General features: G+C 45.3%; 1 long non-coding RNA gene across 2 annotated transcripts; it reads left to right on the forward strand.

The window, feature by feature from the left end:
* The first annotated feature begins 425 nt into the window (after positions 1-425).
* On the forward strand, positions 426-45,431 carry LOC130281888 (uncharacterized). Of its 2 annotated transcripts, none has more exons than XR_008846151.1 (5): positions 426-565; positions 1,340-1,428; positions 34,205-34,374; positions 34,948-35,004; positions 45,142-45,431. It is a non-coding gene; the product is annotated as an uncharacterized LOC130281888 (long non-coding RNA). The 2 variants fall into 2 exon arrangements; XR_008846152.1 differs by having other exon boundaries at positions 34,210-34,374.
* The last annotated feature ends 26,658 nt before the right edge of the window (positions 45,432-72,089 follow it).

Genomic DNA, 72,089 nt, shown 5'->3' on the forward strand with positions numbered 1-72,089 from the left:
AGACATCTTATCCCCTATCCAAAGGATAGGGGATAAGATTTCTGATCGCGGGGGTCCCGCCTCTGGGGACCCCCACAATATAGCATGCGGCACCCACCTACTTCTGCTCTGGAAGCGCTGGAGGGTCTGGGTCCCGACCACGGGAACGTAAGTTTGTGACGTCACGACTCCGCCCCCGTGTGACATGGGGGGCGGAGTTGTGACGTCACAAACTTACGTTCCCGTGGTCGGGACCCAGACCCTCCAGCGCTCCCCTTTAAACACATAAGGGGAGATTTATCAAAACCTGTCTAGAGGAAAAGTTGCTGAGTTGCCCATAGCAACCAATCAGATCACTACTTTCATTTCTGAGAAGGCCTCTGAAAAATGAAAGAAGCGATCTGATTGGTTGCTATCGGTAACTCAGCAACTTTTTCTCTGGACAGGTTTTGATAAATCTCCCCCTATATACTGTATATAGAATATGCAGGGCCGAATTGAGAACTCATGCTGCCCTAGGCACCAGGATTGAATACACCACATTATGGTGATTCCACATGTGTCAGTGTCACAAACTCACCCTACTGTAAGTGATCATGTGTCTTATTGGGGTGGTAAGACTGTTTATAACCACTGTGGCCACTAGACCGGAAAATAATGATAAAAAAAGTCCCACTTACACAGCACCCAATTCCTTCAAAGGGGTTCTCCACTGGATAACATTTTTTTTCTAAATCAGCTGGTGCCAGAAAGTAAAAACAGAATTGTAAATTATTTCTATTTAAAAATCGTATTCCTTCCAGTACTTATCAGCTGCTGTATACTACAGGGGAAGTTCTTTTATTTTTGAATTTCCTTTCTGTCTGACCACAGTGCTCTCTGCTGATACCTCCATTTTCGGAACTGTGTAGAGTAGAAGCAAATCCCCATTACATCAGTATTTTCATAACAAACAATACATGTGCTTAGGGGGTAAGGGTTTCTTTAACTAATCTAGTGGAAGAGATTCGAGTGCTAAAATCCACGGGTTAGGGGGCGCAAATTACTTGCCTTGCCCCGGGTGCTGACAACCCACTCTACGCCACTGCCTCTCTCACAGACCTTTTATACACTAGGACCTGTCCTGATTGGTGACTCATCCCTATACATGTTTGGTTGCACCTTAAGTTTTTTTCTTTTCATTGTATTAACCATTTCGCTGCTGAGAGTTTCAGTAAAGAGGAAGAAATGCATTATATTACTCGCCTTCTGTCGAAATAAAATTAGAACTTCACCATGCTCCAGGCACATATTGTGTAAAGATTTATTGAAAGGACACAAACACCTGACAAAAACACATTTATGGATTTCTCTTCGACAGATCATTAGAAGAAGAAAAGCTTAACAAACAGTAGTAAACCAGCGAAACCAGTATCCCCAATTCCTGCCACCACTGCAGGATATGGGAAGGTATGGTTAGATGCCAGTGAGTAAACAATATGTTACACTTTAAAACACTATAACGTACAATTGATTTTATAGCAGAAGGATATTATATAAGAACAATATAATTCATAAAACAACATCCTCACTTACAGAAAATGAATAAATGCCATACAGGATCATGCTTCTGGTTTGTCTGTGATCCAGTGGGTTACCCTGGTAAACTTCCAGAAAGGTCAACCATCACTGTAGCAATCCACAATATGGGCTTCATAGTAGAGTGACCAGAAAGAAGCCTCTTTTCAGTAAAAGACACATAAAAGTCCACCTGGAATTGGCAAAAAAAAAAGCATCTAATGTGCTATCAGGCTGTGAGAATTAAAGGGGTATTCCAGCCATAGACATCTTATTCCCTATCCAAAGGATAGGGGATAAGATGTCTGATCATGGGGGGCCCCGCCACCGTCATGCCTCCTCCCATATACATGAATGGAGGGGGTGTGGCGTGATGTCATGTCTCCAGTCCCGGACACACAGAGGTTTCGGAGACTGGAACAGCAGCCCGACATAGAATGCTGGTGCTGCAAGGAGATCGCAGGGGGTCTCAGCGGTGGGCCTCCCCCTGCGATCAGACATCTTATCCCCTATCCTTTGGATAGGGTATAAGATGTCTGTGGCAGGAATATCCTTTTAACATTCTCTGGTCTGATTAAACCATGTTGGAAGTTTTTGGCCTAATGGCCTAGTATTTTGTCTGAAGAAAAACAGGCACTGCTCATCACCGTCCCAATACAGTCCCTCTAAGGAAGCTGTGGGGGTGTTTTTCCATCGGCTGGGACAAGTGGACTGTTCAGGGTTGAGGGAAAGCTGAATGAGATTACGATAACACTGTGGTTAGCTTTTTGTGAACTTGTATTTCCTGTTTGACTTTTCTTTTTTTGACTACAAATCCCACAATTCTGTTTTCCTCCCTCCCACACATCAGCCCCCCCCCCATTGAAACATAAATGAGCTGCAGACCTGTGGTTTTCAAACAGGGTGCCTCCAGCTGTTGCATTAGTTGCAGATTGATCCCTCCACCCATTGAAGCAGACAGGCTCCCTGTCATCAGCTGACTAGTGAGTCAGGTCTCGGCCGCATTGCAAGCTGGGAAAAATCTGAGACAACAGTCATTTTGTATGCTGGTAAAAATAAATAGTGAGGTGAAAATCACAGAAGAATTGTGAGAAAACCATCACACACAGGTACAGACACTATATTATGAACTACACTAACTTTACAGCCCCTGTAGCATAGTCAAATAAAAAAAATTCCCGGAATTCCCCTTTAACTATTTTAGAGCACAAAAGTTGCTGGAATAGTTCCAGATATGTGCTAAATTTATCAAACGGCGCACAGACTAATTTTTGGATAAATTTTGCTGATACAACTTCTTAAAAAGTTGTAGATTTTGTACGGACATGTGACTTTTGTGTGAAAAGTCGCATATACCCTGACTCAAAAGTCGCACTGAATATGTATTGTCCTGAATTGACCTGAGAACCATCTATTTCTGGGATCCTGCAACAATTTTGCGACATTCGCACTTAGTAAATCAGTGAACACTGCACAAAGTGCTCTAAATGGGTAAAAATCATGGAAACATTTCTAAAGCAATTGCCGCACAAAAAGTCGCACAGACCCTTTGTGCGGCATTTTGTACGACAAACATAGAAAAAAAAGCAGTTTAAAAAGAATTCTGAATGTCTTGATAATTCCCCCCAATGACCCTAAGCACACAGCCAAGACAATACAGGAGCGGCTTAGGGAGAACTCTGTGAATGTCCTTTATTGGCTCAGCCTGATCCTAGCTCCTTGCTCCCCATTCCTCCCTCTGCATAAGTGACAGTCAGGGCTCAGCTTTCAGCTGCCTGTCAATCAGGCATGGACAGGGATGGGAGCAAGAAGGCGTTACATCCCTCAGCACAGAGGCTTGGGAACTCCTCTTCTACTCTTGGCACTAGAGAATAAAAGCATTTTTCTATGTTATGGAAGCCAAGACAGGTATATGAAAGGTACCATGTGTCTCCTTGCTCTAAAAGCTATTTAAAGCGTTGGCTGTCCGGGTATGCTGGGAGTTAAAGTTTTGCAACATCTGGAGGGCAACCAGTTTGAGACCCCTGTGCTACAGTAACTCTTTTTTTGTGGGATTTAACCCATGTACATTCACGTGCCTACGAGTCCTGATTTTCTAGATTATGAAATGTCAAAGGAATTGTCCTGTATTTTAAATGATCAACCACCTGCAGCAGCTATGATGATATTGTGACTGTGTCAAACCTAGAGCCTGGAGATAAAGTCACCTCTGACCTGGATTGTCCTCCGTCCTCCTCCTGTTTCCTACTGATAACCACTGTGACTTAATAACATATAATGCCAGATTGTATTACCATCCCCATTGTGGGCATTTCCAGATGACATAATGTAGGAGTGATTTCCTGTCCTTTGTATGATGTGATTGACATATCCATACCCATTAGCTAATAAAATATTTAAAAGTGGAGCTGGAGAGTAAAGAAAAAACTTCTGGTGCAAAGATGGGAAAATTATACAAAGAATATATGTAATGAGAGGAGCAGACAGTGGTTTACTGTTGTATCTCATATCTACAGGGGTTTAGTGTTCCTTCTATCTCAAATCTATCTACTGTATATACTCGAGTATAAGCCGACCCAAATATAAGCCGAGTCCCCTAATTTCACCCCAAATACCCAGGAAAAGTTATTCACTCGACTATAAGCCTAGGGTGGGACATACATCATCCCCCCCTCCCCCCCCCGGTCATCATCCAGACCCCCGTCATTAACACCACCTTCATCATCACCCTGTCATCATCACCCTGTCATCATCCCCCTCGTCATCACCCCCCCTTCATCATCACCGCCTGTCAATCCCTTCATCAGTGGTCTTCAACCTGCGGACCTCCAGATGTTGTAAAACTACAACTCCCAGCATGCCCGGACAGCCATCTGCTGTCCGGGCATGCTGGGAGTTTTAGTTTTGAAACATCTGGAGGTCCGCAGGTTGAAGACGACTGCGGCCTTCATCATCATCCAGACGCCCCGCGGCTAATACCACACATCGCCGATCGCGGCGATGTGCGGTATTAACCCTTTAGAAGCGGCGGTCAAAGCTGACCGCCGCTTCTAAAGTGAAAGTGAAAGTGACCCGGCTGCTCAGTCGCGCTGTTCGGGACCGCCGCGGTGAAATCGCGGCATTCCGAACAGCTGACCGGACACCAGGAGGGCCTTACCTGCCTCCTCGGTGTCCGATCGACGAATGACTGCTCCGTGCCTGAGATCCAGGCAGGAGCAGTCAAGCGCCGATAACACTGATCACAGGCGTGTTAATACACGCCTGTGATCTGTGTAGAAGATCAGTGTGTGCAGTGTTATATAAAAAAGTGTTAATAAAGGTCATGTAACCCCTTCCCTAATAAAAGTTTGAATCACCCCCCTTTTCCCATAAAAAAAATAAAACTGTATAAAAAAATAAATGAATAAACATATGTGGTATCGCCGCGTGCGTAAATGTCCGAACTATAAAAATATATAATTAATTAAACCGCACGGTCAATGGCGTACGCGCAAACAAATTCCAAAGTCCAAAAAAGCTGATTTTGGTCACTTTTTATACCATTAAAAAATGAATAAAAAGTGATCAAAAAGTCCAATCAAAACAAAAATCATACCGATAAAAACTTCAGATCACGGCGCAAAAAATGAGTCCTCATACTGCCCTGTACGTGGAAAAATAAAAAAGGTATAGGGGTCAGAAATAAAGTTCTCTCAGCTCACCTCCTCCACGGTCTGCAAGGACCCGAGCCCGGCCAGGCTTGAAACTTGTAGGTAAATGAAGAAAAGTAGTCCAGCAGTCCCTTAAAACGTAGATCCTTTATTTCACTTTTCTTTAAAAGTACAGAGCACACAACATCCACCTTCACCTGGTCAGCAAACAACTCCTATGGACGCGTTTCGAACGCATGCGCGTTCTTGATCACCACACCACCTGTGTGTTCCTCACCTCCTAAGTACCAAGTTCAAGAGGGAGGAGCACCAGCTTCAAGAAGACTTGTGTAAAACACCATTTGTGTACTTTAAAACTTCTTACAAAAACAGGTAACTATTAAAACTTACTATTGCATGAAAAAATGAATGAGACAGAGGAAAAACTGTGTTGTCAAATTCTGCTCGGTGTGTTTTCTGAATCAACCAGTTAAGGTTATACGTGTTCTACACCGACAGCAGAATTGACAGCAATCGCACTGTGTGTACTGGTCCTGAAAAATCCCTATGATTTCATTCACGATAGTTTGCTTGATAAAATGTTTTTTAATAATGCAACATTAATTCCTTCCGTATATTCAGACCGTGCGGTATTCTGGTGCACAGGGTGTACTGCCAGAAGGCCTCACGGTTGAACAATTTTCTTTGTATGTCACCACCTCTTATGGGTTTTTTCACCTTCTCAATGCCATATGCTATGAAATTATTTGTATTTCCATTATGTGCCTGTGCAAAATGTGTGGATGCACCCGATTTATTTCTGTTACTTTCCATTTTGACCGCGTCGTATAGGTGCTCGCGGATCCTGATTTTTAAGGGACGTGAAGTGCATCCTACATATTTTAAATTGCAGGCAGTGCATTCAATTGCATACACGACATTTGTCGTATTGCAATTGATGTACTGTTTGATATCATATCTGTGGTTATCTGTACTATCAGCAAAATCTTTGCAAACCCTGGCAACATTGCATAGTTTGCACCGATTTGCTCCACATTTGAAGAAACCTTTGTTACTTAACCATGTGTTCACACACTGCGTTCCTGAGATGACTAGGCTCGGGGATAGACTATCCTTTAAATTGCTAGCTTTTTTTGGCACTACAGCCACTCCTTGTGCCAAAAGACCTGCCAAGATCTCATCTTCCTTTAAAAGGTGCAGGTTTTTGTAGATTAAACCACGAATGTTTTTGAAATATGGATTGTGTGTGATTGCAAGTACCGGTTTTTGTGTTGTATTATTGTACATTGTTTTCTTTTTATTTGTCACAAGATTTTCTCGATTTTTGTTTTGGACAATTTTCATGGCTCTTTTGAATTGTGTGTGGCTGTAGCCTCTTTTCATAAGCCTGTCCTTTAATTGTTTTGCTTCTTCCTGGAATGTGGAATGTGAAGTGCAATTGCGTTTTAACCTGGTAAGTTCTCCGACTGGAATGGCTCTTATGGTTTGTATGGGATGATTACTATTGGCCCGTAAAATGGTGTTTCCTGATGTGGGTTTGCGATATGTAGAGCTTTGTATTATCTGTCCTGGTATACCTGTGAGCTGTAAATCCAAAAAATTAACTGTGACTAAATCAACATGTTGTGTGAACCTCAAATTGAACTGGTTGTCATTTAAGTATTCCATGTACAGTGGTATGGAAGACATATCTCCTCTCCAGATGAGGAGAAGGTCATCTATGAATCTTCCATACCACTGTACATGGGTGGCAAAGGGATTATGGCTTGAGAAGATAGTGGTCTCTTCCCAATAAGACATGGTGAGGTTAGCCAATGAGGGGGAATGTCTAGCCCCCATTGACACCCCACTGCACTGAATGTAAAATTGATTGTCGTTATTGGGAAGAGACCACTATCTTCTCAAGCCATAATCCCTTTGCCACCCATGTACAGTGGTATGGAAGATTCATAGATGACCTTCTCCTCATCTGGAGAGGAGATATGTCTTCCATACCACTGTACATGGAATACTTAAATGACAACCAGTTCAATTTGAGGTTCACACAACATGTTGATTTAGTCACAGTTAATTTTTTGGATTTACAGCTCACAGGTATACCAGGACAGATAATACAAAGCTCTACATATCGCAAACCCACATCAGGAAACACCATTTTACGGGCCAATAGTAATCATCCCATACAAACCATAAGAGCCATTCCAGTCGGAGAACTTACCAGGTTAAAACGCAATTGCACTTCACATTCCACATTCCAGGAAGAAGCAAAACAATTAAAGGACAGGCTTATGAAAAGAGGCTACAGCCACACACAATTCAAAAGAGCCATGAAAATTGTCCAAAACAAAAATCGAGAAAATCTTGTGACAAATAAAAAGAAAACAATGTACAATAATACAACACAAAAACCGGTACTTGCAATCACACACAATCCATATTTCAAAAACATTCGTGGTTTAATCTACAAAAACCTGCACCTTTTAAAGGAAGATGAGATCTTGGCAGGTCTTTTGGCACAAGGAGTGGCTGTAGTGCCAAAAAAAGCTAGCAATTTAAAGGATAGTCTATCCCCGAGCCTAGTCATCTCAGGAACGCAGTGTGTGAACACATGGTTAAGTAACAAAGGTTTTTTCAGGTGTGGAGCACCAGAATACCGCACGGTCTGAATATACGGAAGGAATTAATGTTGCATTATTAAAAAACATTTTATCAAGCAAACTATCGTGAATGAAATCATAGGGATTTTTCAGAACCAGTACACACAGTGCGATTGCTGTCAATTCTGCTGTCGGTGTAGAACACGTATAACCTTAACTGGTTGATTCAGAAAACACACCGAGCAGAATTTGACAACACAGTTTTTCCTCTGTCTCATTCATTTTTTCATGCAATAGTAAGTTTTAATAGTTACCTGTTTTTGTAAGAAGTTTTAAAGTACACTAATGGTGTTTTACACAAGTCTTCTTGAAGCTGGTGCTCCTCCCTCTTGAACTTGGTACTTAGGAGGTGAGGAACACACAGGTGGTGTGGTGATCAAGAACGCGCATGCGTTCGAAACGCGTCCATAGGAGTTGTTTGCTGACCAGGTGAAGGTGGATGTTGTGTGCTCTGTACTTTTAAAGAAAAGTGAAATAAAGGATCTACGTTTTAAGGGACTGCTGGACTACTTTTCTTCATTTACATAGGGGTCAGAAGATTACATTTTTAAACGTATAAATTTTCCTGCATGTAGTTATGATTTTTTCCAGAAGTGCGACAAAATCAAACCTATATAAGTAGGGTATCATTTTAACTGTATGGACCTACAGAATAATGATAAGCTGTAATTTTTACCGAAATATGCACTGCGTAGAAATGGAAGCCCCCAAAAGTTACAAAATGGCGTTTTTATTTTATTTTGTCGCACAATGATTTTTTTTCCGTTTCGCCGTGCATTTTTGGGTAAAATGACTAATGTCACTGCAAAATAGAATTGGCGACGCAAAAAATAAGCCATAATATGGATTTTTAGGTGGAAAATTGAAAGGGTTATGATTTTTAAAAGGTAAGGAGGAAAAAACGAAAGTGCAAAAACCCTGAGTCCTTAAAGGGTTAAATGGGCACTGTCAGAATAAATAAAAAAAACACTTTTTATGTGTTGTACATGTTGGCAAAACATTAACCTTTCTAATATACTTCATAAAGATCTCCTTTTTATAGAAATCATGGCTTATAAAAAAAAAAAAAAACACCACTAGGGGTCTCCATACCACCCAGACATAATCCTGAAGCACAGGCTGGGAAAAAGTCCCGTAAGTGAGAGTGGGACTAGCACTCCTCTGTGCTCACTCCTGTCCTGTCTTTTAGCATGAAAACAGAGAGGAGGGGTTATAGAGCCATCTGTAAGGATTGGATGAAGAGACCCAGCACAGCACAGCAGACTCTGGGAGAAAGTGAATGCATGGCAAGTATCTATCCTCTATCACTAGGATCTAGCCAGTTCTCTCCTGTTCTCCTGAACTGGTTTCAAAAATAACAGCTGGTCAAGGGAAGCAGGATACAATCCAGTTTTCCTGTGTTGGGGATGAATTGTCACCACATCCCTAGGAAATGCACACAAGTGAAAAAAATCATCTGCCGGAGCGGCATCACTACATGAGCGCAGAAGCTGGATGGTATCAGTATTTCAGGGGACACAGTACAGATGAACATCTATCTAGGGGAGGATTATAACAAATTTCAGAGGGCCTAGTAAGTAAAGTTATTTCAGGTGACATTTTGCAAGTGGTGCTATTTTTTTCAGAGGGCACAGCTTTGTGGCACCATATTTGGTGTGAGAAGCTGTTGTTTTAGGGGGCATACGGCTTTATGAAAAGCCTCACTTAGAAGATGAGGACCTGCTGAAAAATTTGGGATATTGGTGGCAAACTTTGCAGAAATAAGATGTAGCTGAAGGAAGTCATAGTGGTCTGGACAAGGCACAGGGAAAAATGCAGAGAGAAGATGTCACCTGTGAGTTGCTAAATGCTATTGTGTATTTTGACTGCCTTTGTCCCATCAGTGTTCTGTTCACATGCAAGGTCTGCAGCATCAATGGGTGAAACAACAGCTCCCGGCATACCCTTCCCATACATACTGGGAGCTGTAGTTTCACATGGTAAAAACTTCTATGGTGCACTAACTAACAAACAAATATATTATTTGCCAAGTCAGGAGTTAAAATAATTTTGTGCAGTGATGCAATCATCTGTCAGTCTAAGCCAGTGGCGGATCCAGGGGGGCAATTGCCCCCCCCCCGAGATTGCTGCCCCCCACCCCCTAGAATGGTGGAGCCGAAGCTGTAAGCTTCCGCTCCACCATTCACTAACCCTGGCTGTCACACGCTGTGAGTACACAGCGTGTGAGCTGCGGGGACGCGATCCTCTGCAGGCCGGCGCGATGACGTCACATCATCGCGCCGGCGCCCGGAAATCCCGTCCCCGCGGCCGGCATACTGTAAGTACTCAGAGTATGCTCAGGGCCCAGGGGATTTGGGGGACCGAATATGTGCCACTGTTAAGGGCACTGTATCGGAGGGGGAGGGGGATTTAAAAACTTAGGGGGGGGGGGGGGGAAGGGGAATTCTTAATGTGAGGTGCTGCAGGGCAAAGCACTGGGGGCACTATATGTTAAGAGCACATGACAGGGGGCCCCCCTGTGCTGTGCCCCACACATATAATGCCCCCTGTGCTGTGCCCACACATATAAATTATATGTGTGGGGCACAGCACAGGGGGCATTATATGTGGGGCACAGCACAGGGGGTATTTTATGTGTGGGGCACAGCACCGGGGGCATTATATGATATAATGCCCCCTGTGCTGTGCCCCACACATAATTCCCCCTGTGCTGTGCCCCACACATATAATGCCCCTTGCGCTGTGCCCCACACATATAATGCCCCCTGTGCTGTGCCCCACACATATAATGCCCCCTGTGCTGTGCCCACACATATAAATTATATGTGTGGGGGGCACAGCACAGGGGTTATTACATGTGTGGGGCACAGCACAGGGGGTATTATATGTGTGGGGTACAGCACAGGGGGTATTATATGTGTGGGGCACAGCACAGGGGGCATTATATGATATAATGCCCCCTGTGCTGTGCCCCACACATAATTCCCCCTGTGCCCCACACATATAATGCCCCTTGTGCTGTGCCCCACACATAATGCCCCCTGTGCTGTGCCTCACACATAATGTCCCCTGTGCTGTTCCCCTCACATATAATACCCCCTGTGCTGTGCCCCACACATAATGTACCCTGTGCTGTTTCCCTCACATATAATGCCCGTGCTGTGCCCCACACATATAATGCCCCTTGTTCTGTGCCCATCACATATAATGCCCCCTGTGCTGTGCCCCACACATATAATGCCCCCTGTGCTCCTCACAAATAATGCCCCCATCATGCGCCCCTCATATATAATGCCCCCATCCTGTGCCCCTCATATATAATGCGCCATCATGCGCCCCTCACATATAATGCCCCCTGTCCTGTGCCCCTCACATATAATGCTCCTGTCATGTGCCCCAAACATATAATGCCCCCTGTCCTGTGCCCCTCACATATAATTCCCCCTGACTGGACAGGACAGGGGGCATTATATGTGAGGGGCGCATGATGGGGGCATTATATGTGAGGGGCGCATGATGGGGGCATTATATGTGAGGGGCAAAGAACGGGGACATTATATGTGAAGGGCACAGCATGGGGCATTATATGTGAGGGGTGCATGATGGGGGCATTATATGTGAGGGGCATAGAACGGGGGCATTATATGTGAAGGGCACAGCACAGGGGGCATTATATGTGAGGGGAACAGCACAGGGGACATTATATGTGAGGGGCACAGCACGGGGGGCATTATATGTGAGGGGCACAGCACAGGGGGCATTATATGTGAGGGGCACAGCACAGGGGGCATTATATGTGAGGGACGCATGATGGGGGCATTATATGTGAGGGGCAAAGAATGGGGAATTATATGTGAAGGGCACAGCACAGGGGGCAATATATGTTAGGGGCACAGGGCATTATTATTTGGGGGGAACAGGACGGGTCATAATTATTACATGTAGGGGTACAAGATGGGGCATTATTACTATATGTGAAGGCACAGAGTGTTCTGCATTTCAGAAGTATATTGTAGATTATGAGGAATTTCTGGGGTGGTACGTTTTTTTATGGGCCACAATACATTTGGGTATTTTATTCAGAGGGTGCACTGCACAGCAAGTTATATTCAGAGAGTGCAGTGTGTGGTAGTATTACATTTAGAGGGTACAGTGTGTGGTAGTATTATATTCAGAGAGTGCAGTGTGTGGTAGTATTATATACAGAGGGTACAGTGTGTGGTAATATTCCATTCAGAGAGTGCAGTGTGTGGTAGTATTAAATTTAGAGGGCACAGTGTGTGGTAGTATTATATTCAGAGAGTGCAGTGTGTGGTAGTATTATATTCAGAGAGTGCAGTGTTTGGTAGTATTATATACAGAGGGTACAGTGTGTGGTAGTATTCTATTCAGAGTGTGCAGTGTGTGGTAGTATTAAATTTAGAGGGCACAGTGTGTGGTAGTATTATATTCAGAGAGTGCAGTGTGTGGTAGTATTCTATTCAGAGAGTGCAGTGTGTGGTAGTATTAAATTTAGAGGACACAGTGTGGTAGTATTATATTCTAGGAGGACATGTATTAGAGGACAGGTATGTGCCAGTATTATATTCGAAGAATACAGTGTTTGGCAGTATTATAATAATTATTGTTTTCATATAGAGGATCAGAATCCGCTGACATAGTGAGGAGACGTCTGGGCATCAAGTTCTGCAGAGAGAGCATTTAGCTGGAACAAGTCCCGTGGTAAGTACATCTGAATTAGATAAGGAAAGACTATAGAGAAGACGTCACCTGTAATCACTGATATCATTGTGTATTCTCCTCACTATAGAGAAGACGTCACCTGTAGTCACTGATATCATTGTGTATTCTCCTCACTATAGAGAACACGTCACCTGTAGTCACTGATATCATTGTGCATTCTCCTCACTATAGAGAAGACGTCACCTGTAATCACTGATATCATTGTGTATTCTCCTCACTATAGAGAAGACGTCACCTGTAATCACTGATATCATTGTGTATTCTCCTCACTATAGAGAAGACGTCACCTGTAGTCACTGATATCATTCTGTATCCTCCTGTGTGTGTCCCATCAGAGCTGTAGTCACTGAAGAAGTTCTGCAGTAATGATGGGTGAAACAACAACTCCCAGCATCCCCTCACCACTACTTAGGTCATACTGGAAGCTGTAGTTTTAAATGGTAAAAACTTCTTTAGCACTTTCCCATTCTGTGGCAATTGGTATATTTGATAATTATTCTGACATGTGAACATGGCCTAAGCGTCTTAAACAAGGTTAGGACTGTATGATACATTTAATAATATTGTAAGTTCCGTAAGCAACATCTTGTTTTCTGTCCGCCAACACAAAATACTCTAATAGTGCCCCTCCCGAGACTCGACTCTGGATCCGCCCTTGGTCTAAGCAGGGAACCTGTTAAGTCCTAGAGGAGGGTACACTCACGCTTTCAGTCTATGTCCAATCTTTGTCCAATCTAGGATGGACAAAGGGTTCTTACCATTTTGTCCGATCAGCACTCCATATGTTAAAGTGACCTTAGCAGCCCCCACTAATGGAACGTGGATAACACTGATCAATGCTGTGCTATGGCAAAACATTATTGATTGCAATCAAAAGGTTGCAGGTAAAAGTCCTTTTCCCAATAAAGGTTTATGTCACCCCCTTTTCTAACTTTTTCAAATAAAATAATGTAAACAAAAAAAAACAAATGTGGTATCGCCATGTGTATAAATGTCCGAACAATTAAAGAGTACCTGTCACCAAACGAAACTTTTAATATATTATTCCTTATGTTATCACACTTTGCTATTTACTTGCTGTTAAAATTCTCAACCTTTATTTGTTTTTAATGTGATTTAAAAGACAGCCACTAGGTGGCTCTGTTCTGTTCCCTGCCTCAAGTCAAACATTTAGTTTGGTCTCCTCCCAACCTGGCAGGACACCAAACTAAGGAAGTGCGTGCAGGGCATGGCGAGGCCCAGCTCTCCCAGGCATCAGTGACATCGCGCCTGCTGGGGAACACCCACTTTCTCCTGCCGGGAGCTCATACAATGTGAGCAAGGGGGAAGGTATGATATACTTCTTTTTAAAGCTTGGAACATTTTTTTTAAAGCAGGTGTGGGGTTAGGAGTAGTTATGGAATATAATCTGAGTTAGTTTAGAAAATATGATTTGATGATAGGTACTCTGTAACCCCTTAAGGATGGAGGGCGTTCAGGTACGCCCTGCGTTTCTCTGGTTCCCGACGCTTGCCGGGCGGGGACTGGACCGGAATGCCTGCTTAGATCGTTCAGCAGGCATCCCGGCATATCACCTAGGGGGGTCCTGAGGTCCCCTCATATCGGCGATCGCCACCAATCGCTGGTCAATTCAGATCGGCGATTTGCTGCTCTTCTGTTCCTCGCTGGGCTGAGATCGGAGCCGGATGCCTGCTGAAATCCTTCAGCAGGCATCCCGGCAAAGTGCCGAAGGGGATCCTGAGGATCCCTTATACTGGCGATTGCCGTAGATCGCCGGTAAATACTAACCGGCGATCTGTGGCTTTACCAGATCATCTGGGTCACGTGTGACCTGATGACCCGGATAAGGATGATGATCGGTGGTTTAATATACACCACCAATCATCATCCGTACTATACTGGAAGGTGGCAGTGTACAGCTGTAATTGGGCGGCCGTAGTGACAGCACCAATCACAGCAGTATGTGGAGGGGGGGGGGGGGTGCGTGAAGGAGCATGTTGCTCCATTCTGCCCACCATTTCTCAGTGATCTGGTGTGCAGGATGGAGCCCAGTGCTGCCTCTCCCCCCTCATAGTGAAAAAAGTGCCCCCTTGCCCCCTTTCTGTGGCCCCTTGGCACAAAAAGCAATCAGGGACAGTTTATATTAGGTAGGGGCAGTTAGGCCCTTCACAGTCACTGCGGTCTGCCCCTAGCATTTTTGGGGGGCACAGACCTTTTTTTTTTTTGCTGGGCCCTCTTAGTTGTAAAAGAGCGGTCCGCCACCGTTAGCTAAAGCCCACCTGCCGCTGATCAGTCCCGTAGTACTGATTCTTGTTTTTTTGTGGTGAAGACGCTTTCTCGGGAATTAAAGCGTCTTTTTTATTATATTTTTTGCGCCTATAGGCCGTACCTGTGTGTGCGGCCTGCCCCACTGCTGTCAGTGATTTATCACTGATCAGTGGCTTTTTGCGGTTCAGGCAGGTGCTTTTTTTTGTCAGGTTTTAATTGTTTATTTTATTTCTCTGTCTTTTTTTGTATGGGGGTCTGCGTACATGCTAGACCCCCCACTGACTCCTGCGCCCCCATCCGCCACCAAGTGCTAATCAGTGTGCCTACCACTGATTAGGTAAATGTTTTGGCGGAGGGTTTTTTGCGCTAGAAGTCTTTTTTATATTTTTATATTTTTGTTCTTAGAGCGGGTTAGTTATTAGTTTAGGGCGGGTTAGGGTAGGAAATCTCTTTCTAGTGTTCTGGCATCATGAGAGGTTTGAAAATTCACATGGCCCCCAACTTCAATTTCAGCAAAATTCTCTCTCCAAAAGTCCAATGGTGCTCCTTCTATTCTGAGACATGTAGTCCGCCAGCAGAGCACTTAAAATCCACATATGGGGCGTTTTCTTAATCATGAGAAATTGTGCTTCAAATTTTGGGGTTCATTTTCTCCTATTACACCATGTGAAAATGAAAAATTTGGAGCAGCACCATCATTTTAGTGTTAAAATCAAATTTTTCACTTTTGCGGCCCAATGTTCAAAAAACCTGTGAGGTGTAAGCACTCACTGTAACCCTTGTTATGTTTCTGTAGGGGTGTAGTTTCCAAAATGGTGTCACATGTGGGGGGGGGGGGGGGTCCACTGTTCTGGCATCATGGGAGGTTTGAAAATGCACATGGCCCCCGACTTCAATTTCAGCAAAATTCTCTCTCCAAAAGTCCAATGGCACTCCTTCTGTTCTGAGACCTGTAGTGCGCCATCAGAGCACTTAACATCCACATATGTGGCATTTTCTTAATCGGGAGAAATTGGGCTTCAAGTTTTGGGGTCCATTTTCTCCTATTACACCATGTGAAAGTGAAAAATTTGAAGTAACACCATCATTTACTGTTAAAAACTTTTATGGCCCACTGTTCAAAAAACCTGTGAGGTGTAAGTACTCACTGTAACCCTTGTTACGTTCCTGGAGGGATGTAGTTTCCAAAATGGTGCCACATGTGGGGGGATTCTGCTGTTCTGGCATCATGGGAGGTTTGAAAATGCACATGGCCCCCGATTTCAATTTCAGCAAAATTCTCTCTCCAAAAGTCCAATGGCGCTCCTTCTGTTCTGAGCATTGTAGTGTGACAGCAGAGCAATTAAAGGGGTACTCCCGTGGAAAACTTTTTTTTTTTTATCAACTGGTGCCAGAAAGTTAAACAGATTTGTAAATTACTTCTATTAAAAAATCTTAATCCTTCCAGTACTTTTTAGGGGCTATATACTAGGGGTGTGAATCGCCAAGAATTTGGCGATTCGATTCGAATCGCGATACCAGTGTGGCGATTCGATATATCGCGATATATCGCGATACCGTCTAGGTGACGATACATCGCGATATATCGCCCACCTGGGAGCATTCATAGATCCCAATAGACGCCGCTGTCAGCTTTGACAGCGGCGATCTAGTACTCCGGTGCTCACTTTTCTCATGTTATCCCGTCCGGGCTGCAAAATAAAATAAAACGCACTTTATCTTACCTGCCAACGAGCCCGCGGAGCTCCGGTACAGTCCGGTACAGGTGTTCGGTCCCCGGGCTGTATTCTTCTTACTTCCTGTTAGTCCGGCACGTCACATGGAGCTTCAGCCTATCACCAGCCGCAGCGATGTCCCGCCTCCGCTGGTGATAGGCTGAAGCTCCATGTGACGTGCCGGACTAACAGGAAGTAAGAAGAATACAGCCCGGGGACCGAACACCTGTACCGGACTGTACCGGAGCTCCGCGGGCTCGTTGGCAGGTAAGATAAAGTGCGTTTTATTAAAAATTCCACATCCCTAAAAGAATCGATTCAAAAATATTTTGAATCGATTCTGTATCGGCAAATGAAAAATCGCGATTATCGCGAGAATCGATTTTTTCTTACATCCCTACTATATACTACAGAGGAAATGCTTTACTTTTTAGATTTCTCTGATGTCATGACCACAGTGCTCTCTGCTGACCTCTGCTGTCCATTTTAGGAACTGTCCAGAGCAGCATATGTTTGCTATGGGGATTTTCTCCTGCTCTGGACAGTTCCTAAAATGGACAACAGAGGTCAGCAGAGAGCACTGTGGTCATGACATCAGAGAAATCTAAAAAGTAAAGCATTTCCTTTGTAGTATATAGCCCCTAAAAAGTACTGGAAGGATTAAGATGTTTTAATAGAAGTAATTTACAAATCTGTCTAACTTTCTGGCACCAGTTGAGTTTTCAACGGGAGTACCCCTTTAACGTCCACATATGGGCTGTTTTCTTAATTGGGAGATATTGAGCTTCAAATTTTGGGGTCCATTTTCTCCTATTAACTTTTGTGAAAAATAAAAATTTGTGGTAACACCATCATTTTAATGTTAAAAATCTAATTTTCCATTTTCACGTCCAAATTCAACGCAAAGTTGTCAGACACTTGTGAGGTGTTAAGGCTCACTATACCCCTTGTTATGTTCCTTGAGGTGTGTAGTTTCCAAAATAGTATGCCGTGTGTTTTTTAAAATTTTTATTTGCTGTTCTGGCACCATGGGAGCTTCCTAAATGCAACATGCCCTCCAAAAACCATGACAGCAAAATTTGTTTAAAAAACCCCACAGTTTCTCTTTCCCTGTTGAGTCATGTTGTGAGCCCGCAGAGCACTTTATGTCAACATATGAGGTATTTCCATACTCAAGAGAAATTGGACTACACATTTTGGGGGGCTTTTTCTCCTTATGCCTCTGTTAAAAATGAAAAAAAAATAAAAAAAAATTGGGCTACAAGAACATGTGTAAAAAATGCAGATTTGGATTTTTCTCCTCCAATTTGCTGCTATTCTTGTGAAACTTCTAAAGGGTTAACAAACTTTTTGAATGTCATTTTTAGTTTCCATAATGGGGTAATTTATGGGGTATTTATCACAGAAAGGTCCCTAAAATCCACTTCAAACTTAACTGGTCCCTGAAAAATTCAGATTTTAAAATTTTCGTGAAAATGTTTAAATTGCTGCTATACTTTGAAGTCCTCTAATGTCTTCAAAAAGTAAAAACATGTCAACTTTCTGATGCCAACATAGTAGACATATTGTATATGTGAATCAATATAACATTTATTTGGAATATCCATTTTCCTAACAAGCAGAGAGCTTCAAAGTTAAAAAATGCTACATTTTCAAAATTTTCATGAAATTTGGGGATTTTTCACCAAGAAAGGATGCAAGTAACAACGAAAATTTACCACTCTGTTAAATTAGAATATGTCATGAGAAAACAATCTCGAAATCAGAATTAAAGGTAAAAGCATTCCAGAGTTATTAATGCATAAAGTGACAGTGGTCAGAAATGCAAAAAAGGGCTCAGTCCTTAAAGGGGTACTCTGGTGGAAAACTTTTTTTTTTAATCAACTGGTGCCAGAAAGTTAAACAGATTTGTAAATTACTTCTGTTAAAAAAATCTTAATCCTTCCAGTACTTATTAGCTGCTGAATACTACAGAGGAAATGATTTTCTTTTTGGAACACAGAGCTCTCTGCTGACATCATGACCAAAGTGCTCTCTGCTGACATCTCTGTCCATTTTAGGAACTGTCCAGTGTAGGAGAAAATCCCCGTAGAAAACATATGCTATATAAATAGCATATATATATATATATATATATATATATATATATATATATATATAAAAAGCAAAATCATCGGTAGTTGCAGTATCTTGTAATACCTTTTTTATTGGACTAACAAGATTTTGTAGAGACAAGCTTTCGGGATTCCTCCCTTTATCAAGTCATAAGCATTTCTGAGCTCACAAGGAGAAAACACAGGTTCTATCTCACAAAATATGCAGGGGTTAAAACAACATTAGTGGAGAATGGACATTAAGTTGGGCCATAAATTGTATAGCAATAGGACGATAGATACAGATAAGGATGAGGAGGGGGGGGGGGGGGGCTGGAGAGCAGAGGTGAGAATAGTGGTTACGCTGGACAGAAAATTTTACTATAGAGCCATAGACTGAAGATAAGACTAGACAGGGGAGGGGAGCAGGGGTGTAATGGTGTTAGAGCAGGGAGAGAGTAGAGAGTTTAGCAAAGGTTATAGGAAATTTTGATAATGGGATAAGAAGCTTAAATCCACATTAAGTCCTCTGTTCTTGGAGTCATAAAGAACTATCATTTTGGCTTCAAATGTCTTTCTTTCCTGGGTGTTCTTGAAGTTTCCTTTCAGGATCTTGATTTTGAGGTCCTGTAGGGAGTGACCTGTTTGAGTGAAGTGGTGTCCAACTGGGGTGCAATAGTCCTTTTCTCTATGGTTGTTGATGGACGCTCTGTGGAGGTTCATCCTTTTATTGAGTGGCTGACTGGTCTCACCAATGTAACATCCCAGGTCACACTTGGTGCATTGTATCATGTAGACTACATTCTCTGTGGTGCAGGAGTATTGTCCCTTGATGTTGTATGTCTTGTTGTTGTGGGGGGCCTCAGAATTTGTGCAGATGTGTTGACAGAGTTTACAGCGCGGTTTGGCGCAGGGTTTGGTCCCATTGTACGCAAAATCATCAAGGACCTGCAGCCAATACTAGCAGAAGATGAGGTGTTAAAGCAAATCTTTCCTGAACCACCCATCTTGGCCTTCAGACAACCACCCAACTTAAAACAAAAGCTGGTCAATAGGAAACTACCCACAGACACATCAGATACAGACAATGGGACCAAACCCTGCACCAAACCGCGCTGTAAACTCTGTCAACACATCTGCACAAATTCTGAGGCCCCCCACAACAACAAGACATACAACATCAAGGGACAATACTCCTGCACCACAGAGAATGTAGTCTACATGATACAATGCACCAAGTGTGACCTGGGATGTTACATTGGTGAGACCAGTCAGCCACTCAACAAAAGGATGAACCTCCACAGAGCGTCCATCAACAACCATAGAGAAAAGGACTATTGCACCCCAGTTGGACACCACTTCACTCAAACAGGTCACTCCCTACAGGACCTCAAAATCAAGATCCTGAAAGGAAACTTCAAGAACACCCAGGAAAGAAAGACATTTGAAGCCAAAATGATAGTTCTTTATGACTCCAAGAACAGAGGACTTAATGTGGATTTAAGCTTCTTATCCCATTATCAAAATTTCCTATAACCTTTGCTAAACTCTCTACCCTCTCCCTGCTCTAACACCATTACACCCCTGCTCCCCCTCCCCTGTCTAGTCTTATCTTCAGTCTATGGCTCTATAGTAAAATTGTCTGTCCAGCGTAACCACTATTCTCACCTCTGCTCTCCAGCCCCCCCCCCCCCTCCTCATCCTTATCTGTATCTATCGTCCTATTGCTATACAATTTATGGCCCAACTTAATGTCCATTCTCCACTAATGTTGTTTTAACCCCTGCATATTTTGTGAGATAGAACCTGTGTTTTCTCCTTGTGAGCTCAGAAATGCTTATGACTTGATAAAGGAAGGAATCCCGAAAGCTTGTCTCTACAAAATCTTGTTAGTCCAATAAAAAAGGTATTACAAGATACTGCAACTACCGATGATTTTGCTTTTTGCATCACTGGACTAATACGGCTACTCCTAACTAATCTATATATATATATATATATATATATATATATATATATATATATATTGTAGCAACAAGAAAAAAAGGAGAATTATGAATTGGCACTGGATATAACACTGCTAATGTACTATGGATTAATGGAAGTGGAGCGTATATAAACCAGATAGGATAACGGAAGGTGCTTCACGAAAACAGAGAAAATTCCAAATACAGTGGATGCCAAGAATATGAAGAGCGGAGCACTCACCCGGTATATATCCTAAGGAGGTGGTTGATCACCAGCAAGGTTTTCATCAAGGAGGCGGTAGATGGAAAGGGGGGAAATCAGATGCCGGCCCTGGACCATTTCACGCCAATCGGTGCTTCGCACGGCTCTTGATAAATTCTGCGCACAGACTTCGGGATCTATGCTTTATACTGTATATAAACCTACTCCAACATGGTCTGACATTTCAGCGTACTTTCGGCCAATGCGACTTTTCGCCAAAAAGTCGCTATTGATAAATTCAGCACCAATTAATTTTTCCGTCTAAAATAGACTAGAATGCATCATGTTCTGAGAATGCACTATAGCAAAAGTTGCGAAAAAGTTTCACGTATTTAGACTGCGACTTTCTGTGCGACAATTTTAGATGGGAAACAACTGTCTAAATCTTTTGATAAATCTCCCTCAGTATCTCTCACTATCCAAACTAATCTATTTGATATGTAGTACCACTTATGACCACTGGGCTGCAGTGTCCATCTACTTGTGGGATTTTTGCTCCCTTTCACACTGACCTTGTTGCTCTATGCTCAGTAAAAGGTTGCAGCGCTTGCTTTCCATACATATTGCAACTTTATAAAAGGAGGACTCTTCCTAAACTGATAAACTAGTATAGAAATTGTTTTTCTTTAATTTTTAACAAAAACAGGTTTGTTTTTGACTTATAGGCAATAAAAAAAATAACAAGTGAGTGAATGGACATGCTCCCATAATATGTGTTTATTTAGGAAGGGATGACTTCCAGACAGGGGTGGATCACAGCTTTTCTGTGGGAACCTTTATCCTTCCCTTTGTCTACAGCAGATTCTTGAAAATCCATAATACAGTGGACGAAAGCAGAGACGGATAGATACGCTGTAAGATTAGATGAAAGCTCTGCTTCTTTTTACAAACATAGCCATTCTTTTTATAGGTTATGTCTGGAATTACAGCTCAGCCCCGGGTAAATAGGACTTATCTATAATACCAGATATACGGTATTCTATAAACAACAGTAGCGCTGTTTCTGAGGGGGAAGAAAAGGCGGACACATTTTCCTAAACCAGATTTTCATAGCATTCCCTGAAATCCAAGAACATGTACGGTTATTGCGGACCCTCAACATGCAGCTTCCGGAAATGATTACTCAAAAAGAGAATTAGACGTAATAGCTTACTGTTTAGCCTTTATGTCAGTGTTTCCCAACCAGTGTGCCTCCAGCTGTTGCAAAACTACAACCCCCAGCATGCCCGGACAGCCTCTGGCTGTCCGGGCATGCATGGAGTTGTAGTTTTGAAACAGCTGGAGGCACACAGATTGAGACACGCTGCTCTATTTAAATCGATATGTAGTGCATAATGTATACCCTAAAGGAGAAGGATTTGGGTGTAAAGTGTTGATTATAATCTAAATTACAGCATGGGATGCCAGTATGCTGCACCAAAAGCCAACAAGATTTAGAGAAAAAAAAGTATTTCTGTACCCCTTATAAGGGAACGTGTCATCAGAAAATGATGTATTGTTTAAAGATGCCTTTTTGTGTTTAACATATATATTTTTTTTTATCTAAATTGGTAATATTTTTACCTCGCCAGACTGACCACTAGGTGCTTTACAAACTTTTTATGTTGGTGACACCCTTTTTAGACATACAGTGACCCCCGACCTACGATGGCCCATCTCATGTTGAAGGCAGCATCAACATACGATGCTTTTGTATGTCGGGGCCATCGCATAAACGGCTATCCAGCAGCGCAGACTGCTTCAGCTGCCGCCGGATAGCCATTTAAGGTGCCCCGTGTGGTCCGGTGATGATCACTCATCTGTCCCTTCAGGATCCACTGCATAGCCGTCGCTCTCCTTTGTCGTCATCACGTCGCCACGCACGCCGTCCCATCATCCAATAGGAGCGGCGTGCGTGGAGACGTGATGACGGGGATAAAGAGCGACGATCTCAGGCAGCAGAGACGGTTCAGAGTGGCAGGGACACCCTGGGGACGCGGCGACAGCGATGGAGGGCGACATCCAGGGCAGCGGTGACCGTCCAGAGCGGTGGGGACAGCTGAGTATAACTTCCTATACTTTTCATTGCATGGATCCCTCAACATACGATGGTTTCAACTAACGATGGTTCATTTGGAACAAATTACCATCGTATGTTGAGGGACCACTGTACATAGTTTGGTGACACACCCCTCGCTGTACCGCCAATTGCATGGATCACGTTGCACATCCTATGTTCCCTCCCTTTAACCCCCCCTTTGTGCCACTTCATTCCCCCTCTTGATCCCCCCCCCCCGTGTTACTTAATTTCTCCTCCCTTGAACCTGATGTCCCTGTGCCACCTTTCCTCCACCCTTGCTCCCCCTTTGCCATTTCATTCCCCCCTTCATCACACCTTGTGCTATTTTATTACCCTTCTCCCCCCCCCCTTTATCACCCCCTGTACCACATCGTTCTCTCCCTAGATGATTTCATCCCCCTTCTTGGCCACTCCCAGTGCCACATCATTTCACCCACTTGTTCCCCCACTGTGCCACTGCATTCTCACTTGGCCTGTGTCACTCAGTGCGCTCCAGCAGTCCCAGGTGGAGTTTCGGTGAGTGACGTCATCCTGCACAGCTCCTTGTGGCAATGACTCTTCAGTACCTGCAGCCACCATAGCTCACTGATATAGAATGGTGTCGGGTGCCTTTTCAAGTTCCGCAGTAGAGCTGTGCCCGTCGGCGTATCACTGGCCGCAGCGATGTCCGGCCGGTGATAGGCTGAGCCCACTGTCATGTAAGAAGCCAGCCAGAGCTCCTTACATGACAGTGCACTCAACCTTTCACCGGCCGGGGCAGGACATCGCTGCGGCCAGTGATACGCCGACGGCTCTGCGGCGTCCCCGTCCCCAGGAAGTTGAATGAGGTTAGCACCGCTGGACTGTGAGGCCGGTGCCGGACCAACGGGGGCTATCTATAGGATAGATAGATATCTATCAGCAGGCATCCCGTGCATATGCCCAGGGGGGTCAATTCAGACCGACGATTTTCGGCGGATCCGGGTCATACTAGTGTCCGGTGACCCGGAAAATCAGGGGGATCGGGGGTGTCCAAGACACCCCCGGCCCCCCTGAAGGGATAGGAGTTAGGTGGCAGGGGTGCCACCCCTTCTATCCCTGCTATTAGTCGTCAAGACGCGACGACTAATAGCAGATCGGGGGCGGGGGGGTTAAAGTTCGGTTCCCCCGTCCTGCCCACCGACGGTACTCCGGCAGAACCGGGGAACTGTAGCGTGACCGGCGACGGTGGAGGTCCCTTACCTGATCGGCGGCGGGCGGCGATGACGTGCGGCTCCCTCGTGGCTCCCTGATGAAGACTACGGAAGCTGGTGAGTAGTTGCCTAGCAAGATCTGGGGGAGGCTAAACTTTGGAGACAACATACAGTGCTCTCTAAACTGTAGCCCCCCCCCAGATGTTGCAAAACTACAACTCCCAGCATGCCCAGACAGCCGTTTGGGCATGTTGGGATTTGTAGTTTTGCAAGATTTAGAGGGCTGCAGTTTGAAGATGACTTTGCAGTGTGCTATAAACTGTAGTCCTCCAGATTTTGCAAAACTACAACTCCCAGCATGCCCACACAGCAGTTTGCTGTCTGGGCATGCTGTGATTTGTAGTTTTGCAACATCTGGAGGGGCACAGTTTGGAGATCACACTGCAGTGGTCTCTTAACTGTGGCCCTGCAGATGTTGCAAAAGTGCAAATCCCAGCATGCCCAAACAGCAAACAGCTGTCTCGCCATGCTGGGAGTTGTAGTTGCGCACCTCGAACTGTTGCATAACTACATCTCCCAGCATGCACTTCCGTGATCAGTACATGCTCGGAGTTGTAGTTTTGCAACAGCTGGAGGCACCCTGGTTGGAAAATACTGAGTTAGGTAACAGAACCTAACAGAAGGTTTTCCAACCAGTGTGCCTACAGCTGTTGCAAAAGGACAACTCCCAGCATGCACGTTCTGTCAGTACATGCTGGGAGTTGTAGTTTTGCAACAGCTGGAGGTCTACAGGGTACATTCACACAGGTAGGTTTACAGTAAGTTTCTTACTGTAATAATAAAAAACATTGTACGGCAGTGTTTCCAAAACGGAGCCTCCAGCTGTGGCAAAACAACAACCCCCAGCATTTCCGGAAAGCCACTGACTGTCCAGGCATGCTGGGAATTTAGCAACAGCTGGAGGCACCCTGTTTGGGAATCACTGGCGTAGAATACCCCTATGTCCACCCCTATGCAATCCCTAATTTAGTCCTCAAATGCGCATGGCGCTCTCTCACTTCGGAGCCCTGTCATATTTCAAGAAACCAGTTTAGGGCCACATATGGGGTATCTCTGTACTCAAGAGAAATCGCACTACAAATTTAGGGGGGATTTTTCTCCTTTTACCCCTTATGAAAAGGAAAAGGAAAAGTTGGGGTCTACATCAGCTGGTTAGTGTAAAAAAACATTTTTTTTACACTAACATGCTGGTGTTGTCCTTTACTTTTTATTTTCACAAGAGGTAAAAGGAAAAAAAGACCCCCAAAATTTGTAACTCAATTTCTCCTGAGTACGGAAATACCCCATATGTGGGCGTAAAATGCTCTGCGGGGCGCACAACAAGGCTCAGGAGTGAGAGCGCACTATGTACTGTTACGCCGAGCGCTCCGGGTCCCCGTTCCTCCCCGGAGCGCTCGCCTCATCTTCGTTGTTGCAGCGCCCCGGTCAGATCCACTGACCGGGTGCGCTGCGGTCCCGCCTTCAGCCGGGATGCGATTCGCGATGCGGATAGCGCCCGCTCGCGATGCGCACCCCGGCCCCCGTACCTGACTCGCTCTCCCTCGGTCCTGTCCCGGCGCGCGCGGCCCCGCTCCCTAGGGCGCGCGCGCGCCGGGTCTCTGCGATTTAAAGGGCCAGTGCACCAATGATGGTGCCTGGCCCAATCTTCCCAATTAGCTTAATTGGCTCCCACCTGTGCACTTCCCTATATCACCTCACTTCCCCTGCACTCCCTCGCCGGATCTTGTTGCACTTGTGCCTAGTGAAAGCGTTCCCTTGTCTGTTCCTAGTCCGTGTTCCTGACCTCCTGCCGTTGCCCCTGACTACGAACCTTGCCGCCTGCCCCCGACCTTCTGCTACGTCCGACCTTGCTTCTGCCTACTCCCTTGTACCGCGCCTTTCTTCAGCATCTTCAGCAGCCAGAGAGGTGAGCCGTTGCTAGTGGATACGACCTGGTCACTACCGCCGCAGCAAGACCAACCCGCTTTGCGGCGGGCTCTGGTGAAAACCAGTAGTGGCTTAGAACCGGTCCACTAGCACGGTCCACGCCAATCCCTCTCTGGCACAGAGGATCCACTACCTGCCAGCCGGCATCGTGACAGTAGATCCGGCCATGGATCCCGCTGAAGTTCCTCTGCCAGTTGTCGCTGACCTCACCACGGTGGCCGCCCAGCAAGCCCGACAGATCGCCCTTCTAACCCGTCAGCTGTCGGAAATGTCCACCATTTCGCACCAACTTCAGTCGCAACTTCTCCAGCAATCTTCTCCTCCGCCAGCTCCTGCACCTCCTCCGCAGCGAGTGGCCACTCCTAGCCTCCGCCTGTCCTTGCCGGACAAATTTAATGGGGACTCTAAGTATTGCCGTGGCTTTCTTTCGCAATGTTCCCAGCACTTGGAGATGATGTCGGACCAGTTTCCTACTGAAAGGTCTAAGGTGGCTTTCGTGTTCTGCCTTCTGTCTGGAAAAGCCCTGTCATGGGCCGCACCGCTCTGGGACCGCAATGACCCCGTCACTGCCTCTGTACACTCCTTCTTCTCGGAAATTCGAAGTGTCTTTGAGGAACCTGCCCGAGCTTCTTCAGCCGAGATTGCCCTGCTGAACCTGGCCCAGGGTGTTTCTTCCGTTGGCGAGTACGCCATTCAGTTCCGTGCTCTTGCTTACGAGTTGTCTTGGAATAGTGAGATTCTCTACGCGACCTTTAAAAAAGGCCTATCCAGCAACATTAAAGATGTTCTGGCCGCACGAGAGACTCCTGCTGACCTACATGAACTCATTCATCTAGCCACTCGCATTGACATGCGTTCTTCCGGATGGCGTCTGGAGCTCCGCCTGGATATGGACTTTGTTCGCACGAAGCGTTTTTTCTCTCCGGCTCCTCTCTCCTCTGGTCCTCTGCAATCTGTTCCTGTGCTTCCCGCCGCGGAGGCTATGCAAGTTGACCGGTCTTGCTTGACACCTCAAGAGAGGACACGACGCCGCATGGAGAATCTTTGCCTGTACTATGCCGGTACCGAACACTTCCTGAAGGATTGTCCTATCCGTCCTCCCCGCCTGGAAAGACGTACGCTGACTCCGCACAAAGGTGACACAGTTCTTGATGTCAACTCTGCTTCTCCACGCCTTACTGTGCCTGTGCGGATATCTGCCTCTACCTTCTCCTTCTCTACTATGCTCTTCTTGGATTCCGGATCTGCAGGAAAAATTTTTTTGGCCTCTCTCATCAACAGGTTCTACGTTCCTGTGACCAGTCTCGCCAGACCCCTCTACATCTATTGTTTTTACAATAAAAGATTGGACTGTCTCGTACGTTTCCACACAGAACCCCTCCTAATTTGCATCAGACCTCATCACGGAAAAATTGAGTTTTTTTTCCTCAGGTTCTTTGGCCCCAAGAAGAGGGGGAGACCCAAGGGGGGGGGTACTGTTACGCCGAGCGCTCCGGGTCCCCGTTCCTCCCCGGAGCGCTCGCCTCATCTTCGTTGTTGCAGCGCCCCGGTCAGATCCACTGACCGGGTGCGCTGCGGTCCCGCCTTCAGCCGGGATGCGATTCGCGATGCGGATAGCGCCCGCTCGCGATGCGCACCCCGGCCCCCGTACCTGACTCGCTCTCCCTCGGTCCTGTCCCGGCGCGCGCGGCCCCGCTCCCTAGGGCGCGCGCGCGCCGGGTCTCTGCGATTTAAAGGGCCAGTGCACCAATGATGGTGCCTGGCCCAATCTTCCCAATTAGCTTAATTGGCTCCCACCTGTGCACTTCCCTATATCACCTCACTTCCCCTGCACTCCCTCGCCGGATCTTGTTGCACTTGTGCCTAGTGAAAGCGTTCCCTTGTCTGTTCCTAGTCCGTGTTCCTGACCTCCTGCCGTTGCCCCTGACTACGAACCTTGCCGCCTGCCCCCGACCTTCTGCTACGTCCGACCTTGCTTCTGCCTACTCCCTTGTACCGCGCCTTTCTTCAGCATCTTCAGCAGCCAGAGAGGTGAGCCGTTGCTAGTGGATACGACCTGGTCACTACCGCCGCAGCAAGACCAACCCGCTTTGCGGCGGGCTCTGGTGAAAACCAGTAGTGGCTTAGAACCGGTCCACTAGCACGGTCCACGCCAATCCCTCTCTGGCACAGAGGATCCACTACCTGCCAGCCGGCATCGTGACATGTACATGTGAGGCCTAAGGCTGCTTTCACACTATGAAATAGTTCCGTTTAGGAACTTCCGTCACCAGTTTCGTCACTATATCGGCGATATCCGGCCGTTACAAAACCTCTGACGGCCGTGACTAAATCGCATTGCAGTCTATGGGGTTTTGTAACTGCCCGTTTGCACCCGTATATGCCCGTAATTCATTACGGGCATTATACAGTGACGGGACATCGTGGCGGAAAAATTACTGCATGATATCCCCGGTGCCTTGAGGGTAGGTGGCATTAAAGCAAGTGTCCTGATTGATAGGACAATACCACCACGCTGTGTCAGTCAGCCACTATATGGTGTCCTCATGCTGTCAACACCACCACGCTGTGTCATTCATCCACTATATGGTGTCCTCATGCTTCAGCCTCATCCAAGCTGTGTCATTCATCCACTATATGGTGTCCTCATGCTTCAGCCTCATCCAAGCTGTGTCATTCAGCCACTATATGGTCTCCTCATGCTGCCAACACCTCCACGCTGTCATTCAGTCACTATATGGTCTCCTGACACTGATGCCACCACCAGGCTCTGTCATTGTGCTGCTGTGCGGCAGTGATTCTAAAAGCGATGCCGGTAATCTGCATATTATTCTGAATAACAGTATTATTTCACTACCCCAGCACACTCCATATGCGTTTTAGAACACAGCAAAGTGTTCTATACCCCTATAAAGGCTGTATGTAGGCTAGAAATAGCCTTTTCTAATATAGATTCACCGACAAAAAAATTGAGATCGAAGCAAACTTTTTGAAAAGTTCGCTAATCTCTATGAGCAAATCTGTTAAATGGTGCCCCTGTGTAGGCTGGCCATACCTGGACCAGATAACTAGTCCAAAACTGTCACACTTGAGTTTATCACCTTTATGGACAGTGCTGTACACAGCTTTATGGGGCAGCGGGGGAGAAAGGGAAGGTATGTACAAGGTTATTTTTTTTTCAGAGTCACAGCCCAGGCATGTTCATGTAATAAAAACACTTAACTCCAGAGTGCCCCTTTAAGTGTTTTTTTTTTTTTTTTTTTTTCAAGAAGCAACTTTGTAAATAGTCTTAAAAAATCACAATGTTCCAATTACAATGCTTTTTATACAACTGCTATGCAGACTTATGAGACTCTTGGTTACAGGCTACAGCTAAAACCTATATAGTTGTTTGTTGCTTAAACTTTACTTTCTGTTAATACACAATCTGAAGGTCATCAAGAAATAGAGCATAGATAGAAAGGAGTATATATCATAACTGTGCCCTTGAGTAAGTGATGCAACTACAATATACGTACTATGACCAAGGGCTTGGAAAGTGTATGCATCAATAAGCTTCAGCATGCCCTTCTGATGACTATTGAGTGACAGGTCCCCACAGGACCACAGAGATCTGCTGGTGTCACCCATATCCTGCAGTCTTTTGTTATGTAGGGCACAATCTGCTTAGGCTGCCGTCTGGTTTACCTGATACCCAGCAATTTTAGATACTTGTTAATTAAAGATGTCGCCCCATGTATAATGGATGAAGTGCTGAAAGCAACACCCAGGCTCTAATAGTGCAGGTTATTAAATGCATTAATATGACATACAAGGCAATCAGTGCTCCGTATACCAGGCTGCACATTTTCCATCATGACTTTCACTGCAACAAGGCCAAGAACTTGCCGGGAGGGAGCAGCAGCTTTTCTTTATGTGGTTTGCAACCCATTCTTTTCTACATAAACGTAGATAACAGGGAATCGTATCAATGTGTAGCAGCAACCTTATCTATAAACTGTAGAAATACATTTTAATAGCAGATAAAAATGCACTTATTTACAGGTTCACTATTTTAAGTTTGAAATACTGTATCACAGGTTGTCATGGGGGCTGTGGCTGTCATCTTACTGGGGATTTGCCCATTACGGTCATGAAGGAGTTGGTTGCAGGGCTGGCCTTAGGGCTCTATTACATGGCCTGACACGAGCTGTAAATGAGCACCCTCCTCGTAGATCACCGTTCATTTAAAGACTTCACTATTGCACAGGGAGGGCAGCACAAATGATCGCCGGATCGTTTATGTGGCCCTTTGCTTGAATTTTGGTATCCCGGTACCGTATTGCATGCCGAACCTTGTGTAGTGGTCCCCAAAGTCAGAGTTACTACGTTCAGGTAGGGTCCCACAGGTGGGACAGCCCCTAGTCGCCTTTTCTTTTCTAGTCCTGTAATGTCTAAATGTATACAGTGGTCCCTCAACATATGATATTAATTGGTTCCAGTAGAACCATCATATGTTGAAACCATCATATGTCGAGTACATATGTCTATGTAAAAATGGTAATTGGTTCTGGGGCCTCGGAACCATTGTATGTTGAATACATATCTCTATGGGAAACTGCTAATTGGTTCTGGGATGACCATTGTATGTGGAGTGTATGGGGAGTGTTTAACAAACCAGGGTGCCTCCAGCTGTTGCACAACTACAACTCCCAGCATGCATGTACAGCCATTGACTGTCTGGGCATGCTGGGAGTTATAGTTTTGCAACAGCTGGAGGCACACTGATAGGGAAACATTGATGTATGGGGTGTATAGTGTGTATATGTATTGTATGTGATGTGTGACATCGCATACAGTACTGTACAGTTCTTTAAATACCTTCAGGGGGGACAGAATGTCCTCCATTACCATCCTGCCGACTACAGCTCTATAGGAAAGGAAGGGGAGGGCAGCCAGCAGCTCATTGGATGCCTGCAGCAAGATGCTGCAGGCTATTGGCTATGGCTGCACTGGGGGGCGGGGCTTACACGGAGCTCACAGTGGAAGCCTGCGTGAGTTAGCAGGACAGCATGTGAGTAACAGGAGGCAGAACGGGGCACACGGGGACATTAAACAACTATCTGTCAGTTGCTGAAGTTGTCAGCGCTGTCAGATAGCTGTTTGTATGATGGCCCCGACACACAGCAGCATCATATGTCGATGCTGCCTTCAACATATGATGGGCTCTGAGAGGCCATCATATGTTGAAATGATCATATGTCGGGGCCATCATAAGTCGGGGGGTCACTGTATATGTAACATAATGTATATTAGTATGCTTACTTTGGTAGCGTCGCAGGACCTTCGGGCATGTGACTATGTTAATTCCTCTATGGTATCTTGGAGGACCTTTGGAGGTCCTTGGGTCACATGTTTACCCATAACTCTTTGTACAGAAGATTGACAGTTGTTATGGACCAGTGAGCCTAATCCAGCCCCTGCCCATATAAGGGAGCTGTAGCCAATGATCGCTCTCTTGGGTTGCTGCTGTCGTGGATGCCGGACAATTAGGACGGATCTGCGCAACTTACAAAGACAAGCCAGGCCAGAAGCCTGCCGGCCTAGGCCTGAAACTAAACCGTGAGTTAGAATCTTAATCCCCGCTAAAGCTAGCGTGATTACTGGACCGAATCTAAACCCCTAAATCCAGTGGATCAGCGCAACAATTACCTTCCTAAGCTCAATAGACTCACGAGGTCCCAACCACTTGTCAAGCTCTAATAGACTTTGTTATATGGACTGTTCCTGTTGATTATCGCATAAAATCTTCAGTAAAAGTTCCGACAAGTTTCTGCAAATCTCCGGTTGTGGACATTCAATTATTTCATACCTCCCTATCGCTCTTGGGAAGGGTGGTGGTAGGACAAGCATACAGAGAATAGCCCTCACCCTTGCATCACGAATAGAGAGGGTTAACCAGACACCCTTTAGTTACTGCACAGCTACACCCCATATACCCTATAACCCCAGGCTACCACATAATCATTTATCGATCAACAAACAATGTCTATTTAGAAAGTGAAAATTGAGCATTCAGCTGATGAAACGCCAGCCGGCAATAGCCTTTTCCGCTGATAATTCCTCAGTGTAATGGGGCCATACCTTTCACACCAGGTACTTCAGTTGCCCTTGCTGTAGGCAATGCCTCAAATGGCCTGGCACCCAAGACTGGGGGCTACCTTAAACCTTAGTATTGATTTCATAGCAATATTACGAAGATATTATGTAGCAATGATATTAGTATGTAAGCTGTATTTTGGTCACTGTATGTTGGTATTACTTTAGCACTGTATTACATATTATTTCTGCAGTGTATAGTGGTGGCAGCACTATATATAGCAATTTTTTAGGCAATTGTATGATGTTTTTATTTGAACCCTTCTACAAATATCCTTGCCAAACAGTGGCTGACAATGCACAATATGGAGCGGAGGGCATCAACACAAAATACCAAAAAGGACACCGTTTGACATCAGAAGGATATTCTATTTTTCAGAAATTTTTTATGTGTTGCTGGGGCCACAATGACAATTAAAAAGAACACATACTCACCTATCTGGCTCTTTTAGGGGTCCCCCAGTCTTCCGGTCCCTACTTAGCGCTCTGGCTGCTACTTCCGAGACACTGCTTCAACATGTGGTTGACTGAGCAAGCCATCACTGCCAAAATGAGTCCACCTCGGAAACAGTAGCCACAGAGTTCATCAGGGAACTGGAGGACATCACAGGGGGATCCCTGAGGGAGTGAGGTAAGTGAGTATGTGTTCTTTTTTATTGTCTTTGTGGTCCCAGCAACAAATAAAAATTTTCCAGTAACCAGAATACCCCTTTAAGCTTAAGCTGGCCGGCTATCACTATTAGGAGCTGTGGTTGTTACTGAAATAAAGGGAACACTTAAACAACACAATGTAACTCCAAGTCAATCACACTTCTGTGAAATCACACTGTTCACTCAGGAAGCAACACTGATTGACAATCAATTTCACATGCTGTTGTGCAAATGGAACAGACAACAGGTAGAAATTATAGGCAATTAGCAAGACACCCCCAATAAAGGAATGGTTCTGCAGGTGGTGACCACAGACCACTTCTCAGTTCCTATGCTTCCTGGCTGATGTTTTGGTCACTTTTGAATGCTGGCGGGGCTTTCACTCTAGTAGTAGCATTAGATGGAGCCTACAACCCACACAAGTGGCTCAGGTAGTGCAGCTCATCCAGGATGGCACATTAATGCGAGCTGTGGCAAGAAGGTTTGCTGTGTCAGTCAGTGTAATGTCAGGAGCATGGAGGCGCTACCAGAAGACAGGCCAGTACATCAGAAGAAGTGGAGGAGGCCGTAGGAGGGCAACAACCCAGCAGCAGGACCGCTATCTCCACCTTTGTGCAAGGAGGAGCAGGAGGAGCACTGCCAGAGCCCTGCAAAATGACCTCCAGCAGGTCACAAATGTGCATGTGTCCACTCAAACGGTCAGAAGCAGACTCCATGAGGGTGGTATGAGTCCACAGGTGGGGGTTGTGCTTACAGCCCAACACTGTACAGAACATTTGGCATTTGCCAGAGAACACCAAGATTGGCAAATTCGCCACTGGCGCCCTGTGCTCTTCACAGATGAAAGCAGGTTCACACTGAGCACATGTGACAGACGTGACAGGGTTTGACCAACTAACAACTACTGGGCATTTTCAGTGGAGAAGAAAGGAATAAGGTAGGTATAAGGTCAGCTAGCAATTGCCAGTAGGATAAAGGATGCACACATTTTATAGGTGCTATATCTTTATTGTCACAGAAGGCAAGACATTTTCTATCCTTACAGCGTAAAAGATAATTATTGTTATTTATGCCACTCGTCAAGTATGGATAACACCATTATCGCTTTGGGGCAGTTATCATCATGCATTTCATCACCCCACCCCCATCCGCTGATAAGTGCATGAAACCTATTATATAATGCATTTTCTAAGATGTCCTAGAGGAAAGATGTCATGTATATAAAGACTGTAGGACTGCTGAGTTTATATATTTTAGCTAATTTGGTGGCACAGGGGAGCATTGTTAAACCTGTTTATCTAATGCAGCGCAGTAAATACTTGGACAGTCAGAAAAAGGAGATTATATAAAGTCCTTCAACAATTTGGAAGACGCCTTTGAGCACTGGCACGGAGCAGAAGAGAAATAAAATTAAGAAATGTCAGGGATTGTTTAAAGACAGATGGGAAAAATGCCAGAGGACAAAGTGAAGTGAAAGGTAGGTGAAAATTGGTATAGAGGCAGCCAAGAGGAATTTAATTAGGTGATAAGAGAAATCAGAATTACCCATATTCTGTCCTTATATTTCACGTACCTTAAACTCCTGCCACCAGGTATCCCAGGAAATGTGACTGTATTTTCAATTGATCACAGCACAGGTTCCAGCCATGAATCCTGTTTTTTTTTTTTTTTTTGGGTGCTCTGCAGAATGTGCCAGTCCCTTACTTAACATGCCTTTGGCGACTTGTAAACTCATGCATATGATAATTAAGCTTGAATCTCCTTAATCAAATTAATGCACAAAACATGACTACATAATTGTCATTTTAATCACATGAAGACTTAAATATGTCAGAGAAATTATGGAAATGATATTACGATTTATTGTTGCTTATCCTTCCAAAATGATGTTGTTGCAAGATTGTCATATGGTAAAATCAGAGCAAGGGATATGGGGCTTTTGCATTAGTTATTTGGCATAAGATGCAGTGCACTTGTATTAAAAACTGTTTATTAGATGTGATTACTTATTGTCAGGGGAACTTATATAGTACATGTGTATTTCGTATAGATGCATATCTTTCGAGGCTCAAGTCTGCCATGAAGAACACAAAGGAAGCTGTATAAGGTAGGGGCTTCTGGGTAAGAGGAAAATAAGGGTATTCTAAAATCTGATGTTCTTGCTGTAAATCCACAATCAGTCACCTAAATCAATTATGATGTACTGTGCTTGTTAAGATCACACATTGAAAAAGAGGATTGATTTTCTAAGCCACAATTGATTATATATAGGTTAGACCAGGATCTAGGAAATTTCTTGGTTTCACCCTTAGGCTATCTTCACATGGGCAGAAAATACCAAAATACATTCCGCACATTTGAAAGACCTGGTGGGCACTAGGACCACTTTGAAATATGCCGTCACATAGACAACAATCAATAGCTTGAAATCAATGGGACTCTGCTGCTGCGAAATGTCCGTGTGGAATATTCATGTGGAATTCAACACGAATAGTCTGCTGTGTGAACATAGCTGTAACGCACCTGAATGCGGGCTGTCACGAAACTGGATGTGGATCCTCTACCTGTGTGGCTGATTACTCGGACCGTATCGGGCGTAGTCAACGTGGCAGAATGTCTAGACAGGCGACAAAGGTTCACAGTCAAAAAACGTAGCAGGAAGGTCAGGAAACACGGTTAGGCAAAACAGGCAATGGGAACGCTTTCTCTTAGGCATTAAGCACTGAAGATCTGGCAAAGGGGTGTGGGAGATGCAAATGACTTATAACATGGTGACAGGTGAATTCACTAATTATGGGCGCACTGGCCCTTTAAATTTTGAAGCTCCGACACGCACGTGCCCTAAGAATGGGGACGCGCGCACCGGAGCTGAGAGGAAGCAGCTGCAGGAGTGGAGTGAGATAAGAGACGGGCGGATTCGCATGGGGGCACGTCCCGCGATGCGAATCCCGTCTGCGCTCACGGCCGGTGTCTTCAGCCGGAGTGCAGTATGTAACAACAATCTTTTGAGAAGATCCTGATCCAGGATGTTATCTTGTGGCTCCCAAGACCTCTCTTCAGGACTGAATCCCTCCCAATCTACAAGAAAGAAACGTTTACCTCTGATGAGCTTGGAGTCCAAAATTTCCTTGACAGAATATACATCAGAGGTACCAGAGATGGGAGTGGGAGAAATGTCCTTTTTAGTGAAGCGGTTATAGATGACTGGTTTCAGGAGGGAGACGTGGAAAGAATTTGGGATCCAGAGGGAGGAAGGCAGATGTAGCGAATGCGCCACTGGATTAAGATGTCTCTTGACCTTGAAAGGCCCCAAATAGCGTGGTCCCAGTTTGTGGCAAGGTACTCTGAAGCGGATATATTTAGATGACAGCCATACCTTGTCCCCGGGTGAAAATTCAGGAGGAGAACACCTTTTCTTGTCCTCTTGAGATTTCATACGGGTCGTGGCATGAAGAAGTCTTCTTCCAAATGGCGGTGAAGTTCCGTACTAGTTCATCAGCCATAGGGACTCCGGAGGTAACAGTAGAGGAGGATGAGGATGAAGTCCATAGACTACATAGAAGGGTGAAGTTCCTGTGGATTTGGTATCCCTATGGTTGTACAAAAACTCAGCCCAGGGTAGAAGATCAGACCAGTCATCATGGCGGGCGGAGACAAAGTGGTGAAGATAATACCCCAAAATCTGACTCAACTTGACCATTAGACTGGGGGCAGAGGAGAAATCCAAATTAACTTGAAGTTGTGAGCAGAGTGCCCTCCAGAATTTGGAGACGAACTGGACTCCCCGGTCAGAGACAATATGCGTTGGCAATCCATGGAGAAGGAAGATATGGGAAAGGAACAGTTTGGCTAGTTGAGGTGCGGATGGCAACCCAGGCAAAGGCACAAAATGAGCCATCTTATAAAATCGGTCCACAACAACCCAGATGACTGTATTGCCGCTAGAAGAAGGAAGGTCCGTAATAAAGTCCATTCCAATGTTAGACCAGGGCAGATCAGGAACAGGCAAAGGATGTAGTAGACCGGCAGGCTTGGTGCGCGGTGTTTTGTCCCGGGCACAAACAGAGCAAGAACGAACAAAGTCCATGACATCCCATTTCAGAGTGGGCCACCAATACTGTTGAAAAATTAGTTGTAAGGATTTACGGATATCAGCATGACTTGCCAACAGAGAAGAATGACCCCATTTCAAGACTTACGAGGAGAAACATAAGTCTTCCCAGGGGCAGACGCTGAAGACTTGCTGGTGCTGCGGAAATAAGACGATCCGGAGGGACAATATGTTGCAGACGGGGTTCGGGTTCTTGTACCTCAGAAGATCTTGATAGAGTATCAGCCCGAAGATTCTTCTATGCTGGACGAAAATGAATAAAAAAGTTAAATCTGGAGAAGAACAGGGACCAGTGAGCCTGATGCAGATTGAGACGATGGGCTGACTGAAGATAAAGCAAGTTTTTATGATCCGTATAGATGGTTATAGGATGCACAGAGCCCTCTAAGAGATGACGCCATTCTTCCAAGGCCAATTTAACAGCCAGGAGGTTTCGATCTCCTTTAGTATAAGGTCTTACCCTTGAAAGATCTCTGTGTCAAGACTGCTCCTGCCCCGACAGAAGACGCATCCACCTCTAAAGAAAATGGCGTGTCCGGATCAGGTCTTGACAACACTGGAAAATGTCATTGACAAACTCCTGGAAGACTGCTGGAGCATTGCATAGTCTGAATGGCATGACAAGATATTCGTAATGTCCATCTCGAGTATTGAATGCGTTCTTCCACTGGTCCCCTTCTCTTATACGAATTAAGTTGTAGGCACCTCGAAGATCCAATTTGGAGAAAATCCTGGCACCTCGCCGACGGTCAAACAACTCCGAGATTAAAGGAAGGGGATAATGATTTTAACTGTAATTTTATTCAGTCCCCGGTAGTCGATGCAAGGACACAACGACCCATCTTTCTTTTCCACGAAGAAGAACCCAGCTCCGACAGTAGAAGAGGACTTCCCGATAACTCCTTTCTGTAGGTTCTCCTGGATATAGGTTGACATGGCCTGGGTTTCAGGAACAGACAAGGGGTAAATACGGCTCCTGGGAGGTGTGGTGCTGGGCAGCAAGTCAATAGGACAATCGTATGGATGATGTGGAGGCAAAACTTCAGCTTGCTTTTCGCTGAAGACATCAGCAAAATCCTGGAGAAATGAAGGTAAACCGGGTAGAGGTCTAGACAAAGGTTCCAACTTGGTCACACGTATGTAAATGCAGTGATTGCTGCAGTGCGGCCCGCAGCAAAGGACTTCACCGGTTTTCCAATCCAGCTGTGGGGCATGGAGCTGCAACCAAGGTAGACCAAGCAAGAGTGGTGAAGTACAGTGTGGGAGTACGTAGAAGGACAAGTTCTCCCTATGGGAGACTCCAACCTGCATCAACAGGGTTTCTGTGCGGTATAGCATGGTACAGTCAAGTTTTTCTCCATTGACCGTAGAGATGAACAGAGGTTTCAGGAGGCGGAAAACTGGCATACGATACTTATGCACTAGAGAGGCATCAATAAAGTTTCCCGCAGAGCCTGAGTCCAGGAAGGCCAGAATTGAGAGGTTCTCTTTGGAGGGAAGAAGAAGCTGAACCGTAAAATTTAAGCCTGGAGAGGAGGAATTCACACCTATGGAGGCTTCTACAACAAACCCTAGGTGCGAGCGTTTCCCTGTAGCTAAGGACGCAGAGGCCAATCCTTAAGAAAGTGGTCTGCACTGGCGCAGTATAGACAAAGATTTTCGGTTCGTCGGTGAGTCCTTTCCTGCAGGGTCAGGCAAGACCGATTCCCTTGCACAGCCTCCACTGGGGGGGGGGGGGGGGTTTACGTAGAAAATTGCGGCGGTTGCTGGAAGACTGGCTCCAGCTGAGGAAAGCACAGAGGTCATGCAAATTCCCTTTCTTGTCTTAGTTCCTCTCGTCACTCGGAGAAACAAATATTGATCCGGGATGCCAATTGTATTAGTTCGTTCAAGGTAGACGGCAATTCGCGGGCAGCGAGGACATCCTTAATTTGACTCGATAATCCTCTCTTCAAGGTAGCACAGAGAGCTTCATTGCTCCAGATGGCATACTCGCCAACAGTGGAGTTGCCCTGAGAAAGACTCAGCAGAGCCGTCTCAGCGGAGGAAGCACGAGCAGGTTCCTCGAAGACAGTGCGGAATTCTGCCTGGAGATTGGTAGTGATGACATCACTGTGATCCCACAGCGGAATTGCCCAGGCCAAGGTCCTTCCAGAAAGGAGACTAATGACAAAAGCCACCTTTGCCCATTCTGTGGAGAACTGGTCTGCCATAAGTTCAATGTGCATGGAGCACTGCGTCACGAAACCTCGACAGGACTTGGAATCCCCCTCATATTTTTCTGGAAGCGACAAACGGAGTTTACAGCAACGGGAGGCTGTACTGGAGCTGGAGGAGGAGGCTGTGGCAGTTGCTGCTGAGCAGATAGCAACTGCTGCATCATGGCTGTGCCTGCTGGGCCAACTGCTGGGACTGGAGCGCCACGATGGATGCAAGATCCATGTTGTCAGGCAGAGGAACCCCAGTTGAATCCGTGGCCGGATCTTACTGTCAAGCACCTGAATGCAGGCTGTCACGAAACTGCATGTGGATCCTCTACCTGTGTGGCTGATGACTCGGACCGTATCAGGGAGTGGAGTCTAAGGTGCCAAAGGTCTTCACCAGAGCCCGCCGCAAAGCAGGATGGATTTGCTGTGGCAGGCGACACCCAGGTCGCTACCCCCGACACGGCTCGACCACACAGGCAACTGGGCAAGGCGAGGTACCGGAGGATGAGGCAGAAGCGTAGTCAATGTGGCAGAAGGTCTAGACAGGCGGCAAAGGTTCGGAGTCAAAAAACGTAGCAGGAAGGTCAGGAAACACGGGTTGGAAAACAGGCAATGGGAACACTTTCTCTTAAGCACTGAAGATCTGGCAGAGGGGTGTGGGAGATGCAAATAACTTTATAACATGGTGACAGGGCAAATCACTAATTATGGGTGCACTGGCCCTTTATATTTCAAAGCCCCGACGCACGCGCACCCTAAGGGACGGGGACGCGCGTGCCGGGGCTGAGAGGAAGCAGCTGCAGGAGTGGAGTGAGGTAAGAGACGGGCCGGGATTACCATGCGGGCGCATCCTGCGATGCTAATCCCGGCGCCGCCGGCAGTCGGGGACATGGGGACGCTACGCTCACGGCCGGTGTCTGTGGCCGGGGCGCAGTATGTAACAATAGCCTTAATACTCGTATGGAGGTGTAGACTTTGTGGCAAGATTTCGAAGTTGTCATCCCAAGAACGGACATGGATTTGTGGTGTTGGTGTTGTTTGAAAGTGGCATGCTCAGGGATATGGAGCCAAGGTTTGTCACCTGGAGGGCTTACATGAAGCATAGTCAGGGGTAGCCAGCAGTGAGTATTTCAGCAGCACCACAAGTGCCTGGCATGGAATCCAAAGAACAGGGCAGAAGCATTGTCAGGAGTCAAGACCAGGTGCAGTAGTTTAAGTGCAAGTACTACAAGTACCAGGCATGGTATCTGAAGGACAAGGAAGGAGCATAGTCTGAAAGCAAAGCTAAGGTTAGAAACAAGAGTATTTTTTGCAAATATACTAATAATGAAGACTCGGCAAGGAAGAACCCAGATCTCCAGTCAATAAATAAGAGCAATAACTGGGTTTAAATAACAGGCCTTGACGAGGCCACCAGAAAGAGCAGGAGAAGCATCCTATAGCATATCAACAGGGCACAGAACCAAGACCAGATGGCTGAGTAGTATTTTACTGAAACTGTAGGGTGGCACTCTAAACCAGTAGGGCCCCTGTCAAAAGCACAGACATTGGAAGGAAATGTGACCACTTGCACATATGAGCTACTGGAAGTCGGCAAGTTCAGAATCAGCGTATAACACACACCCAGGTCCAGCGTGTCATACTACCATTCAGCAAATTGCTGGCTGCAGTGATGTCCCGCCTCAACCAGCGATTTGCTGAGAAGCAGTATGACACACTGAGCCCAGGTGCTTTCTGGGCCCAACAGTCAGCCAACAAAGAGATGATCTAAACCTGGACTACATAGTCTAAACATACACCAAATGTACTCAACAGCTTGAGACACTTTTATGAATCTAGAGCTACTGAAGATGGTCCATCAGCACAGTATTAGTAAATCCGCCCCAGTTCTTCTTCTCTCGACTCTAACCAACTGAGCACACAGTCTAATGTGCATGGGGCAAAGTGTGGGAAAGACTGGGCAAGTACCCTCAGAAAAATTAAAAACGCCTTTTTCATAGATCAGTTATCAACCGATCAAGTGTCTGTAAGAACGCTCATTTCCAATTGCTGACTTGTGTAAAAGGGCCAGCGATCGAAAAAAATAAAATAAAAAAAGAATGTTTGTTAGATGATCAGATCATTTATGCAGCAGAAAAAAATTATAATTTTATCATTTGCAGTGGAGAATTGTGTGTGGATTTTTAAATGGGATGGGCCTGAAAGAGATGCTCCCTTTTCCCTATTGAAATACTGTAACCACGCCTGCTTGACAAAATAAAGCATGAATGTTCAAGGAGGAATATGGAAATAGAGCTGATCAGCAGATTGCTGTCTCATTGTTACATGTCTTATATGTTTATGGCTGGCTTCAGACCTAGTTCTAAACACCCGCTCACCCTGAATCACCACATTCCTCTTTCTACTTTTATTATTTGGATCATAATCATAATAGAAGATCTGTCAGCAATCCTGCAATACCTATTTTGGGTGCGTTCACACATGCATATTTTCTGCTGCAGGTTTGCTGTAGCAGATTTCCTACTCATCAAAGTCAACGGGCAGCAAAATCTGCATCAGCAAATCTGCTGCAAAAATATGCACGTGTGAACACACGTTTATGGTCTATTCACACGTACAATATTCTGCGCAGATTTGATGCACAGGATTTTCTGCTGCAGATCTCAATGTAAACTGAACACAGCTTGAAATCCTGAGCATCAAATCTGCGCAGAATACTGTATGTGTGAATAGACCCTTAAATGGAATCTGTCAGCTCTGTTTGCTGCTATAAGCTGCAGACTCCATTGGATAGCTGTTAGGGTGCATTCACACCAAGTTTTTGCAATACAGTTCCCATATATGTTTTCTATGTGAAAACCGTATGGAACCGTATTGAAAACCGTATGCATTGACTCTCCATTGAAAACCATATGCCAAAAGATGCATCAGGTTGTGTCCATTTTGCATCCTGTAAGGTTTTGTCAGTTTTTTTCCCGTACCCAAAACCGTAACCTACCACAGTTATTGGTCCGGGTGAAAAACTGTATTAAACCGTATACGTTTTTTTTAACATGGGAGTCAATGGGAACCGTATTGAATTGTATGTGCATACGGTTCCATCCGGTTTTCACCATACGGTTTTTGACTTTGCACAGTTTTTTTTCTTGGAATTTCAATCAAACAAGTGAAAATGTATTCATAATGGAAATACAACAAAAATTGTGTAGCTCACTCAGCCAGGGCTGACTTGAGGTTAACTGGGTAGGTCTATACCCCACAGACCTAAAGGTATATATAGAAAAAGGATGTATAACAACAAGTGTATACAAGAACCAGTCCTCTAGAGCCAGTAGAAATAAGAAGTGAGAAAATAGGAAAGAAAAATAGAAAAGAGATGAAAATGGATGAAATGAAAAATTAAAAAATTCTAAAAATGATAAAAATAATACTGTAGTGAATTAAAAGATGGAAATTAGATATATATTCCTTAATAGTCCCGAATCAAAGTTGGAAACATAAAAAAGATATAACACATTTATTCATAATGTAATATACATCAGTGCAGGGCCCTTGCACGAGATGTATTACAATGTTCACAATGTTTTAAAGGAGTTTCCGAAAACGCTGTACATACAGTGTGGTACCTGTAGTCCGCAACGGGATGTAGTTCATGCTGTCCTGCGGTAATGATGGCGCTTGGAGCTGGCACAGAGCTGCCTCCGGCCCAGAGGTGGTTGCTCCAGCGGTCCCGGCGGGGTACAGGTGGGCACGGATCTGCGTTCGGCCGTAGCGTTTGCTGGATGGTATAAACAGGTAAGTGAGCTGGCGTCCTCGTGCTGGATCGCGCGCGCGATCCCAATAGTAGTCCAAGATGAGGGTACTGCAGCGCTGCAGAGGGCTGTATCGTGGGTATCCGATAATGATAAAGGTGCTGATAGAAGTAGATAAAGATGGCAAACAGGGCTATACGCGTTTCAAGACAAAGGTCTCATTCTTCAGTAGCCAGAATTGCATTCTTCAATAGCCAGAATATGCAATTCTGGCTACTGAAGAATGAGACCTTTGTCTTGAAACGCGTATAGCCCTGTTTGCCATCTTTATCTATTTCTATCAGCACCTTTATCATTATCGGATACCCACGATACAGCCCTCTGCAGCGCTGCAGTACCCTCATCTTGGACTACTATTGGGATCGCGCGCACGATCCAGCACGAGGACGCCAGCTCACTTACCTGTTTATACCATCCAGCAAACGCTACGGCTGGAAGCAGATCCGTGCCCACCTGTACCCCGCCGGGACCGCTGGAGCAACCACCTCTGGGCCGGAGGCAGCTCTGTGCCAGCTCCGAGCGCCATCATTACCGCAGGACAGCGTGAACTACATCCCGTTGCGGACTACAGGTACCACACTGTATGTACAGCGTTTTCGGAAACTCCTTTAAAACATTGTGAACAAGTCTGGCACTCTATATATCTTTACCCGCTGCACGGACATCACTTTATCATAGACCATTTCTTTAGCAAATTGACATTCATTTAAAGGTGGCTGATTGTGATATATAATTTAGCATATCATCATTTTATATATTTTTTATTAGTATATGTTTTTTAACAGTTGTAATACATCTCGTGCAAGGGCCCTGCACTGATGTATATTACATTATGAATAAATGTGTTATATCTTTTTTATGTTTGCAACTTTGATTCGGGACTATTAAGGAATATATATCTAATTTCCATCTTTTAATTCACTACAGTATTATTTTTATCATTTTTAGAATTTTTTAATTTTTCATTTCATCCATTTTCATCTCTTTTCTATTTTTCTTTCCTATTTTCTCATTTCTTATTTCTACTGGCTCTAGAGGACTGGTTCTTGTATACACTTGTTGTTATACATCCTTTTTCGATGTATTCATAATGCAGTGAAAAGTTAAAAACGTATGTTTTTTTTCTTAAAAAACAGATGCAACAGGACATCATTTTTTAAACCGTATACGGGTTCAAATTTGTACACGCGTTTTGATACAGTTTAGTCTGGGTTTTGAGCAATCAGTTTTTCATCAAAAACCTGATACAGGAACTGTATTGCAAAAACGTGGTGTGAATGCACTCTAAGGGTATAAAAGCAAACTGTATCTTTTCTGGAGTGGGGAGTGTTGTCGAACTTATAAAATTGCCTTTTTCTTTTGCAGCTCAAGAAGGTGGAGCTGAGCTTCTCAAATGCCTGCATGCTTTTTCAGTTGCCCTCACCTCCCAGAACCTCCTGACTGTCACACAGAGCCATGTACATCAGTCAAGGAGGGTCTATATGGGGAGGGAGAGCTAGAAGGAATGCGAGGCTATGACCCTTGAGAATCTAGGCTTGGCCTCTTTGACACTTGGCTGAGAAATAGGAATAATTAAAATCCACCATCAGTTCCAGGAAAGGAACAGCTTGCATTTATACCCCAACAGCTATCCAATGGTGTCTCCAGCTCTTAGCAGCAAATACAACTGACAGATTCCCTTTAATACACACTAAATTTCTCATGAAATAAGAATGTTGGACCGTCTATTATTAAAAAGCTGCATTGTCTTGTTACTTTTGCTACTCCTCAATGAAATGTATGAAAAAATAAAAAACTCGGTGTTACCATTCCTACTGTCAGAAAAGTATGACTGGGTTGAGAATGTGTAGAGAATGATAATACCCATTTGTCACTCTATCCATACATTTCTATGTTATTAACGCGATATTATTTGGATCTCGAAAATGTATATTATCAATATAAAAGTATGTGGGATTCCTCATTTTCATGGTAGTACTTGTAGCATTCTGTACAATGGTACTTTACATTGGTGGTGAAAAAAATACTTGCAGTTACACAATGCCTATTCTAAATATGTAATCTTTTTTTACTGCTTATTTTATTAAAACATTTTCTCAAATAACAAAAAAAAGAAGAGTATGTGCAAATACAAGGTGAGTTCATGAATCAGCTACAAGGAAATCAAGGCTATTAGCAATTTACAGCTGCATAGTAACAAAGAGTCAAATCTCAAGGTAACAACATGCCATACAGAACAAAAGCGCAGGTACATGGCGGAAACAAACAGTACTAAGGACACAATGGGCCCGAAGGGTTAAAACTCAAAAAGCCAAACATCTGTACAGATAAAGCAAGCGGAGGACATTTCAACATGAAGGACAAAAGGCAAGGACAACAACGAAGACAAAGGAAAACCTCAGCAATTAACTGACTTACCTCAACCCAGAAAGACCGACAACCCCAAAAAATAGAAAACGCAGAGGCCACTTCAAGTCCTAAAGGGGAAATAGTGGCACTACATTTTTGTAAGAGTTCAGTGGTATGGTACCAACAATAGCTTATATTGAGTTTCTTTAAAGGGGTACTCCACTGGAAGACATTTTCTTTTAAATCAATTGGTGCCAGAAAGTTAAACAGATTTTTAAATTACTTCTATTAAAAAATCCCAATCCTTCCAATACTTTTTAGATGATGTATACTACAGAGGAAGTTCTTTTCTTTTCGAATTTCCTTTCTGTCTGACAACATGCTCTCTGCTGACACCTCTGTCCGTGTCAGGAACTGTCCAGAGCAGGAGAGGTTTGCTATGGGGATTTGCTCCTACTCTCGACAATTCCTAAAATGAACAGAGGGGTCGGCAGAGAGCATGTTGTCAGACAGAAAGGAAATTCAAAAGGAAAAGAACTTCCTCTGTAGTATATAGCAGCTGATAAGTACTGAAAGGATTGGGATTTTTTAATAGAAGTCATTTTCAAATTTGTTGCAAGACCTGCTGTAACCCTGCAATACAGGAATCATAGTCATTTTTTCCGTAATATCACCGAGCTTAGTAGTCCTCTTAGTATGCTGCGCTGTTTGCAGGATTATGTTGAGATAAATGCAAAGGAGCAGGAAGATAAAATAATTACAGATTCAGAATCAGGATCATTTAACCTATTTATTGACGACTTTGGTTTAGGGGGAATTTTGGAGTTAACAGAGTCCATTTACATCCTTTGTCACTTTGGTGCCAACGCTCTAGTGGTCCCTGCCAGTTTTCTGATACTCCATACTGGCCCATGACCACTGCAGCCATTCACTTACCTCCGCAGTCCCATGCCATGTTTGCTAGCCAGTGATTAGCTGCAGAGGTCATGTATCTCTACAAATATTTGTTCCAGAGAAGTAAACAAAGACCATGAGGGACCACCAGAGCATTGGCGTTCGATCACAATCTCGAAGTTTCATATGAGCCACTACAAAGTGAATCTTTTCACAAAAGTCTGCAATATCCACTACTATAACTGTTTAACTTTACGCCCATTGCACTTTAGCGCAGGGAGGTACAGGCTCCAAAGTGCAATGGGCGTAAAGTAAAACAAATAATACTGTACATAGTCAGGGACTACATAGTCAGGGACAGGTCAGAAACATAATGGGAAAACAACCAAACAACTAGATAAACCAGACAGGATATAAATATACAAACAGGGAAGGATATAGTGTGCTAACATACAGTTCAGAAACCGGAATGAAGATAAACGGCAAATATGAATTAATGAACATGACTAGATAAAGAATAAGTATACAGCAGAAACCAGGAAATGCAGGGAATGAACAGATGAATGAATGTAAAACACTAAACAGATCAGGAAACATAGAACACTGTTCACACTGGACACTGAACAAAGAACAAACTAGACTCCCCACTCCAAACATGGAGGGACATCAGTAACAAAGCCAAATAGACTACTAGCCAGTGGGCACACTCCACCGTGGGATCAGCATACTGGCCTAGAAGGCAGCAGAAATATAATACACGGAACACTGGACTGAGAAACTGATGAGTCTGAACAGACTCCACAAAACCAAACTCCATAACATGGAGGAATACAGGTAAGGACTCTAAACAGGAATACTAAATACAGAGCACGGGTACAAGCAAGACTCACAGTGAGAACACAGACTTAGATATGACAAAGTACTAAAAGCCAACAGATGTACATATAGTAGGGCAAAAAAGTATTAAGTCAGCCACCAATTGTGCAAGTTCTCCCACTTAAAAAGATTAGAGAGGCCTGTAATTTTCATCATATGAAAGACATAATGAGAAAAAAAAATCCATAAAATCACATAGCCTGATTTTTTAAGAATGCATTAGCAAATTATGGTGGAAAAAAATAGTATTTGGTCAATAACAAAAGTTCATCTCAATACTTTGTTATATACCCTTTGAGAAGGTGAAAGGCATCGTGGTGGATGGGTGTTATGTGTCACCAAGGCTTCTGGCTTTGGGGAAGTAAGAGCCGTATTTATTCAGTGTCTGTGCTGCGATGCAGTCTGACACTGTGGCCGTAGTGTGGCTGGAAGGCCAATCTGGGACGGCTCTTACTGGGAATGACCAAGTGCAGGGTGGGGGTCATTCCCCACAATCCAGGCCGTCTTTTGTTGGCCTTAAAGGCAGCCTGCTTCACCAGCTGAGGGGGATTTTGCTAGTTGCAGCTCACACTGCCAGAGAGAGCTGCATGTGGAGTTCGTCCCTGCGTTTGCTCTAAGGTTGGAAGCTGCTGAACAGCCTGCCTGGAGGCCTGGAAAAGGCTTGCTTGATGCTGCATGGCATGGATTCAGGTGTGAACAAACACCTAAGGAAATAACAGGTGGACTTTTGTTACGTTTTCCTTTTGTTCTGCATTTAAAGACTGTTTGCTGTGTGCCAAGCGTTAATAAAACACTGAACTTTGATTCGTTTCCTTGCCTCTATACTGCAACTGCACCTATTTGCAAGATCGAGTCATCACAACCCTTTGTTGGCAATGACAGAAGTCAAACGTTTTGTGTAAGTCTTCACAAGGTTTTCACACACTGTTGCTGGTATTTTGGCCCATTCCTCCATGCAGATCTCCTCTAGAGCAGTGATGTTTTGGGGCTGTCGCTGGGCAACACAGACTTTCAACTTCCTCCAAAGGTTTTCTATGGGGTTGAGATCTGGAGACTGGCTAGGCCACTCCACGATCTTGAAATGCTTCTTACGAAGCCACTCCTTCGTTGCCGGGTGGTGTGTTTGGGGTCATTGTCATGCTGAAAGACCCAGCCACATTTCATCTTCAATGCCCTTTCTGATGGAAGGAGGTTTTCACTCAAAATCTCACAAAACATGGCCCCATTCATTCTTTCCTTTACACGGATCAGTCATCCTGGTCCCCATAGCATGATGTTTCCACCCCCATGCTTCACAGTAGGTATGGTGTTCTTTGGATGCAACTCAGCATTCTTTCTCCTCCAAACATGCCGAGTTGAGTTTTTACCAAAAAGTTCTACTTTGGTTTCATCTGACCATATGACATTCTCCTAATCCTCTTCTGGATCATCCAATTGCTCTCTAGCAAACTTCAGACGGGCCCGGACATGTACTGGCTTAAGCAGGGGGACATGTCTGGCACTGCATGATTTGAGTCCCTGGCGGCTTAGTGTGTTACTGATGGTAGCCTTTGTTAGTTTAGTCCAAGCTCTCTGCAGGTCATTCACTAGGTCCCCCCGTGTGGTTCTGGGATTTTTGCTCACCATTCTTGTGATCATTTTGACACCACGGGGTGAGATCTTGCGTGGAGCCCCAGATCGAGGGAAATTATCAGTGGTCTTGTATGTCTTCCATTTTCTAATAATTGCTCCCACAGTTGATTTCTTCACACCAATCTGCTTCCCTATTGCAGATTCAGTCTTCCCAGCCTGGTGCAGGTCTACAATTTCGTTTTTGGTGTCCTTTGACAGCTCTTTGATCTTGGCCATAGTGGAGATTGGAGTGTGACTGTTGGAGGTTGTGGAGAGGTGTCTTTTATACTGATAACAAGTTCAAACAGGTGCCATTATTACAGGTAATGAGTGGAGGACAGAGGAAACTCTTAAAGAAGAAGTTACAGGTCTGTAAGAGCCCGAAATCTTGCTTGTTTGTAGGTGACCAAATACTTATTTTCCACCATAATTTGCAAATAAATTCTTAAAAAATCAGACAATGGGATTTTATGGATTTTCTTTTCTCATTATGTCTCTCATAGCTGAGGTATACCTATGATGAAAATTACAGCCCTCTCTCATCTTTTTAAGTAGGAAATCTTTCACAATTGGTGGCTGACTAATTACTTGTTTGCCCCACAGTAAAACCAAGCAGACTACAACCAATATCATAAACAGGAATCAACCATGATTAAAACTCAGACAAACAGACGTAGCAAAGATAAAACTAATAATCAGCCCAGAGTTCAGCAGAGCTTGGGTTAACATACAGGTCCGATTTTAGACTAAGTGTGGCCCTGGGCAAAAATAATAAATGGGGGCCCCCAGATTGCGTGACCAAAGATCACCAGCACTCCCTGAACTGTGCTGCATCTCAGCTAATGGGAGTAAATGAGATTTCGCTAAAAACCCAAAATGGCTGTGACTACAACATGAGAAACTTAATTATTCCATCCAGAATGAATTTGTGGCTGCAGTAATTTGGGGGTCGCAACATGATTCCATTCATGCAAATAAGCTCAGCCCCCCTCCTTTGCAAGAATAAAGTGCACGGACAGCTGTGGAGCAACAGCAACTTGTAAGGACACACGTAGAGTAATCGAGCGCAAAACGGCATCACAAAATGTATGGTCACAGGAAACCATAGGGTCTCCGAAAGCCATACATTCTATGAGGCAGTTTTAAGGGTTTAATAAACCACCTGAAGAGGAAGAACTGATTTGTGCTGTATTTCTCTACGTGTGACCACATTTACTTACATTAGCTGAGAATCAGCAGGATTTAAGGAGAACAACATGGCGATCTTTGACTGTGCAACCCGTTTTTGCCATGTAGCCAAAACCTAATACTGTCACCTTGTTCTTTATACAGTAATAGTCACCGCACACAGATAAACAGTAATCTTCTCAATGCTACCTATCAGTAATAGTGAACACCAAAGTCCTAGTAAAGTGCAACACAAACTCCCATGTGTCCCAGTGACACCCATATGGGAGTGCATACTAATCCTGTCAAGGACAGGGGAATGCCATAAATATATGTACACAGAAAAGTTGGAGTTATGACACCACCTTCAATATAAACATATAAATCTCTATTAAGATGTTTTACATAAAAAACATATAGATGCGAAAGATGAAGTAATGCAATGGAAATTCGATGCAAAAATGACTGGTGCAGAGCAAGAAAATTACATACAAATGAGTAGATAGGATGTCCACACACTATATATAGCAGATATGGAATAAATAGTTTGCCACTGTGGGCTATCCATACAATTACTGCATAATTACAAAGTGTAAATGTACATCTAATATCGCCTAAGGCTGATGTACAGCCAGGCCAAAGAATGCACAGTGAAACTAAGTGATAGCATAGACAGCGTGTACAAATTACTCAATAAGAGTCAATGTATCACCTTACCCATGTGGGATGACAAGCTCTGCGACCGACCCCTACGACCGTTTCGGTTTCCCTTTTTTTTTTTTTTTACTGTAATTTTTTTTATTAATTTTTTGAAATAAAGAACATACATAGACAAAGTCAAGGGAGAACAAGTCCCCATGGCATAAAACACAGCATAAGGCATATCATAAAATACGAGCATCAAGGTGGAACAAAATGTGTACATAGAACACAAATAATGCTAAGTCAGTAACAAATCCAGCCAATCCAATACTATCAAAGAACAACAAGGAATAAATAGGGGAGGGACGAAGGAGAAGGGAGGGAGCAGAAGGAATGGGGAACACAACACCTACAGACCACAAAAGGGGGAGGGGGACAACACAGAAGAGAGAGAGAGAGAGAGAGTAGAAAAGAGAACAAACCCAGGAGAGAGGTTAGAGATTAAGGAGGTTGCTTTTAAGTGAATCTATCCCACGGGTCCCAGACAGAAAGAAACAACCGAATAGTATTGTTTGAGGAGGCCGTGAGCGATTTAAGAGAGCGAATCTCTCGGATCCTAGCCAAGAGATCATGCTCGGATGGGAGTAAGGTATGCTTCCAATACTTTGCAATCAGTGTCTTGGCAGCCAGGACAATATATAAGAACAGTTTAAATGGTTTTTTAGTCAAAAGTGTAGTGGATAAGTGTAAAAGGAAAATCAAGAGGTCCCACGGAACCATCACCCCCAATACCCCCAAAACCAGCCTCTGAACCCCAACCCAAAATGGTGCTATGAGTGGACAGGACCAGAAAATATGGAAAGTGTCGCCCAAGCCCACCCCACACCTCCAGCACTGGGGATGGACATCGGGATTCAGTTTATTCAGAAGGACCGGAGTGTGATACCACCCCATCAACATCTTAAATTGAGTTTCTTTATAGGCCGTACAAATGGAGGCCCTAGAAGCCCTGTCCCAGATCACCCTCCACTGAGGAATAGTAATAGTAGTACCGAGAGCCGACTCCCAGCGCTCCATGTGGCGGTGGGCCAGGGCTGCACCATCCAGAGGGGAAATTAAGAGGGAATAGATACTGGAAAGGAGGCCCCTCGTCTGCGGGCCCGCTCCTACACAGCCTCTCGAAGCCCGTGGGCAGAGATACAGTCAGAGATCCCTGAGTCGAGGACAGGTAATGACGAAGCTGCGTATAGCGGGTAAGCTCAGAGGAAGGGAGGCTCCAGTGGGAGACAAATTGATCAAAAGGCCGGAGGGATCGGGTTAGAGGATCCACCACATCAGCCCAACAGAAAAGATCACGGGAGCCCCACTCTCTAACCATAGTGGAGGTCACTCCAGGGGGGAAGTCCGGGTGATAAAGGAATCATCGTAAAGGGGAGGAGGAGGAGAGAAGCCCAAAGCGTCTAGAGCAATAAGTCCACACATAGCTGGAAAGAGACATCGGACTGAGAAGAGGGCAAGGGGGAGAAGGAAGAAGGTATGTCCATAAGAGGGAATTAGGATGGTGCGGTGCTAACCATAATTTCTCTAGTTTCATCCATTTACTGTAGGCATGATACGTTGACCAGGCCGCTAAACCGATGTCACTTAGCATCCCAAATAAACCGGAAAATAGCCGATTGAAAAGAGCGCAAGACTGCCAGTGGTACCCGCACTGGCAGAGTTTCAAAATAGTATAACAGTTTGGGAAGAATAGTCATCTTGACTGCCGCAATGCGCCCAAAAAAGGAAATGTATTGGGAGCGCCATTTCTCCATTAAAGCACGCAGCTCGCGCAGAAGGGAAGGAAAGTTAGCTGAGTACAAGGAGGAGTATGAAGGGGAGAGAGAGAGACTCCCAAGTAAGTAATAGCAGAGGGAGACCAGCGGAATGAGTAGTTGGCTCTCAGGAGAGAGACCACAGAGGGAGGGAGGTTGAGGGGCATAGCCTCTGACTTGGAGAGATTGACTTTATAGCCGGAGACCACACCATAGGCATGCAAAAGTTTATAGAGGGAAGGTAGAGAAAGTAGAGGCTTAGTAAGTGTGAGTTAGACATCATTAGCGAAAAGACAGATCTTGAAGTCCCAACCATGAAGAGGCACTCCAGAGACATCCGGGTCCCCCCGGATCAAAGCTGCAAGCGGTTCAATACATAATGGAAAAATCAGGGGGGACAAGGGACAACCCTGCCTAGTGCCATTATAAAGGGGAAATGTCGAAGAAGAGCCAGTGGGAAGTTTAAGAGAAGCAGTCGGGAGAGAGTAGAGGCCCCATAGTGCTGTAAGAAAGCTACCAGAGATCCCAAATTTCTGCAGGGTGGCAAATATAAATGGCCAGCCCAGCCTATCAAAGGCCTTTTCGGCATCAAGACTTAACAGCAAAGCTCGTCCAGATCCCCGATTGACAACGTCTGTCAAGTCAACAACCCTCCTGGTATTATCACCCCCCTGACGGCCCGGAATAAAACCTACTTGATCCTTATGTATAAGGGTAGGCAAAAAAGTACACAGGCGAGACGCCACCACTTTAGAAAACTGTTTCAAATCTGAGTTAAGGAGGGCTATAGGCCTGTAACTGGAACTATCATGGGGATCCTTCCCAGGTTTAGGGATCAGCGTAATTAGGGAATGCAAAAAAGACTGCGGGATACTCTCCCCTCCCAGAAAGGAATTAAACAAGAGCACAAGCTTGGGAAGAAGAACAGAAGAGAAAGTTTTATAGTATAGGTAAGTGAAGCCATCAGGTCCCAGAGAGCGCCCCACTGGAAGGATCTTAAAGGCAGCCGTAAGTTCCTCCAGAGTGACGGGAGCATTCAGGGCCTCCCGGTCTATTGCCGAGAGAGCCGGAAGGCTACACCTAGAGAGGAAAGAGTCAAGGGCCGCTGCACGCTCTCCAGGATCAGAGGGGAGTTGAGAGGGAAGGGAGTACAACTTACTATAGTAGTCTTGAAAAAGGCGGGAGATGGATTCTAGATGGTAGTGAAGAGTCCCCTCGGGGTCCTTCAGAGCCGAGGGAGTCCGAGAGACCACCCTGTCCCGGAGGCGCCGGGCCAGCATCGTGTGTGCCTTGTTACCCTTCTCATAAAAGTGCTGTTTGGCATAGAGCAATTGACGCTCCACATTGTGAAGAGCCAAGTCACTCAACTGAGACCTCGCAGCCACCAGATGCCTCAGGACAGGGAGGGAAGGAGCTAGGAGGAGATGAGCCTCGAGGTCGGAAATTAGGGCCCTAAGTTCCCGGGAGCGAGCCAAAGCATCACGTTTCCGCTTGGAACCCAGCGCTATGCAATGGCCTCTAACCACGGCCTTATGAGCCTCCCACAATATGGCCTGTGGGGAGACAGTACCATCATTGTTGGCAAAATATTCAGTGATGCTTTGAAGGATCGAGTCCCCGGAAGGAGGGGATTTAAGCAAAGAATCATTAAGACGCCAATGACATCGGCAGAGAAAAGAGGAGAATGGAGAGAAAGTGACTAAGACAGGACTATGATCAGCGGCGGCAAGGAACCCAATAGCGAATGACGATCTATCCGAGGGGAAAAAAACTGATTAAAATCCCCACCCAAAAGCCATGCCGAGGGAGTATATTTATTCAGACGCGTTAAAACCCGACGCAGGAAGGGAATCTGGGAAGTATTAGGAGCGTACACATTACATAGGAGCAACTGTTTATCCCCAATGGAGCCCTGCAATATGAGGAACCTGCCGGAAGGGTCAGCATAAGAGGAGGAGACTTGCAGGGGACACGATCTAGAAACCAGGATCGCCACTCCCGCAACCTTCCTATCAGTTGAAGCTATGTAGCCCTGTGGGTAGAGACGCTGTAAAAAGTGGAAAGATCCCGTCTTGTCAAAGTGCGTCTCCTGAAGGTATACTATGTCAGCCTTAAGGGCCACTAGCTCCCGCTGCAGTAAACGCCGCTTAGTCGGGGTATTAAGGCCCTTCACATTCAAGGAGACACACTTAGCCATGAGGGTATAGTAAAGAGGAAGTCGTGTGCTGTGTAAAGTACTCACCCAGTAGCGTGGGGGCTTCCAGGGGGGACCCAACAGAGAGGAGTGTCCGCGCTGACAAACTGGGCAACCTAGGAGAAAAAAAGACAAAAAGAAAGACCACATCTCGAGGGGAAAGAAGGAAGAAAAGGAAGAGAAGAGGACAAAAAAAAAGGCAGACGGGAACAAACGGGGAAGGGAACGCAACAAAGGGAACCTTAAATGAACCACTGGTACACTGGCCAGTGAAGAGACCAAAGTGATAATGCCACACAATAAAACAACAGTCAACAACAGTAGTTCACTATTTGCCATGGCCTCAGAGGGGAAAGTGGAAGAACGCTCCAAGAGGAGACCACCCATGAGGGTCAGAGTCCCAGAGGCCATAGAAATAATAAATGTGAGTCAGCCCTCTTCATGCACCTCAAGAAAACAATTAAACTAGAATGCATGTAACACATGGGGAGAAGCAATGCAGAGGGAAAGTAATGCCAAAGTCCCGAAAACCAGCATCAAGACCCAAGCCGGGGTCTGCAGAAGTGGACTCAAGGCGGCTCAGGACCAACTCTCGGGGAACCAGCGGCGGATGCAGCACGACTAGCTTTATGGCGTTTCTCCAGCACAGGCTGCCACACTGGAGGAAGAGCTGAGGGAGTGTGACTTCGCCATTATGCGCTCCTTCAGCTGAAAGTCCGCAACACAGCAAATGACACTTCCGGGGGTGGACCATTGGAGGGGCGAGGGCGGAAGGCACGGTGAGCACGATCCAGCTTGATTTTGTGGGACAGGGGTTCACCCAGCATCATGTTGAAAATTGCCTCCAAGGTAACATGTAAGTCCTCTGCCTGGGTCGCCTCCGGGAGGCCACGCATTCGGATGTTGTTGCGTCTACCCCTATTGTCCAAATCCTCAACATGAGAGTTAAGGTCATTGAGGAAGTCGGTTTGAGCAGTAAGGGTACCCTGCAACTCAGCAATATAGGACCGGGTAGAATCATGGGCCCCCTCCAAGTCATCAACGCTGTTGGAGACCAGGGACGTGCACACATAGGGGTAAAAAGGGGCTGGAGCCCCTGCCCCTTTTCCTCACCTGCCCCTATAGTGTCCTCACAAAAGGAGCTACAGACTCATGGTGATAGGTGCAGTAAAAAGGATCCATTGCTGGGGAGGTTTGTATGTGGTTTAATGGAGGGTGCTGTGCCCTCCCTGCAGGAAGGGGGCGCCACTCACCCTGTCATTATCAGCCATTTCTCTGCTCCTCTCCACACGGAGGAGACAGGAGCAGAGGAGGCAGAGAGAAGCCCCGTCCACAGTCTGCCCGGCCACAAACTTCATACACACACACATATATATATATATAATGTGAGCAAGTGAATGTATGTATATGTGTGTGTATATATTTAGTATATATTCCATGTTGTATGTATGTGTTAAAGTGTCTCCTTGTATGTGTGTATATTACGTATGTACTATATGTGTCTTTATGTTATGTGCTTGTATGTATTGTATGAAGCACATTATTAGGGAATTAATAGAGGAATGTAAGCACAGTATGTAGGGAATTTATGGAAACACAGAATATATTTTATTTATATTGGAACATTATATTTTTATGTATGCTGGCACTGTGTATAGAGCCTTAATAGTGGCACAGTATAGTTAAATAATAGTGGCACAGTATATAGTTCATTAATGGTGGCACAGTATATAGGGAATTAATAGATGAATGGTGGCACAGTATATAGATCATTAAGGGGGGTACGGTATATAATTAAAGGGAAACTGACAGGCTGTTTACTCGCAATAAACCCAATACACTAGGTTACCGTGCAGGAGAACAGGAGAAAGATAATGTTATACTTAATAAATGTGGACCAGCCGTTTTCTAGGTATTGCCCCACATTGCTAGTATGCGAATTCAGTCTTGTGCGCAATGGAGGCGGAGCTTCCCTGCCTCCATCCTGTATGCTGTGCTATGCCTGGCCGTCTTTGTATATTTATAATTCTTTTTTTGCCAACTTGTATATTGCAGCATGTAAGCATATATTAGTGTGGTGTCCCTCTCTTCAGTGTAAGAACCAGAGCTGTGTAGAGATTCCTGCATAAGGTGGGTGCTGGGTGATTGGGGATGGGTGCTGGGTGATTGGTGCTGGGTGATTGGGGATGGGTGCTGGGTGATTGGGGATGGGTGATTGGGGATGGGTGCTGGGTGATTGGTGATTGGGGATGGGTGCTGGGTGATTGGGGATGGGTGCTGGGTGATTGGTGATGGGTGATTGGGGATGGGTGCTGGGTGATTGGTGATTGGTGCTGGGTGAGGCCAGATACATTGCACGTTCTGTCATATAGAGGTCAGACCGGGGCATATAGGGGGAGATTTATTAAAACCTTTGCAGAGGAAAAGCCTTCTGCAAAATGAAAGCAGCGATCTGATTGGTTGCTATGGGCAACTGCACCGCTCTTTCTCTGCACAGGTTTTGATAAATCTCCTCTATAATACAGTATATTATAGGGCAGCTGTCACATGTTTTCTGTAAATAAGACTGACAAGTACAGACAAAGTGTATATACACATGGCAGACCTTCATATAAACTGTACTTGACTTTATTTTACAAAAGCACCAACTTTTATAGGGCTAGGAATGTCAAGGGGGCCTGGCCGGAGGTCCACTGTGTCCCTGGGCCACAGCCCATTAAGTCTGGCAGACGTTTTTTAAATGATGAGAAGTGCCCTCTTTTTTTACTTGAGCCCCAGCCCTCCAAAATGTCTGTGCATGTCCCTGTTGGAGACATGCTGGAGATCCTGGCGCATCGCTGAAATCTCAGCTCTACAAGCTTCCTTAACTTCTGTAATGACGGTTCTAAAATCCTCTCTAGAGGGGAAATGAGAGAGTAATTGGCTGAAGTCCATGGGAAGTGGTGCAGAGGCGGCCGCCCCAGAACAGGTCAGGGCAACATCAGGGCTACCATCCCACTCAGCAAGAACAGCAGGCACACCAAGGCTGCCAGGGGACCTAGCTACAGGAGAGGGGCCCGACTGGGGTAGGACTCCAGGGGATCCCCCACTACACCCCCGTGCTGACAGGCTTCGCTGTGGCTTAGGAGAGTTCCCAGGCAGAGCCCAATGAGCACCAGGTGAGTTCTCTCCCCCTGCAGGGGAGGTAATAGCAGGGGCTGCTGGCCCTTTAAGAATGGCCTCAGGAGAGCGTCCATGCGATGGAGGGCCCAGGGGACAAGCAGGAGGGACCCCAAGGACGTGGACACCCCCAGTAACAGGAGCGGGATGCAGGAACTGACCTGGATCCTGTAGGTGCCACTTCTGAGGACCATCCAGACGCTTCTCCATCTACAGAGGCAGCCCAGGCAGCAGGGGGACAAGAAGCCGGGGCCTGCAGCGGTTGCTCCGACAACCTTTCTGAGAACCGAGCGACCGAGGTGGAAGCCGGCGGCAGGAGCTCCTCAAGCCCAGACTTCAGCCCGGGACCAAGGCACAAGGTATGCAGCTGGCCGAGATATGTCGGAGACCCCCGGGGTCCAGGAGAGTCGTCCGGGTGCAGCGGGCGGTGCGCAGCAGCCGCAGGTCCCACCGAGCGCGACCACAGTATGCGTATACAGGCCGGAGAGGTAGGCGGGGAGGCCGGGGCCGATGAGGAGGGAGTGCGGAGGTAGCGAACGATTCCCCCAGAAGCAGATTGCTGGGCCAGACCGGGTAACGGGACCTTCTTGCGGCGCCTGGTTCCCCTCGGCATGGGGCAGAGGGCAGAGAGGTGCTGATACAGCAGATTTAGTGGCCACAAGGCGCGGAGCTCTGAAGTTAGGCAGCCATCTTCGGCAGCGGCAATCCACGCCCCCTTCGGTTTCCCTTTTTCAAGAGGTACTAATCAGTAATAGTGCCCACATATACTATAAGGCTATGTTCACACAATGGAATGTCCACACAGAGAATCTCTGCGAGGCATAATATGTCGGCGCTAGGACCGCACAGGAATGCGTCTTCTCATAGACAGCTCTGCACAAAAAATTTACATGTTCATACTTTCTGTGGACACACAAAATTGAATTTCCGTGCCGGAAACATCTGGCACAGAAGTTCTGCCATGTGCACAGAGCAGCAGAATCCTGTTGAATTCACATATACTATAACAGTAATCTTCTCAGTGTTGTCTGTCAGTTAGAGCTCCCACATATACTATAACAGTGATCTCAGTGCTGCCTGTCAGTAATAGCGCCCACATATAATATAACAGTGATCTCAGTGCTGCCTGTCAGTAAAAGTGCTCATGTTATTCTTTACACAGTAATAGTTTTCCTCTTAATGCTCCGCACTGTAATAATGCCCCTTTTGTGCCCCTTACTGTGTAATAATGCCCACGTTACTGTGTAATAATGCTCCTTGCTGTACTACAGATCACGGCACAAAAAAAGTGACCCCTCATGCAGCCCTGTATATGGAAAAATTTGAATATTATATGGGTCAGATTTTAAACAAACTTATTTTGTTAAAAAGTCTAAGTTTTTAAGACTAGTACAATAATAGAAACGCATATAATATGGGGATCATTTAAATTGAAAAGCATTTTTCTTTTCAATTTCCCCACAAAATAATATTTTTTTTGTTGCGCCATACATTTTATAGTAGAATGAAAGGTGCGATTACAAAATACAATTGATGTTGCAAAAAAAAAGCTCCATATGGGTCTGTGGATGGAAAAATATGAGTTATGGCAAAAATCTAAATGAGCTGTGTCCTCAGGGGGTTAAAATCTTAAATTACCCCCGACAATATCTGTTAGTGGATCCACACTGGGTAGACAGCGATGTATGTGCTGTAATTGAATATTTATTCCCCCCCCCTTCTCCATACTTTCCCCTATTACCTTTTCTTTTCTTCATTAATTGTACAGAGCAGACTTACTATGCATCTTCCAAGACCTGCGATGACATCATCAGGAGTCCTAGCCTATAGGAGTCATTGCAGATCCTATAAGATCAATAGTAAGTCTTTTAGTGTTGTCTATGGTCTCTCTGCAGCCTGGACAGCTTAAGGGCTATAATCACACTACTGTATTTTGCCGCGATTTGCTCAACATCGCGGCAAAAACGCCACAATTTTACAGGGATTTTGCGCAAATTGCAGCAAGATTCAGTAATGTGTCCTAAAGCTTTTCTGGGGCCCCCTTTTAGATGGGGGCCCTGAGCAACTGCCCAGGTTGCCCCCCCTAACGCCGGCCTTGTTTACATAGCTCCCCCTGAGCTCCCATTGGCTAATAGCATGAACTATATGCTAATAGCACAGAAAATGTTAATACATAAAAACAAAATCTGAACAGGGCCTAAAATGCAAAAATGGACATTAAAATAACAGGTTGTGTGGCCTACTATAAAGAGCCCTAGGTGATGACACTGGATAGGATGACAAAATAAAAGGTTTAACACCTTTATTGTGGCGATTTGTATTAATGGAAATCATAATATAAAGGGGGCAATGTTGTCTAATAACACCAACAGTATGCACAGAAATGTCTCAATTATTCTGTGTCTCGGTGCTGTGTACATAATTTAGTGAGGTGGTAAGATTATTTTGAGGGTGCTGTCCCTTTAATAAGACACTGCGGTATCTTAGTTTCTGAATTCTGTCCTCACTAATTAATACAATCAATAAAAACGCAGCACTGAAAGAAAAATATTGATATATTACACTTGGGCTTCTCTCTAGGCCTGAGCTCATTAGCATAGTTAATTATCAATATTTAATATAATATGCAGGTTGCACATCTTTTCCAAGTCATTATCCTGTGACATTTAAAGAAAATCAATAATATTATCATGCCAACCTTCCAAAACTCCACTCTCCCTTTGGGCAATGAGGAGAGATCAGCAGAACATAAACCTTACAGTCCAAATAATCTAACGTTTGCTTTTAATTATCCTCTGAACATCTCCAGACACAAAGAAGAGCCGACAAATGAAAATTCGTTCTGTCTCAAAAACAAAGTTGTAGATGAAAGACTGTACAAACAATGGCTGCATGGAGGAAGGGGACATTGTCAATACTAAAAGTCTTATTAAAGGGGACATTCATGAAGACTAATTAGAAATAAATGTATCCAGTCCGTATTATCTTATTGATGGGGCTCCTACAGTCAAAGTCCAGTTGATTGGACCGAAATATTTAAAATAGTCTTGAGACACAAGAATATAAAGTGCTTGGTTAAAATAGGTTTAGTGATGTAAAAAAGTAACATTATAGTAACTGCATCTACAAAGATACATCGTGCCTAGGAAAAGCTCATATGATGGTCTGGGCTGGATGGAGAATAGAGATGAGCGAACTTTTCAAAAATTCAATTCAGCCGATTCACTGAATTTTCCGAAAAAGTTTGTTTCGATCCAAATTTTTTCGCGGTGAATCTATATTAAAAAAGGCTATTTCTAGCCTACATACAGCCTCTATAGGGGTATAGAACACTTTGCTGTGTTCTAAAACGCATATGGAGTGTGCTGGGTTAGTGAAATAATACTGTTATTCAGAATAACATGCAGATTACCGGCATCGCTTTTAGAATCACTGCCACACAGCAGCACAATGACAGAGCCTGGTGGTGGCATCAGTGTCAGGAGACCATATAGTGACTGAATGACATAGCATGGAGGTGTTGGCAGCATGAGGAGACCATTTAGTGGCTGAATGGCACAGTGTGGAGGTGTTGGCAGCATGAGGACACCATATAGTGGCTGAATGACACAGCCTGGACATGTTGACAATCCCTAAGATTAAAAGATGAATTAAGAAATTTAAACCGAAGATTTTGGATAGCGGGTGCTACCTATGAGAAAATGTGAAATTCCCAGACCCAGGCCCAACAGCGGCATCAGTAAACCATATATTGCCTGAATGACACAGCCTGGAGTTGACTGAAGCACGAGTACACAGCAGGGCTTCACAATCCCCCCCCCCAAAAAAAAAACCACAACAATTTTATTCATTTTTGAAAAAGATTTTGGATAGCGGGTGCTACCTATGAGAAAATTTGAAATACCCAGGCCCCACAGCGGCATCAGTAAACCATATATTGTCTGAATGACACAGCCTGGAGTTGGCTGATGCACGAGTACACACCAGGACTTCACAATCCCCCCCAAAAAAACACAACAATTTTATACATTTTTGAAAAAGATTTTGGATAGCGGGTGCTACCTATGAGAAATTTGAAATTCCCAGACCCAGGCCCAACAGCGGCATCAATAAACCATATATTGCCTGAATGACACAGCCTGGAGTTGGCTGAAGCACGAGTACACACCAGGGCTTCACAATCCCCCCCAAAAAACACAACAATTTTATAAATTTTTTAAAAAGATTTTGGATAGCGGGTTCTACCTATGAGAAAATTTAAAATTCCCAGACCCAGGCCCCACAGCGGCATCGGTAACCCATATATTGCCTGAATGACACAGCCTGGAGTTGGCTGATGCACGAGTACACACCAGGGCTTCACAATCCCCCCCAAAAAAACAACACAATTTTAGAATTTTTGAAAAAGATTTTGGATAGCGGGGGCTACCTATAAGAAAATTTGAAGACCCAGGCCCAGCAGCGCCATCATTTTTTTATTTGAAATTTAAAACAACCTTTGCGTGTCCCGGACCCCAGTGTGTGGGTACGAAGGACCAAATCCAACAAGCCCCCACAGGGCTCATGTGGCCGTGAGATTTAGGTGCAACGTCTCCATTGCCCTTACCGGCCATTGTTTCCAAGACTTCTCGCCAAAGCAAACCATGTGAAGAACAGCGTGACACCGCCGTGACCTGCACACATGGTATGCTGAAGGGCCACTGAGACTTGTCCGGGAAGTGGAGGCTTAAGACACAGTGGAGGATGTGGAGGTGGAGTAGCACACTGTCACAGGACCAACGGCTGACAGAGTGTAGCAGGAAGCAGCATTGAGTACACACCAGGGCTTCAGAATCCCAAAGAAAAAACAACCATTTTTAAAAAAATTTTTAGAATATTTAGAACAGCGGGTGCTACCTATATATTGGCTGAATGAAACAGCCTGTAGTTGGCTGATGCATGAGTACACACTAGGGCTTCACAATCCCTCCAAAAAAACACAACAATTGTAGAAATTTATGAAGAAGACTTTTGGATAGTGGGTGCTACCTATGAGAAAATTTGAAATTCCCAGACCCAGGCCCAGCAGCGCCATCAGTAAACCATATTTTGCCTGAATGACACAGGCTGAAGTTGGCTGATGCATGAGTACGCACCAAAGCTTCACAATCCCTAATAAAAAAGACAAACATTTTTTACGAAAATTTTTTATGAAAATTTAGGACAGCGAGTGCTCTCTATATATTATCAGAATGATGCAGCCTGGAGATGGCTGCAGCATGAGGAGACCATTGAAATGTGTGATTTTTTTTTTTTTAATTTAAATCAAAATTTGTGTCCCGGACCCCGCTGTGTGGGTACAAAGGACCTAATCTCACAAGTACCCACAGGGCTCATGTGGCCGTAAGATGTAGGCGCAACGTCTCCATAGCCCTGAGCGGACATTTGTTTTTTGTACTGTTGTTTAAGAACAAGCGCATATCCAATAGTCCAGAAGACTCTATAATGCAGGATGGTGGACCACCAAAAGACATTCTTCTATAAAATAATTTTTTATGAAATAAAGAAGCAGAGTTCATCCCTCTGCGTATTTTTTTGTGAAAATTTTACTTATAACATCACACGCAACCAGCGTTCAATGGTGTAATGGTTATTATTGTGGAAAATCCAAGTTATTACTGAGATAATTATCAGAAAATTTGAAAAAAAAACTCTACCCAAGAGTGTTTAATAACCCCATACATTGCACAATAAATGTTGAAATTTAAATTAAGCATGTATGTAGGTATTTCAAAAATCCTAAAATTAAAGGCCCAAGCCCAGAAGCATCATGAAGTCAAGTAGTTCCTGAAAGACACAGGAGCAGTCAGGAGTAGGCATCAGCAGTACCCAAGAGGCTTTAATAACCCCTTACATTGCACGATCACTCGTGAGATCGAGCAATAACAGGTGTGTTATGCCCTCAGATGTCCGAGGCTGCACGCACAATACTCTGAACGGACCAGCGTGTGTCTATCTTTCACCGACAGGTGCGGGTAACCCGCTGAACCCCGTTGGCGATAGGGATCAGGGATTACACTTATTTGCCAGAAAAGAAGAATCACAACTAAGTGCGGGTCATAAGCTAGGGTTCATTAAGTCCCTGCCCTTTGTACACACCACATGTCTCTACTACCGATTGGATGGTTTAGTGAGGTCCTCGGATCAGCCCCGGTGGGGTAGGAGAAGGCCCTGGCAGAGCGCCGAGAATTTAAAGATCATTGTTGAAATTTGCATTAAGCATGTATTTAGCTACTGCTAAACATCCAAAAATTGAAGGTCCAAGGCCTGAGGCATCAGGGAGGCAAGTAGTTCCTGAAAGACACAGAATGAGTCAGGAGCAGTCATTCGCAGTACCCAAGAGGGTTTCATAACCAACCCCTTACATTTAAAGATCAATGTTGAAATTTGCATTAAGCATGTATTTAGCTACTGCTAAACATCCAAAAATTGAAGGCCCAAGGCCTGAGGCATCAGGGAGGCAAGTAGTTCCTGAAAGACACAGAATGAGTCAGGAGCAGTCATTCGCAGTACCCAAGAGGGTTTCATAACCAACCCCTTACATTTAAAGATCAATGTGGAAATTTGCATTAAGCATGTTGTCACGATGCCGGCTGGCAGGAGGTGGATCCTCTGTGCCAGAGAGGGATTGGCGAGGACCGCGCTAGTGGACCGGTTCTAAGCCACTACAGGTTTTCACCAGAGCCCGCCGCAAAGCGGGATGGTCTTGCTGCGGCGGTAGTGACCAGGTCGTATCCACTAGCAACGGCTCACCTCTCTGACTGCTGAAGATACTGAAGATAGGCGAGGTACAAGGGAGTAGGCAGAAGCAAGGTCGGACGTAGCAGAAGGTCGAGGCAGGCAGCAAGGATCGTAGTCAGGGGCAACGGCAGGAGGTCAGGAACACGGGCTAGGAACAGACAAGGGAACGCTTTCACTAGGCACTAAGGCAACAAGATCCGGCAAGGGAGTGCAGGGGAAGTGAGGTAATATAGGGAAGTACACAGGTGATCACACTAATTGGTAATTGGGAAGATTGGGCCAGGCACCAACATTGGTGCACTGGCCCTTTAAATTGCAGAGACCCGGCGCGCGCGCGCCCTAGGGAGCGGGGCCGCGCGCGCCAGACAGGACCGACGGAGAGCGAGTCAGGTACGGGGACCGGGGTGCGCATCGCGAGCGGGCGCCACCCGCATCGCGAATCGCATCCCGGCTGGAGGCGGTACCGCAGCGCACCCGGTCAGTGGATCCGACCGGGGCGCTGCAGCAACGAGGATGAGGCGAGCGCTCCGGGGAGGAACGGGGACCCGGAGCGCTCGGCGTAACAGTACCCCCCCCCTTGGGTCTCCCCCTCTTCTTGGGGCCAAAGAACCTGAGGAAAAAAAAGTCAATTTTTCCGTGATGAGGTCCGATGCACATTAGGAGGGGTTCTGTGCGGAAACGCATGAGACAGTCCAATCTTTTATTGTTAATACAATAGATGTAGAGGGGTCTGGCGAGACTGGTCACAGGGACGTAGAACCTGTTGATAAGAGAGGCCAAAAAAAATTTTCCTGCAGATCCGGAATCCAAGGAGACCATAGTAGAGAAGGAGAAGGTAGAGGCAGATATCCGCACAGGCACAGTAAGGCGTGGAGAAGCAGAGTTGACATCAAGAACTGTGTCACCTTTGTGCGGAGTCAGCGTACGTCTTTCCAGGCGGGGAGGACGGATAGGACAATCCTTCAGGAAGTGTTCGGTACCGGCATAGTACAGGCAAAGATTCTCCATGCGGCGTCGTGTCCTCTCTTGAGGTGTCAAGCGAGACCGGTCAACTTGCATAGCCTCCGCGGCGGGAAGCACAGGAACGGATTGCAGAGGACCAGAGGAGAGAGGAGCCGGGGAGAAAAAACGCTTCGTGCGAACAAAGTCCATATCCAGGCGGAGCTCCAGACGCCATCCGGAAGAACGCATGTCAATGCGAGTGGCAAGATGAATGAGTTCATGTAGGTCAGCAGGAGTCTCTCGTGCGGCCAGAACATCTTTAATGTTGCTGGATAGGCCTTTTTTAAAGGTCGCGCAGAGAACCTCACTATTCCAGGACAACTCGTAAGCAAGAGCACGGAACTGAATGGCGTACTCGCCAATGGAAGAAACACCCTGTTCCAGGTTCAGCAGGGCAATCTCGGCAGAAGAAGCTCGGGCAGGCTCCTCGAAGACACCACGGACCTCAGCGAAGAAGGACTGGACTGTGGCTGTGGCAGAATCATTGCGGTCCCCATCAAACTTGTCCGGCAGGGACAAGCAGGGGTTAAGAACGGCCGGTTGCTGCGGAGGAGTTGCAGGAGCCGGCGGAGGAGATGGTTGTTGCAGCTGTAGCTGTGACTGAAGTTGCTGTATCTGCGGCAGCAGCTGCTGTGACTGAAGTTGCTGTATCTGCGGCAGCAGCTGCTGTAACTGTGACTGAAGACGCTGTGTCTCGGAGATCAAGTATGCCAGCTGTTGATCTCGTTGGGCGATCTTTACGCCAAATTTGTCCGGCAGGGACAAGCAGGGGTTAGGAACGGCCGGTTGCTGCGGAGGAGTTGCAGGAGCCGGCGGAGGAGATGGTAGTTGCAGCTGTAGCTGTTGCTGTATCTGCAGCTGCTGTATCTGTGACTGAATACGCAGTGCCTCGGAGGTCAAGTATGCCAGCTGTTGATCTCGTTGGGCGATCTTTAGGGCTAGCTGGGCGACCAGTGTAGGATCTTCAGCGGGATCCATGGCCGGATCTACTGTCACGATGCCGGCTGGCAGGAGGTGGATCCTCTGTGCCAGAGAGGGATTGGCGAGGACCGCGCTAGTGGACCGGTTCTAAGCCACTACAGGTTTTCACCAGAGCCCGCCGCAAAGCGGGATGGTCTTGCTGCGGCGGTAGTGACCAGGTCGTATCCACTAGCAACGGCTCACCTCTCTGACTGCTGAAGATACTGAAGATAGGCGAGGTACAAGGGAGTAGGCAGAAGCAAGGTCGGACGTAGCAGAAGGTCGAGGCAGGCAGCAAGGATCGTAGTCAGGGGCAACGGCAGGAGGTCAGGAACACGGGCTAGGAACAGACAAGGGAACGCTTTCACTAGGCACTAAGGCAACAAGATCCGGCAAGGGAGTGCAGGGGAAGTGAGGTAATATAGGGAAGTACACAGGTGATCACACTAATTGGTAATTGGGAAGATTGGGCCAGGCACCAACATTGGTGCACTGGCCCTTTAAATTGCAGAGACCCGGCGCGCGCGCGCCCTAGGGAGCGGGGCCGCGCGCGCCAGACAGGACCGACGGAGAGCGAGTCAGGTACGGGGACCGGGGTGCGCATCGCGAGCGGGCGCCACCCGCATCGCGAATCGCATCCCGGCTGGAGGCGGTACCGCAGCGCACCCGGTCAGTGGATCCGACCGGGGCGCTGCAGCAACGAGGATGAGGCGAGCGCTCCGGGGAGGAACGGGGACCCGGAGCGCTCGGCGTAACACATGTATTTAGCTACTGCTAAACATCCAAAAATTGAAGGCCCAAGGCCTGAGGCATCAGGGAGGCAAGTAGTTCCTGAAAGACACAGGATGAGTCAGGAGCAGGCATTCGCAGTACCCAAGAGGGTTTCGTAACCCCTTACATTTAAAGATCAATGTTGACATTTGCATTAAAGGGGTATTCCAGGCAAAACCTTTTTTTATACTTATCAACTGGCTCCGGAAAGGTAAACAGATTTGTAAATTACTTCTATTAAAAAATCTTAATCCTTCCAATAGTTATTAGCTTCTGAAGTTTTCTGTCTAACTGCTCAATGATGATGTCACGTCCCGGGAGCTGTGCATGATGGGAGAATATCCCCATAGGAACTGCAAAGCTCACGGGACGTGAGTCATCAGAGAGCAGTTAGACAGAAAACAACAACTCAACTTCAGAAGCTAATAACTATTGGAAGGATTAAGATTTTTTAATAGAAGTAATTTACAAATCTAAAAAGGATATGGATACCGCTCTCACCAGCGCTGGACACCTCTCACATCTGTGCAGCGGACTGCCGGCACCACCTCCGGCAACTCCTTATGCTAGAAAAGAACTCCGTCCGGCACCAAAGTATGGGGTAAAAGGCTTGTCTTTATTTATTCCACAGCAGGATACATACAGATCAAGATGTCTGACGCGTTTCGCCCTTTACAGGGCTTAATCGTAGACTAATACATCTTGTAACAAACATGATTAAAATACTGAGCGATCCGGTCACATGACCTACCGCATCATCACATTAAAATTACATGGAAGAACTGGATACCTGGATAACACATGGATCGCACTCTATTTGGATAGCCTGAGGTGATTAACTACACGCTAGTTCACACATTCCTACTTAGCCGTTATTTTTGTGTGTGAATCTTATTCTAGAGTTATACGGATTTAACCGCAAACCTCATTCATTTAACATTCCCTGATATTATCAACATACTAATGTGTAACGATGGGACCATGTATATATCTATATCAATTGGGGACCAAAGGAAACAAAATAGCTAATACTAACCAACTTGAGATCTAATTTGACAGCTACAAGGTATTATGAGATAGCACCAAAATTATTATTATTTTGGATATTATAACCTATATTGATTTTTATAGTAAATTATGAATATATCCATTATACATAATAGTATGGACATGTGTATATGATGCATAGCACATGTAAATTCATATTACCGTATTTTTCGCCGTATAAGACGCACTTTTTCTTCCCCAAAACGTGGGGGGAAAAGTTGGTGCGTCCTATACGGCGAATATACGCCCGAGGCTGCTGCGGGCGAGAGCGGGAAGTCAGTGGTAAGTACAGAGGCTGCAGCAGTGCGGTACAGCGCTGACTACCCGTTCCCCACCCGCAGCAGCCTCATGACCGCAGGTGAATTTTTCACCTCACATCGGCTATGTTTATTGCCCTACGCCTGGAACATACAGTTCCGGGCGCCGGGCAGGTGAATTAATAATAACTGTATACTAAAAACCAGGGTGCCTTCAGCTGTTCAGAAACTACAACTCCCAGCATGCCCGGAACGGTAAAGGCTGTCTGGGCATGCTGGTAGTTGTAGTTTCACAACAGCTGGAGGCACCCTGGTTTTTAATATACAGTATTAGTTTTTACCTGCTCTGGCCGGCCCCCGCCTGCAGCCGCACACAGGAGCCGGCCCGGGCAGATAAAATCATAGGTTTTCCTATGCCGGACATCCCTATGTCCCGAAAAATCTTTTCGGGACATAAGGATGTCCGCGGGTCACTAACCATTCCCCGGCAGATGCACGCCCTCCTCCGGTCCTCCTGCAGTCTTCCTGCGATCCTCCGCCTCTCTATGGTTGTACGCACGGGGCGTCAGTGACGTCCCGTGCGTACAACCATAGAGGCGCCGGAGGACAGGAGGACCGTAGGAAGACGCGTGCCGACCGGGGCCTGGTGAGTGACCGGCGGTGTGTAATCTTCAGCGTTCCGGTCACCGCTCCTCCAGTCCCGGCACCTACTGCTATGGTCCATAGGCCATAGCAGTAAATGGTGACCCGGGCCAGAGGAGCGGTGACCGGAACACTGTGGGGGCAGCAGTACAGACATACAGCCTTCAGCTGTACACTACATATGGCTGGAAGCTGTATGTCTGTGGGGGGGAGCTGCCTACCATTGTGGGGAACTATACTGCCAACTATTGTGGGGGAACTATACTGCCAACTATTGTGGGGGACCTATACTGCCAACCATTGTGGGGGAACTATACTGCCAACCATTGTGGGGGAACTATACTGCCAACTATTGTGGGGGAACTATACTGCCAACCATTGTGGAGGGGGGGGGGGAGCTGCCTACCATTGTGGGGGAACTATACTGCCAAGTATTGTGGGGGGGAGCTGCCAGTGCCTACCATTGTGGGGGAACTATACTGCCAACTATTGTGGGGGGGAGCTGCCAGTGCCTACCATTGTGGGGGAACTATACTGCCAACTATTGTGGGGGGGAGCTGCCAGTGCCTACCATTGTGGGGGAACTATACTGCCAACTATTGTGGGGAAACTATACTGCCAACCATTGTGGGGGAACTATACTGCCAACTATTGTGGGGAAACTATACTGCCAACCATTGTGGGGGAACTATACTGCCAACTATTGTGGGGAACTATACTGCCAACCATTGTGGGGGGGGGGGGGGGGAGGAGCTGCCTACCATTGTGGGGGAACTATACTGCCAACTATTGTGGGGGGAGGGGGGAGGAGCTGCCTACCATTGTGGGGGAACTATACTGCCAACTATTGTGGGGGGAGGGGGGAGGAGCTGCCTACCATTGTGGGGGAACTATACTGCCAACTATTGTGGGGGAACTATACTGCCCACTATTGTGAGGGAACTATACTGATATAAAATATTTTACTACAGTATTTGGTTCAGAATCTTTTTTTTCTAGATTTTCCTCCTTTAAAATTGGGTGCGTCTTATATGCCGGAGCGTCTTATATGGCGAAAAATACGGTATTTCTCATATATGAATATTTGTTGGTTAAGGGATACTAAATTTCTATTGCAATGTTTGCTGTGATAACATATATTTATTGTTATATGGTTACTAGTATATTTTGTAATTTTATTATTGCTTTTATTATTAATATTTTTGTTTACATATTACTGTTTGTTATTTATTATAATTATTATCTTTTTTTGCCGATTTACTATTTTTATTATTTATATTATTATTACTGTTTTAATATGATTTATAACATTATTTTTCCATTTATATTACTTTATAAATAGCATTATTGTTAGTAAATTTTAGTTTATTTTGTATTGTTATTTTATTCTATTTTCAACGGCAAAAACTAAACAAATGTAAACCAATTTTTTGTGTAACCAATTTTTTATGTGGAACGCAATAAGTTGAGGCGATATTTTTCAGGGACAAGTGATTATCAAATCTAGTCTCTTATGTAGACCTTGTGGATGCCTAGTTACTAATAGAAACATCCAAAATGTTTCACGATTATATAACCGCCTCCTTAAATCACCTCCTCTTACTCATAATTGGATTTTTTCCACTCCTGTAACCCTCAGAAAGCTATCATCCCCTGCATGTACTTCTCTAAAGTGTTTGGAGAGCATGGACACACTAGATACATTGTTTTTAATATTGGCCACATGTTTACGGAATCTTGTTTTTAAAGTATTCCCTGTACAACCTGTGTATTGAATCTTGCAGGCAGTACATGTGGCCATGTATACAACTGATTGTGAGTTTCAGTTAATGTAGTCTTTAATTTTATATTCTTTACCCGTACAACATGAGATTATTTTATTTTTTTGTTCTATGAAGTTACAGTTAATGCATCTAGTGTGCCCACACCTCCAACACCCTGTTGTTTCCAGCCAAGTCCCCCTATTTTTACTGGGGTTGGATTGGCTTGAAAACAAACTGGGTGATAATGTAGATCCCAAGGTAGGGCCTCTACGTGAAACTGACGTAATACCATCTTGTACTATATTTTTCAATATGGGATCTGTTTCTAGTACCGAGACATATATATTGATTATGCTTTTTATATGATTAAATTGTAGACTATAGGGCGTAACAAAATAAGGTTTTCTTGTACCATCATCTCTATTTTTTAATTTCTTTCCTCTACCTTCTCTATTTGAGTATATTGTTAACACCTCTCTATCTAACTTGTCAATTCTTTCCATTGAGTCTAGGAGCACTTTATCACCATATCCCCTCTTCTTGAACCTATCCACTGTTTCCTTTTTTACCTGTTCAAACCGCATCTTGTCTGAACAGTTCCTTTTGGTCCGGCAGAGTTCCCCAAAGGAATATTGTTAATCACATGCCGTGGATGGCATGATGATGCCAATAATACCAAATTCGTTGCGGTGTCCTTCCTAAAGGGGTATACTTCTATTTTGCCTTCATTGCTGGTTAGTGTTATATCTAAGAAGTTCACCGAGGATTTGCTGAAATGGGAGGTAAATTTAAGGTTTAAGTTGTTGTTACTAATGTACTGCACGAATTCGCAAAAACGTTCCTCAGTACCCTTCCAAATGATCAGCAAATCGTTGATGAATCTTCCTATCCAGTGGATCTCTCCAAAAAAGGGGCTATTAGGATTGAATATATATTTCTGTTCCCAAAAGAACATATATATGTTAGCAAATGAGGGCGAGTATTTCGCCCCCATAGAAGCTCCCCTGGTCTGAAGGAAGAAGTCACCATCAAACATGAAATAATTGTGCTTCAACAAAAATTCTGTTGCGATGGTGACAAATTCCCTCAGACCAGGGGAGTACTCACTATAGTTCTCCAAATGGAATTTCACTG

The sequence above is a fragment of the Hyla sarda genome, chromosome 7 (assembly GCF_029499605.1).
Source record: "Hyla sarda isolate aHylSar1 chromosome 7, aHylSar1.hap1, whole genome shotgun sequence".
NCBI lineage: Eukaryota > Metazoa > Chordata > Amphibia > Anura > Hylidae > Hyla > Hyla sarda.